This window comes from Henckelia pumila, chromosome 2, assembly GCF_033568475.1.
Source record: "Henckelia pumila isolate YLH828 chromosome 2, ASM3356847v2, whole genome shotgun sequence".
NCBI lineage: Eukaryota > Viridiplantae > Streptophyta > Magnoliopsida > Lamiales > Gesneriaceae > Henckelia > Henckelia pumila.
Window position 1 is genome coordinate 151,726,050 of NC_133121.1, and position 72,089 is coordinate 151,798,138.

At 38.7% G+C, this 72,089-nt stretch overlaps 3 protein-coding genes across 5 annotated transcripts; 2 read left to right on the top strand and 1 right to left on the bottom strand.

Annotated features, from left to right (window-relative positions):
* Positions 1–4,583: 4,583 nt before the first annotated feature.
* LOC140878700 (chlorophyll synthase, chloroplastic-like) lies at positions 4,584–25,236 on the top strand. Its single transcript, XM_073282316.1, has 7 exons — positions 4,584–4,619; positions 4,708–4,794; positions 4,870–4,929; positions 5,194–5,255; positions 5,368–5,443; positions 5,527–5,589; positions 25,120–25,236. Exons 1-7 carry the CDS (start codon positions 4,584–4,586, stop codon positions 25,234–25,236), a joined length of 501 nt encoding a protein of 166 aa, XP_073138417.1.
* Positions 25,237–25,255: 19 nt separating this feature from the next.
* On the top strand, positions 25,256–27,705 carry LOC140878701 (uncharacterized). Its single transcript, XM_073282317.1, has 4 exons — positions 25,256–25,829; positions 26,221–26,598; positions 26,711–26,776; positions 27,479–27,705. The coding sequence occupies exons 1-4, from the start codon at positions 25,256–25,258 to the stop codon at positions 27,703–27,705; spliced, it is 1,245 nt and encodes a 414-aa protein (XP_073138418.1).
* A 22,254-nt stretch (positions 27,706–49,959) lies between these two features.
* Positions 49,960–57,339, bottom strand: LOC140879509 (serine/threonine protein phosphatase 2A 55 kDa regulatory subunit B beta isoform-like). Of its 3 annotated transcripts, none has more exons than XM_073283253.1 (14): positions 56,688–57,339; positions 54,876–54,976; positions 54,687–54,788; positions 54,342–54,461; positions 53,726–53,938; positions 53,295–53,386; positions 52,425–52,543; positions 51,961–52,084; positions 51,653–51,776; positions 51,023–51,091; positions 50,850–50,941; positions 50,686–50,763; positions 50,509–50,579; positions 49,960–50,404 (listed from the first exon to the last, which is right to left on the bottom strand). In XM_073283253.1, exons 1-14 carry the CDS (start codon positions 56,800–56,802, stop codon positions 50,265–50,267), a joined length of 1,560 nt encoding a protein of 519 aa, XP_073139354.1. In that variant the 5' UTR covers positions 56,803–57,339; the 3' UTR covers positions 49,960–50,264. The 3 variants fall into 3 exon arrangements, with proteins under 3 accessions (XP_073139354.1, XP_073139353.1, XP_073139352.1); XM_073283252.1 differs by having other exon boundaries at positions 53,729–53,938; positions 54,876–54,979; XM_073283251.1 differs by having other exon boundaries at positions 54,876–54,979; positions 56,688–57,338.
* Positions 57,340–72,089: the final 14,750 nt, after the last annotated feature.

Sequence of the window (72,089 nt, forward strand, 5' to 3'; positions counted from 1 at the left end):
ATAGACTTGCACTTACTCCATCTTTATCTGGTATTCACGATGTTTTTCACGTCTCTATGCTGCGAAAGTATCATCCAGATCCTTCTCATATCCTTCAGCCTGACGAAGTCGAGTTAGACGAGACTCTGAGCTATTTTGAACGACCGATTCAGATCCTTGATCGAAAAGAAAAGCAACTCAGAACCAAGTTGATTCTGTTGGTGAAAGTGCAGTGGAGCCGTCACGGAGTCGAGGAAGTGACTTGGGAGACAGAATCTGACATGAGACAGCGATTTTCGGAGTTATTCGGATGACGTGAGTTCTTCTTACTGTCTTTAGTTCTTTATTCTATCTTATGAGTTGTGGTTCTCGTTGATTTCGAGGACGAAATCTCTTCTTAGTGGGGGAGAATTGTAACGCCCTGTTTTTATCTTAAATGAGTTTATTGAGTTAATCAGAGATTACAGAGTTCTCGAGCCGGTTTGATTTTGATCAGGGTCCTTTTTGCAAATTTTGGAAATTTCAGGGACTAAAATGCAAATAGGGGATTTAATATATTATCTACACTTGTATTGACTTTTGAAAGCATTCCTCCTCCTCCTCACAACCGAGAGACTCCATTGAAACGCCCCAAGCTTTCTCCAAGCTCCTAGATTTCAGTCCGAGCTCGATCCGGCCGTTGGAATTTATTTCTGAAGGCAGATTATCGATCACTGCAGTGAGAGCTCTGTTATATCGTAAGTTCTTCTTCGATCCGATACATTCTAGTTTTTGGATGTTGTTAGAATCGTTCTAGATTCGAGTATGTTGTTCTTGATAGAGTTCTGATCGTTTATTATCTGTCGGTTTTGAAATAGAGCGACGTTCGGAATTGTTATGATTTTTGGAAGCCATTTTCAAAAATCATGGTTTTGAGATTTGTTGGGTTTGTCTTGTTGTTGTTGTATTAGCATTGAATTGAGTTGTTATCGGTATTGAACTGCTGTCTGCGTTGCTGGTTTGTTCAGTTATAGCCGTTATGCCGTCGGTTTGAGTTTTGGAGATTTCGAACCGTTTTTTATTTATGAACTTGGCTTGTAAGTTGATCGTGGTTATTGATCAATCATCTCTTGTATCTGAATAGATTCGTTTGGAGTTTTCAAGCCCTGAGTTAGCAGCTGTTTGATCGTTTCAGATATTTGAACAAAGAACGGTATAAAGAGTTTACCTTGAACCATTACCTTGTTGTTGTATAGATTGGTTAGACTTTGATACAATCTCTTTGTAGCGTATCCAGACTTGAGAGCTACTGCATTGAAAGGTAAAAGCAGTCATCGTAGCGGGATAGCATACTCGGGACTGTGGTTCTCGAGTTTTCCCTTTTGAAATCACATACTTGCATCTACACTTGTTCTAGCATGAGGAACTTGTGTTTTGTTTGATTGTATTGGCTTTTGTTAAATGGCTTATGTTTTATGTTTCTTTTATGCATTCATCTTGAGCCAATCTTGTTTTCAGCGGGCAGAACCGCCCTTTTTGTTTAGACGTTTGGGAACTATGATTGAGTGGCCTAGGTTGTAGTATTTTGCCTAGTGCTAGCATACTCATTATGGTTGCTCAAAGTCTAGAGGAGTGGGATACGTGGCACCACCTCGATTGGGAGAGTCGGTGAGTCGTTACGTGATCTCATCCTCGGGATCCCAAAAGCAGAGCAGCACTCCCTTGTTTATCAGAATCGATATCCTGGTTTTAAAGACATGCATATCTTTAGCTTCGACTTGAATATGTTGTTTTGATAGCATGTTGTATATCCATTATTTGATATGTTGCTTTTACTGGGATTATCATTCACCAGTTTTCCGGCTGTTGCTTTGTTTTGTATGTGTACTTGGCAACAGGAGGGGCAGGACCAAGTCAGAAGAGGCATGGTTAGCTTCAAGAGAGAAAGCTAGTAGTGAGACTCGGTTTAGAAGTCGTGTCAGCATGTTCATCTAGTTTAGATAGTATCATGTTAGAATTCGAACTTCTTATGTTTGTATTCGTATTGTAATAGCCTTGTCGAGATATGATCGTTGCATGTTCTAGCCTTTTGGACATTTGATCAACTCTAGAACTTCATGTATTAGTTGGAGAATTCATGATTGTAATGCATGATTATTAGTTGATGGTTTTGGACTTGAGATTTTAGCATAAATTCTGCTGTTCTTGCCCTGTATCTGTCCTCGCTCGATCGGCAGAAAGTTGCGGATCGAGCGAGAGCTTTTTATGCTGTTCTCTGTTTTTATTTTTGTGTCTCGCTTGATCTGCAAGATCTTGCGGATCGAGCGAGGGATGTTTTTTTTTCGGACAGAAATTTCAAAAATTTTGTCTGGATCGATCCGTAAGATCTTACGGATCGATCCGAGCACTATTCAAAAAAAAAAAAATTGTTGCTTTGAATCTTGGATTGTAGCTTGCCTTAATTGTTGTTAATACCGAGATTAGTTGTTTAGAACCGAGGTCTCACACCTCCACATTCCTCTCGGCCTGTTTCTCAAAAATCTTATCCATCAACCTCTGATACGTGGCCTTTGCATTATTTAACCCGAAGGGCATGACCAAATAACAGAAGGTCCACCCCGAGGTGATGAAGGTAATTTTAAATTGATATTCCCGGGCCGGGGGGATTTGGTGATATCCCTGATAGGCATCCATAAAACAGAGTATCTCATACTCGAGGTGGAATCTACAAGTTGATCGATTCGGAGTAAGGGATAACAGTCTTTTGGACAAGCCTTGTTCAGGTCCCGGAAATCCACGCAAATTCTCCATTTTCCCGTGGCTTTTCGAGACCAGGACCATATTGGAAATCCATGTAGGGAACTGTACCTCCCTGATCTTGGTCTACTATCACCCTGTCTTTTTCAATCCCAAAATTCCTCTTCTTCTTGATTGGTCGAGAACCCATGACGATATTCAATTTTTTCTCGGCTACATGAGTAGGGATCCCTACCAATTTAGAGGAATACCACGCGAAAATGTCCGCGTTCTTCTCCAAAACCTCACCTTGACATGAATAGTGGTTTCTAGATCCCGAGCAATTTTAATGGTCTTCCCTAATTTCTCGATCAAAACCTCCACCTCCACCTACCCCTGTTCTTCTTTTAAAATAGTATATTCCTCTCCCACGACATACACTTCTCTCATTTTTGATCCTCTATCCTTGCCCTCCCTCCGGGCCACTTATTATATACCCAGATTATCTTTGCATAGCATTTTTGGGAAGAGGACTTATGTAGTAACCCATCTCCAAATTAAGTTAATCAAGCACTTAATTATGTTTAATTGGATAAAACCTGATTAAAAGATCCTCAAATGGATTTAAGGAGTTGAGGAATTGATCAAGAAAGATCAAGAATGGTCTGGTAGAGCTTTGAGCTTCAAAAGAATCGGAAGCTCCGAAGTGATCGAAGCCATAGTTTTGGGTTCGGAAGCTCTGGGGAGTTCGGAATCTCCGAAGTGGGATTGGAAGCTCCGAACGTCCCAAATTTCCAGTTGTCCGAAATATTACGTAAGCAGCGACGTCAAGGATAGGAAGCTCCGATCTACTGTCGGCAGACAACCACTTCAACAACAAGGGTAATTAACATCACACAAAATACAATGGTTTTATAAAAACCCGTTGTACTTTGATATTTAACAAGGGTTTTTACTGAAACCGTTGTCAATGAATTTTTTTTAATCTCAAAGACAACGGTTCCTTAAAAACCGTTGTTGTTGGTGATCATCGACATCGATTTTTAAAACTGATGTCTGTGAGCGTCTTTTTTTGTTAAAAGACAACGGTTTTTTAAAACCATTGTCTTTGTGTGTGTTTAAACCGTTGTCTATTAACCTTTTTTTAAATATATATATATATATATATATATATATATATATATATGGATTAATTGGACCCTTATTCTATGATAATTATAAGAAATTTAAGGTTCAGTTTCGGGGAAATAAATCTCCCAGCGGCCAGCCCTAAATTTTTGATCGACACCATCTCCCACCGGCGGCTGTTAATTTTTCACGATGGCGTTGCACTGTGAAGTCTCATTAACTCTAATCGATCGATTACATATTACTCTCTACAGTTTTGGAGTTTCTCTTCTATCGAAGGTACTTTCTGTGAGACCTAGATTTGCTCGCAATGCTTGTGTTTTCCAGAAGAACTTTTCACCATTTTTTGTTTATTAATGTTAATTGCTGATTCTAGAGACTGATTTCGATGCGCAGAAGTATTTAAGAAAGACCAATTAATTACTCGAAAAACTACCCGAAGAAACCTATTTAGCATAAGAAGAGTCAAGATTCGGTGTCGATTCAAAGGATGTCTTCTGTGAATTCGAATTTTCGATCGAGATTGTTTAAGACAACGCCCACGGCTTCTTCAGAGGCTAGCTGGAACAGCCAGACGGGGATATTGGCGAATCCTCTGGGTTCGATGGGAGTCTCTTTGGATATTAATGGATCCAAGAAACAAAACTATTCGGGGAAAAAGTGGATATTGAGCCCGGAAAGCTGCTGCATTGGGAAGAAATGTGTCTAGGTTAAGGAAACAGCCTCGGAGAAGGAGAATCCAGGGCCTGTTTTGATTAAAGATGATGCCTGGTCCATGTCTAACTGGATACACTCAGGTACTTCTTACATGATGACAAGTTACTCAATATTGCAATTCTAGTACTTGAGAATACAAGTAATGTTGTTTCACGACTCAATTTATAGACATTAAATGATTGGTATGATAGAGAAATTGATGCCATTAATGAGCCTTATCGTCCATTGCCGTCGGGCGCAATATCTGAGAATGAGGTATGTGATTCTCTGACTGTTTTCTGGAATTACATCCTGCAAGAATGTCCTGATTATGTTTGTCAATATTTTCAGGTGATTACACAAATATGGGTGCTACTTCTAGCGTGTGTTGGTTTGGCCGGTCTACTATATGTGGGTAGGCACGCAACCTGAAATAGTGTCACTTCTTCTCTTAAGTAGCCTAAGTTTCCACTAAGTAACACGTAGAATTATTAGGCAGGACACGATTTTCCAGTGATTTTTTACCTGTCTCTTGTTGGGTCGTTGGTGTCTCACATCTACTCAGCTCCACCTTTAAAGGTATTCAAGGCTTCTTGCATTTCCTCTGTATGGTTATTCATCTCATCTTTGAATAAAGATCAGCTAGACTTTGATTGAGATTCTTATTTACTGCAGCTTAAACGAAATGGGTGGATTGGAAATTTCTCTTTGGGGGCAAGCTATATCAGTTTACTTTGGTAATTCCATTTCGTGACAACTATTATATATCAAGTGTCTTTTGTAAGATGTGCAAGATTAAATTTTGTTTAGTGTAATTTTGTTTAAAATCCTTGTTTATATGAATGATAGGTGGGCAGGTCAAGCTTTGTTTGGGACTCTTACGTTGGACAATTTCATTCTAACGCTTCTCTACAGCATAGCTGGTGTATTAGATCTCTCTCAAAGTATTCTTATCCCTTTAGCCAATTGATACTATTTATAATTTTTGTTCTCATTCATTCTTTTTAGTTTGGTATCGCAATTGTAAATGACTTCAAGAGTGTTGAAGGAGATAGAAAAATGGGACGACAGGTGCATTTTTTGTTGCAATATATATGTTCATGAAATCTGGAGCAATCAACATCCAGGCTTTCTCTTACTATTCATGATTTCTGCCTGAATGACAAAAGCAATCATGCACCATGGAAGCTGGTATTACCAAAGTTACTGATATTCACTGTACTGAAATATTTTGTTATCACTATTATCTGATTTTTAACTAATCTTATTGTTAAGGTGCTTGGTTATTATCGCTCTAAAAAACATCCAAGAATGTTCTCTTCAAAAGCAGTGAAGTTAAAACCGACCCATCAATTCCTCTAGAATAAAATAGGTATGTTTTGTCCCCCATTCTTTTGTTTTTCTCTTTAGTCAAATTTCTTGGGTTTGATGAGTTCTCTGCTGTTGCTTTAATAATCAATGAATGTAAAAGATAGAAAGAAGATGAAGGGAGAGGAAGTATTGGGATGGGGGAGGATAAGGAATCCCCTACCACATTCAATTTTAATTGTCGCAAGAGCTTTTATGTTGATTTTCTTTTCGTGTTCAAATGATAAATGCTTACAAAATACTGGCCTCTCCATCTTGTGATCACAAATTTGTATTAAAGCTCCTTAGAAATGTAAGTTGCATGTGGTGATCTGCAAATGCGTGTTCATTCACATGAAATTTAGATCATTTCAGTACGATGCATAAATAGAATTCTTTATAAATTATATGTGAAGTGAATGTGGAAGAAGGGTACGAAAGAAGTGTAACTAAAATAGAGATAGCAGTCCCACTGTTTGTAATCAGTTGAACCTTCTAAGTTCAAGCTTTCTTATTTGGATTGTTTTAGTGCAGTTTTTTTTTTCCTTCTGATCTTAAGTATTTATGGTCGAGGATTGATTATCTTGCAAAATCAATAGTTTGTGCTTCCAGTCCCACAGCTAGACCCTCAAGTTTATCCTTTTGAAAATGACACAAGCATAGAATTCTCAAATGTTCTTTTCGTATAAAATTGGTTTGATATTGTTGTCGATCATTAAAAGGCGTTCTATGGATTTGGATATTGACAAATGATGGTGTAGTAGCCCGTAACCAAAATCAGTAATTAAGGAATTAATCATAATTACTTGAATAGAGTTCGGAAGCTCCGAAGGTAGGATCGGAAGTTCCGAACAGGATCGGAAGCTCCGGTGCAGGAACGGAAGCTCCAATCATATTACGTCATCCATGACGATTGGCTAGATCGGAAGCTCCGATCAGGATCGGAAGCTCCGATCACCCCTATCCGAAGTCAACAAGTGATATTTTGACACGTGGCAGATCAGGATCTTCGGAAGCTCCAATGGCAGGATCGGACGTTCCGATCGAGGTTCGGACGTTCCGATCAAGGATCGGAAGTTTCGATCGTTGTCTATAAATAGAAGGCCGAGACTTCACTTTCATTTGCCAGTTCCGAGTTCTCCTTTCCATTCTAGTCCTTTTGGAGCTGTTCTAGTCTTCTTAGGCTTGGTCCGGAGGTCGGCGAGGCGTTCGGTAGTCGTAGCGGAGTTGTGCCCAAGTTCTGGAGGCACCGACATCAAAGGGCTAACGACGGATGAAGGTATAGCTTTTGCTTCCTATAAATATTTAGGAGTATGCAATAGATTAGTTAAGGTTTTTAGAGCACTTTAATGATAGTAGTATCATTTGGCAGTGTAGAGCAGACTATAGACGTGGACCTAGAGTTGGTAGAGCTTGCACTGTTTTGAGGTACGAAAGTACTGTTCGAGATATCCTGACTGAGTATGCATGTATTATGTGACTGCATGATTTATATGTCATAATATTATGTTGCATTCATTTGCATCTTGTTGTATCTCTTTCGAGATGTCTGTTAGTAGGGTTGTACCCTATCCTGTTAGTGGATGGACTTCCATCGATTTGGGTCCGGCGTATCCACGGTTATCTCGGTATGGGAGCCACCTCATGAAGCGACGGCACAGCGTGCTACATACCAGGGCCCGGTCTGTCTCTGTTATCTGATCCTTGACCTCGAGTCTATAGGGAGTTCACTTTGCATGCATGTATACTCATACTCTTGTACTGAGCGTTTTATGCTCACGTCGCGTACTCTGTATTTTTTGGACACCCTATTCCATGGGGCAGGTTTGCAATTGGACGAGGAGGGTGGATCCAGGAGAGGCTAGTCAGTGGTTTGCCAGCTGGAGCTTCGTCTAGGTTTTATTACTGTTGTTTGGGTTTATACAGCTATTCGATTTGGTTGTATATTATTGGATAAATTACAGATTCCTTTACTTGGGATTGTATAATGTTTATGATTTCTGCAGTTTTATTCTGATATCTGTTTAATTAAGTAAATTGCATGCCTAAGTTCTGTTTAGTAGGTGATCCGGGTAAGGGTCACTACATTTATGGTATCAGAGCATGCAAAAGAATTCTTGGGATTTAGTCTCATTTTGAGGTATTTTTGTAGATGGCAAATCGTGACGACCAGAGTTCTCATGGTAGTGTTGGTGGGCGTTGGGGTGATGCCGACCGGGAGCCTCGTCGAGAACGGCGTCATCGTCATCACGACGACGAGCGTTTCACTGTGCGTTGATTCTTAGCTATGAGTCCTAAGCCCTTAGTTGGAGGTGAGTCTGCGGAGGATGCGGAGAACTGGTTATACCGCATGGAGACGACTTTTCAGACCTTCCAATGCACCGAGGAGCAGAAGGTGGAGACCCTTGGCTATCTTCTGGATGGGCGTGCGCGCAGGTGGTGGAGGTTTACTTCTGCACCTTTTGTTGCGGCGAGAGGAGTGGCCACCTGGGCCGAGTTCCGCACAGCTTTCCAAAAGCGGTATTTTCCTCTGGCACTCCGTCAGTCGAAGGCAGGCAAGCTACTGAGTCTTCGACAGGGAGCCATGTCTATTGATGAGTATCAGCAGAGGTTCTTTGATCTGCTATCCTATTGCCCCGAGATTGCTGATAGCTCAGAGATGAAGTATAATCTGTTCCTTCAGGGCCTTAACCCTGAGATCCATGACCGTGTGGCGGTTGGCGATGACATGTCCTACGAGGGTTTGGTGAGCCGTTGTCACCAGGCGGAGGACAGCATTCGGCGGAACAGGTCTTTCCCTCAGTCGAGGCCTGCTAGTTCTTTGGGTCCCCGTGCCCAAACTTTCAAGAAGTCTGGATCTTCTTCTTCCTCTGGTTCTGGAGGCGTTGTCCGTTTTGGTAAGAAGGACAAGTGTGATCACTGTGGGAAGAACCATCCATCCGACAAGTGCCGTAGAGCTTCTGGAGCTTGTTTCCGTTGTGGAGAGACTGGTCATATCCGGAGGGATTGTCCACTGTCTGGGGGAGGCGGTTTTGGATCTGGTTCAGGATCGGGTTCTCAGGCCACCGTTCAGCAGAGGTCGCAGGGACAGTCTGCTGGGAGTTCTCATTTGAGGCCACGAGCTTCTGGCCAGGTGTTTGCCCTGAGACATGATCAGGCTGTGGAGGATAATGAGAAAGTCATCGCAGGTACATTTTTGCTTTATGGTATACCTGCTCTTGTACTTATTGACACTGGTGCATCTCATTCCTTCATTTCTGCACATTTTGTTAAGAGGCATAAGTTACCATGCATTGCACTAGATGTAGTGATGTCTGTTTCTACTCCGACGGGCCAATCTGCTCTGGCTAAGCGTCTAGTGATGGGTTGCCCTTTAGAGTTCGAAGGGAACATTCTGTTAGCAAATCTCATGGTCCTGGCGATGGACGACTTTGATTGCATTCTGGGAATAGATATGTTGGCTACCTATCGAGCTTCAGTGGACTGCTATCAGAGATTAGTATGCTTTCATCCGGAAGGGAGTGAGAGCTGGTTTTTCTATGGTGAGGGAGCGCGACCTCCGATGCCTTTGGTATCAGCTTTGAGAGCCTGTCGAGCTCTAGAGTCTGGTGGGGAAGGCTACCTTATCTATGCAGTTGATTTGTCCGCTGAGAGCATTGGGATAGAGAGCATTCCTGTTGTGGATGAATTTCCAGATGTATTTCCTGATGAGATTCCGGGTTTTCCTCCTGCTAGGGAAGTCGAGTTTGGCATAGAGTTGATGCCGGGTACTTCGCCTATTTCTAGAGCACCGTATCGTCTGGCTCCGTCAGAGATGCGTGAGTTGAAGAACCAGCTACAGGATCTTTTGGACAAGGGGTACATTCATCCTAGTGTATCTCCTTGGGGAGCTCCTGTTCTCTTCGTGAAGAAGAAGGATGGATCGATGCGGCTGTGCATTGACTATCGGCAGCTGAATCGAGTCACTGTGAAGAACAAGTATCCGTTGCCTCGTATTGATGACTTGTTTGACCAGCTGCAGGGCACATCAGTTTACTCCGAGATTGACTTGAGATCTGGGTATCATCAGTTGAGAGTCCGTGATCAGGACGTAGCCAAGACTACATTCCGTACTCGCTATGGGCATTACGAGTTCCTAGTGATGCCATTTGGTTTGACTAATGCGCCGGCTATATTCATGGATCTGATGAACCGTGTCTTCAGGGAGTATTTGGACAAGTTTGTCGTGGTCTTTATTGACGACATCTTGGTTTATTCGCGTAATACGGAGGAGCATGTTTCTCACTTGCGGTTGGTACTACAAACTCTTCGAGATGAGCAGTTGTATGCCAAGCTGAGCAAGTGTGAGTTCTGGATGGATAGAGTGGTCTTTCTTGGCCATATCATATCAAGGGAAGGGATTTCTGTTGATCCAAGCAAGATTGAAGCGGTACTTAATTGGTCGCGTCCGACGACAGTGGCTGAGATCCGTAGTTTTCTGGGTCTAGCAGGGTATTATCGTCGCTTCATTATGAACTTCTCTCAGTTAGCTCGACCGTTGACGCAGCTTACCCGCAAGGGTGTGGATTTGGAGTGGTCCTCCGAGTGTGAGGAGAATTTCTGTGAGCTTCGACGGCGGTTGACTTCTGCGCCGGTGTTGGCATTACCGTCAGGATCTGGAGGGTATGTGGTTTACACGGATGCTTCTCTTCAGGGGTTAGGTTGTGTCCTGACTCAGAATGGGCATGTGATCGCATACGCTTCTAGACAGCTGAAGCTTCACGAGGACAACTACCCAGTCCATGATTTGGAGTTAGCAGCCATTGTGTTCTCTTTGAAGATCTGGCGTCATTATCTGTATGGCGAGAAATTTGAGATCTTCACCGACCATAAGAGTCTCAAATATTTGTTCACTCAGGCGGAGTTGAACATGAGACAGAGACGTTGGATGGACTTGCTTAAGGACTATGATTGCGAGATTAAGTACCATCCGGGAGCTGCTAATCTCACCGCTGATGCTTTGAGTCGCAAGGTGCGACTATCCGCACTTCAGACTTGTTCGATGTCTAGTGCGATCAGTGACTGTTGTACTTCAGGTTATACCTTCAAGCATAAGAAAGGTATGTAGAGTATCCAAATGTTTGCGATATTATCTGAGCCAGCCTTGTATTCGCGGATCCGAGATGCTCAGATGTCTGATTCAAAGACCCAGCATTTAGCTCATCTAGCTAACGAGGGTAGCTCGTCTGGATTTCATTATCAGTCAGATGGCTTTCTGTGTTTGTCTGGTAGGCTTGTGATTCCGCAGGATGAAGAGTTGCGAGAGGAGATTTTGTCTCAGGCGCATCGCACTAAGTTGAGTATTCATCCTGGGAGCAACAAGATGTACAAGGATCTACGTACTCGTTTTTGGTGGAAGGAAATGAAACGCAGTGTTTATCAGTTTGTTTCGAGATGTTTGGTGTGTCAACAGGTCAAGACAGAGCACCGACGACCTGGAGGATTGCTTCACAGTCTGCCTATCCCTGAATGGAAATGGGAGTTTATCACAATGGACTTTGTGACCCATTTGCCGGTATCTCCGAAGAACTGTGATGCTATCTGGGTTGTGGTGGACCGACTCACCAAGTCAGCGCATTTCATTGCCTATAGCCGAGAGTACTCTGTGGATCGCATGGCACGGATGTACATTCAAGAGATCGTTCGACTTCATGAAGTGCCTGTGAGCATTGTCAGCGATCGGGACCCCAGGTTTACTTCTAGATTCTGGGGGAGTGTTCAGCGTGCGATGGGTACTACTCTCAGTTTGAGTACAGCCTATCATCCGGAGACTGATGGTCAGTCAGAGCGCACTATCCGTACTTTGGAGGATATGCTCAGAACGTGCGTCATGGATTTTGGTTCAGCCTGGCAGGATCATTTGCCGTTGATCGAGTTCGCTTACAACAACAGCTATCACACTAGTATTGGGATGGCACCCTTTGAGGCGTTGTATGGGTGACGTTGTCGTACTCCACTCTTCTGGGAAGAGGTGGGGGAGAGACAGGCTGAGGGGCCGGAGTTTATCCAGCAGGCGATAGATATTGTTGATCAAATCAAGAAACGGATTAAGACTGCACAGGATCGTCAGGCCAGCTATGCTAACATCAAGCGTAGGCCTTTGCAGTTCGAGGTCGGGGAGAAAGTGTTTCTGAGAGTGTCACCTTTCCGCAAGATTCTCAGATTTGGCCTTAAGGGCAAGTTGTCTCCCAGATTTATCGGTCCGTTTGAGATCTTGGAGAGCATTGGCGATTTGGCTTATCGACTAGCTTTGCCACCGCATCTATCCAGTATTCACGACGTGTTCCACGTATCTCTTTTGCGACGGTATGTGGCGGATGAATCTCATATTCTGCAGCGGTCTGAGGTTCAGGTAGACAAGGATTTGACTTATGTTGAGAAACCTCTTCGTATCCTGGATTATAAGGATAAGGTTTTACGGAACAAAGTCATTCCTTTGGTTTTAGTTCAGTGGCAGCGCCGAGGCACTGAGGAAGCTACTTGGGAACTTGAGGACAGGATGCGTAAAGACCATCCTGAGTTGTTTTGATTTCATTCTTTGAGTTGTATTCATTTGCAAACTCTGTAAACGTTTGATTTGAATAAAGAATGTTTCTGATTTCTGTATTTGCATTCGGTACTTAAGATCTGATTTCGAGGACAAAATATCTTAAGTGGGGGAGAATGTAGTATCCCATAACCAAAATCAGTAATTAAGGAATTAATCATAATTACTTGAATAGAGTTCGGAAGCTCCGAAGGTAGGATCGGAAGTTTCGAACAGGATCGGAAGCTCCGGTGCAGGAACGGAAGCTCCGATCATATTACGTCATCCATGACGATTGGCTAGATCGGAAGCTCCGATCAGGATCGGAAGCTCCGATCACCCCTATCCGAAGTCAACAAGTGATATTTTGACACGTGGCAGATCAGGATCTTCGGAAGCTCCGATGGCAGGATTGGACGTTCCGATCGAGGTTCGGACGTTCCGATCAAGGATCGGAAGTTCCGATCGTTGTCTATAAATAGAAGGCCGAGACTTCACTTTCATTTGCCAATTCCGAGTTCTCCTTTCCATTCTAGTCCTTTTGGAGCTGTTCTAGTCTTCTTAGGCTTGGTCTGAAGGTCGGCGAGGCGTTCGGTAGTCGTAGCGGAGTTGTGCCCAAGTTCTGGAGGCACCGACATCAAAGAGCTAACGACGGACGAAGGTATAGCTTTTGCTTCCTATAAATATTTAGGAGTATGCAATAGCTTAGTTAAGGTTTTTAGAGCACTTTAATGATAGTAGTATCATTTGGCAGTGTAGAGCAGACTATAGGCGTGGACCTAGAGTTGGTAGAGCTTGCACTGTTTTGAGGTACGAAAGTACTGTTCGAGATATCCTGACTGAGTATGCATGTATTATGTGACTGCATGATTTATATGCCATAATATTATGTTGCATTCATTTGCATCTTGCTGTATCTCTTTCGAGATGTCTGTTAGTAGGGTTGTACCCTATCCTGTTAGTGGATGGACTTCTATCGATTTGGGTCCGGCGTATCCATGGTTATCTCGGTATGGGAGCCACCTCCTGAAGCGACGGCACAGCGTGCTACATACCAGGGCCCGGTCTGTCTCTGTTATCTGATCCTTGACCTCGAGTCTATAGGGAGTTCACTTTGCATGCATGTATACTCATACTCTTGTACTGAGCGTTTTATGCTCACGTCGCGTACTCTGTATTATCTGGACACCCTATTCCATGGGGCAGGTTTGCAATTGGACGAGGAGGGTGGATCCAGGAGAGGCTAGTCAGTGGTTTGCTAGCTGGAGCTTCGTCTAGGTTTTATTACTGTTGTTTGGGTTTATACAGCTATTCGATTTGGTTGTATATTAATGGATAAATTACAGATTCCTTTACTTGGGATTGTATAATGTTTATGATTTCCGCAGTTTTATTCTGATATCTGTTTAATTAAGTAAATTGCATGCCTAAGTTCTGTTTAGTAGGTGATCCGGGTAAGGGTCACTACAGATGGACCCCTTTTTCTCTGAATCTTCATACAAGTTTTCATACCAAAATATTGCACTAGCATAGCTTTTGTCGCTCTTGTTGAGGTTCGATTCGATTATTCCCAAACTTTTGTGATCAATGAAATCATCTTAACTTCCCTTAAAAATAAATAAAAGCTTTTTTCCTTAAATATGGTTGTTTATGTTGTTACCTTTTATCGTGTGGGCCAGGAGTTCTTTTCTTTGGTTGATTTGAGGTGGGATTTTGCTTGGGTTGATATCTGCGATGCCATAGTTTAGGGTTCTTGTGTTAGAATTTTCAATCGTGTATTCGTTTATGCTCCTGCATAGTTTTGAGGATTTGATGCTGATTTAAATTATGTGAAATGATCTTTATGTGCCAAAGAATCTTTCCTTGTTATATGCATTCTCAAGGATCTTGAAATATATGTTCTTTTTTATTTCTGGGTATAAGTTTTAATTTAGCTAACATATAGCTTTTGCGATTAAAATGGGTTTTGGGCAATGATTTTTTCAAACAACATTGGAGGAGCAGAGGGAAGATCCAGATATTTCAATATATACTCATGAAAGGTGCTAATCTTCGGTTCTTTATATTTTTAATTGTTGCTAAATTGTGTTCTGGTTTTTTAAACTTTTTGTATTTTGGTTCCTAAATATGCTTCCCTTTTTATATTGCTGAGTGTGGGGATGCTTAGTTGATTGTACAGACAAATCAGAAGAAAAGATGGATGCGAGTTTCATGAAGAATCTCTATTTAGGAAAAAAGATGTGGTTTCAAGTTTATCAAGATATTAGCATAGCTCTATTTTCAAGTGTCCGTGATTAGGATTTAAATTTTGATATTGAGTAATTTACAAAATTGAAAAATTTTACATTATATTTTATTTTCAAATTTCAAATTTTGAGCAATTTTTAATATTGGAAATTGTATTTTTTTATTTTATACCTGAAAAAAGACAAGAATGAAAAAGCGTTGTTAAGGGATTTTTAAAACTGATGTTAAAGGTCCTGTAGTTAAAAGTGCGTTAAAAAAGACAACGGTTTTTAAACGTTGTCTTTGTGAGCCAACGACAACGGTTTTTCACCGTTGTAAAACCGTTGTCGTTGGCTCAAAAAGAATATGATTTTTAATTGTTGTCTTTGACCGCACTTTTAACAATATGACATTTAACATCGGTTTCAGACCCCCTTTTAACAACATTTTTTCACCCTTGTCTATTAGTTTTTTTTGTTGTAGTGAGACTTTAGAAGCAATACATGTGGTTGGCAGAGAGAGATCGGAAGCACGGATCGGAAGTTTCGATCGGATCGGAAGCTCTGATTGTGCGATCAGAAGTTTCGATCGTTGTCTATATATAGGGGTGCCGAGGTTCATTTCTATTCGAACATTTTCTCTTCTCTCTCTCTCATTCCTAGCTTCTTCTAGTCAGTTTTAGGGGTTCCTAGGCGCCCTACTGGAGGGCCGAGACTGGCGGAGCGCTGCGGGGGTAGTAACAGAGCATTTCTTGAGTTTTGAGGCAGTCACCATCAGCGTGCTGACGACGGACGCAGTTATAATTTTGGATCCTTATAGAGATTAGGGAGTATGTAATAGCTTAGTTAATGCTTTTAGAGCATTATAAGTGATATGGTGATTGTTGATGATAGGATTGGACTTTGAGTACCTGGACTGCTAGATTGTTAGGGTGCTTGATTTGTCTGGATAGAGGTATGGGCGTACTATCCGAGATATCCTGGTTGAGTATCCATGTTGTAACGCCCCGTTTTTATCTTAATTGAGCTTATTTGAGATAATCAGTGATTTCAGAATTCAAGAGCCGACTTTTTATTGATCAGGAACTATTTTTCAAAAATTCAAAATTTTCAGGGACTAGAACGCAAAAGGGAGATTTGTATAACTTAGAGACTTGACTAAGTCTTATTCATTTTCCTCCCTTCCTCCTCCAAGTCGCCTATCTCCATTGAAGGCGAGAGAAAAGCTTCCAAGATTTTGTGATTTCGATTTTAACTCGATCCGTCCGTTGGAATTTGATCTGAAGTTGATATTTGCAATCGCAGCATCGAGTGCTCCGTTTAGAAGTAAGTTTCTCATATTTCTACGAGGTTTGAATTTTTGGATGTCTTTAGAATTGATTGATATTCGGAGAGGATGTTCTTGAGGTTGGTGTGATAGTATATCTAAGACGGTTCGGAGATATATCGACGATCGGATTTGATATGATTTTTCTTATGATTTTTGAAACTTAGATTTTTGAGATATGTTGGGTTTGACTTGGAAATGATTTTAGATGATTGGTTTGAGTATTTGTAATTGATATACTGCTGTCTGCAATTTCGGTTTGATCAGTTTACAGCCGTTATGCCGTCAGTTTGAGTTTTGGATAGCATTTCGATGTTTTGATCGTATCGAGTTTGATTGAGTTTTTGATGTCGATATTGATCTGTGACTTCTTCTGATAGATTTATTGGGAGTCCTTGGAGTTGCTAGAGTTGCAGCTTTTGTCAGTTTGGAAGAGTTGAGCCGGTATAGTATCGATGTCTTTCTATATCGATTGATGAACTTGAGTTGATATTGAATTGAGGATTTATTGTTTTACAGATTGAAGAGTGTGAAGCGACGAGAAGAGGTATAAGACGACTTTGGAATGAAATATGACGATTAACTTGAATCCAGATTGATTCGAGTATCCTAGAAGAAATCACATATTGCATGTTTATATGCTTATTTGAACTTATGATTGAATTGATGATTGAATGCATGAGATTTCATATGCATTCATTTTGAGCCGATTGATTATTCATTTTGAATTAGACGATCTGGAGATTATAGTTGAGTGGCCTTGGTAGGCGATTTACTACAAGTGTCGATTAACTCACTATAATGCCCTAGAGTCTAGAGGATTAAAATATACCTCATCCACCTCGAAAGGGGAGTTCGGTGTGATTGTTGGATATTTTAACCTCGGGATCCCAAACCAAAGAAAGAAAGAAGAATTCCTTTTGATTATCTGTGTCTGATAATCCAGAAGTTTTAAAAGTCATGCATATCATTTAATTCCGCAGTTGAATGAATTACTTGAGGAATATGTGGAATTTGATTATATATCATGTTTTGATATATTATGTGATATTGTATGCTAGTCTCTTTTACTGGGAATATTATTCTCATCCGATTATCCGGCTGTTGTTTTTGTCTGTATGTGAACTTGGCAACAGGTGGGGCAGGAACCAGTCAGAGTCAGCATGGCTAAGTGGATGAGGGATTAGAAGTGAGCCTCGATGTTTAGGAGTCGTTATTTAATTCGAACTCATGATGTATTTCTAATTAGCTTGAACTAGATAGATTGCATGCATGATATATTTAGAAGATTGTATGAACTTAGATTTGAATACTTATATATCATGTTGAATGGGATTTATCTTACTGTCGAATTTCTTGAGTTGAGATTGGATTTGAAAGAAAGAAAAATCAGAAATTTTCTGGTACAGAGCATCTCGCTCGATCGGTTGAATATTACCGATCGATTGAGCACCCCTGTACTGAGGCAGAAGTTTGATCTTTTTGTGTCCGCTCGATCGGTAAGTTTTAACCGATCGAGCGGAGGGCCTTTTAGTTCCAGGCAGTGGCTTGATAATTCTTGGCCGCTCGATCAGTAAGAATTAACAGATCGAGCGGGCACTGTTCACTCAAAAAAAAATTTATCTGTTTTCCATCTTGATTCTTGCATTGTTTTTACTATTACTAATTAGATGATTAGAATCGATGATTAGAACTGATGCCTCACATTAAGTGGTATCAGAGAGATAAGATCTTGGACTGAATTAGAGTGAAAGGGGTAGATCGAGTCCGCATGAATTGAATTCTCGCTTGTGTTTGAATTTTTTTTAATTGAGTTATTAAATATCATGCGAGCATGCTTTATTGATTGAGAATTATTTGAATTACATGATTATGTGATTAAAATTTATAAAGCATGATTTACTTGAGATATCAATTGCTTGGATTCCTGGTGCGAATTCGAATTTGCTCGAGATGGTTGAATTATTCGAGAAAGAGGTTTTGGACACCGAATGTTGGAAGATCGAGGTAATTGTTTCCTAACTCTCTTGAGTATGAGATATATGTTCTTGATGTATATTGAACAGGAATCGAACTGCATAGAATCCAAACAGGATAGAGTGATAGTGCGACTGATCAGATGGCTATCTATTCGGCACTGATTGAAGAATTATTGATGAGATTTTAGTCATTTTAACCGTCGACTCTGAAGAATAATGGAAATGCCATTCTTGTGTGAAATATGGTTAGAGGAATTTGATCAATTGTTTGATTCTCAAGAATACACCGACAACCGACGAATTCGGTTAGTTATGTACCTAATTCACTGGATTGCCAAAGATTGGTAGATTTCTTGGAATTTATTTATAACTGATTTTCTTCGACAGATCTCGTTCTAGAAATAGATTGGATATAGAGGAAATATCCCCAGGGATCATTTGCAACCAAGAGGAAAACGATTCAAGAAGTCTGGGAGAAGTTCTTCTAGCCCCAGCGGATCGATAGAATTGGGTTTAGGACAGAGTTCTGAATCTTCTGGAATGTTTTGCAATAACTGTGAAGGTCGACACCTCGCTGAGCATTGTCTTGGAATTTATCGTAGTTTTTTTATCCATCATCAGACAGGACACTACGCGAGGAGTTGTTCTCAGCGTGTTACCATTGGATCTCGGTCGAGATGTTGTTGTAGACCGATGGTTCAGCCAGTTGGTAAGATTCTGTGGTTAATTCTTTCAATCACCTCATCAGAAGTTATTAGGAGGTAGTCTGGATGTGAATCAACCTCCGATGCAACAGACTTTAGTCTTTGCTCTTAATCGAGGATCCGCGGACTAGAGCTGCACTTGAAGATGACTTAGCAGGTAACAGTTTGAATTTGGGTTTCTCTGTTTTTCTGACTGATGAATTTTGGGTGAGTTCCCTTATTTCTTTTAAGGAATCTAGATGATGAATTCCCTTCTTGTTGAGCTTTTGGGTTCTTTAGTTGCAACTCTTGTTTTGAATGGGAATAAGATTGAACTAGACATTATAGTACTTTGGCTTTCGGATTTAAATTTTACTATCCGTTGGGCTGTTTAACCAAGTACAGAGCCACTGTTGAATGTGTTCAAAGGTTGCCAGATTCAGATCTGAATCATTAAACGAGTGGAAATCCTTTGAATTGTGCGGAGGAATTCTCAATGATGCAGTCGATGTCCTGAATTGTAACCCAATTTGGGTGATATACCAGTGGGTATAGAGTGGGTCGAATTTGATCCGGATGAGATTCTAGGAATTCCTCTGATTGTCAGATCGAGATAACTCTGACTTGAGGACAGGACATCGCGGTTGAGAAGAGAGAGGAAGTGTTCCTTAGACTGCACTCAGATTGAGGTACGACCGCTTTGAATTGTAGTGCCGTTTGAATTGGAAGATGCTCCTACAACAATTAGGAATTTTGGAAGTCAAATCTCCCAGAGATGTTAGATGAATTTGTGAGTATTCGTATCGGTGGAATTCACATCCGTTTGAAGAGTTGTACTGATCATTTAGATTCTTGGATGATGATCGCTGATTTGCAAGTCGAGCAGTTATATGATATTCTATCGACGTCGGAATTTTGATTGGTTTGAGTTGTTCTTCTCAACCATGTTATCTGGAGGTGGAATTTTCTGTTGATCACCTCAAGATCGGAACGAATATGAATTGATCTGGATCGACGTCTTTACCTGGGTTTTGAAGATGTTTGAGTACTATCTCATATTCTGTGAGGAATTCTTATCGTTCATAAAGCCGATTACTCAGCAGAATATATTATTATGTCTGGACTTAATCTTATGATACCAGTTCTTATGGATTTGAATAAGAGATTGACCAGCGCTTCAGAATTCATTATTCTTCTGTATTGACTACCTTACAGTGCTTTGCACTTCTTCTTATTGAGATTTGAGGCATATTCTTGTTGGAAGAATAACTTATTAGCTTGAGCATCGAAACAGTAGAAGACGCTCGAGACTCTATGTCTGAATCTGAACTTTGATCTCGTCGCGATCTTATTGATTATAAGTTCTGTTATCGTTGTTCTTATGAGGAGATTTCCGTAATCTTACTGATCTTGGAAGGTGTAGTACTGGTTTCGCCGTACAGATTGGGTATGAGAAAGAGAAGATGATTAGAAACACTGAGGAATTCTTGATTGGGAATCTGATTCTATCCGGAGAGATTGAATGCAGTAGCTGATGCTCTGAGCCGAAAGATTTGTTTTTATTTTATCTACTATCGGCTTTCTCCTTGATTGATGAATACAACACTTCCAGTTTAGAATTTGAAGCAGATAGGAGTTCCATCAGCATTTAGCTTTTGAGTCGAATTATCCGAATTGTTTGAGAAGATCAAGATCATTCACAGATTTGATTTGACTTTCAAAATTCAATGAAGAAAAGTCGGAACCGAACCCGCCTGAAATTCAGGTCAGTATTGATGCTCTATTTTGAGATTGAGCATAGTGTTGTGCTAGATGTCTCTGATTTAGAGACAACATATCTGGAGATTGGCACATTGTAGGGTTTTCAGTATTCTTTTAGATGATCGAAAGATTTGCGATGATCAGAGTCAGTTCTGTGAGAAACAGTTTAAGAACGATGTGGAGTTAGGAATTGCGATATTGTGTTTTGTCTACAGTTGAAAGCAAAGAAACTACGACCCGATGGTCTGTGATACCGTTTATTCTGGTTCAGATTGTTTTAGAGATAGTGTTTTGATGGTTTCGTCATGAAGCTACTGATCAGTATGAGTTTTAGGTACAATCTGTTATGATTGACATATTGATGAATTTTCTATTGTATTCCCTACAGAATGATTCTCAGACTTGATCAGATGTTAGATATTCTGGCAGAACTTTTGTCAGATTGTTTGATTGCAGAATTTTAGTCATTTCAGATAGAGATCTGTGTTATACCCTTTCTTCTGGTATAGTCTTCGAAGAGACTTTTGTTATTTGAGTACAATTTGATATCCTTAGAACGACGGACAGTCCGAGCAGACAAATTGGATTTAGAGGCCTTGCTGAGATGTAGTGCTGGGCTGACCCAATATCTGAATAGCTGGATTGGACTAGATGAGGGTGAGCGGTCCATGCCATCTCTTAAGCTAAATTATTACCAGACTTGGTAATTCATGGTACCTGTCCTAAAGGTCCATGGTTCGAATTAGGGGAAGATGTGAAACTCTCGGACTTCGAGAGGAGAAGATCTGGAGTATCGTGCTTGATCCTTGCACTAGTGACGAGTGTCGCTTACTCATATGAAGTTTGTGCAAGAACATCTATCAAATTATTATCTTGATGGCATCTTTCGATGAGTTGTACGAGCAGAATCGAAAATCTCATTGAATTGAGAAGATGAATTATCTGAGTCACCTGAGTTGAGACCAATTTTGATTCGAGATTTTTAGGACAGATAAATATTGTCGATCGAGAAGGAAGACGACTTGAACTAGAAAGTCGAAGAATACGAATTTTAGATGCAGACTTTGTATTTTTGATCGAGAAGATCGAATATTTCTGAAGATTTTGATTTTCAGAGGAGTTTTCAGATATGAGAAGAGAGAGGAATCATTTTTGATATTGTTTTAATCTCACGAGAATCTGGAGATGATAGGCGATCTTGCCTACAGACTTGTGTTATTCCGTCTTTTTCTGGTTCTCCCGAAGTGTTTTTTCGTCTTTTGATGCGGATTATCACCAGATCCTTGTTGTTGGATTACCAGATCAAAATTTATTTTGCTCTTTAGTTGATGAGACCGGATTTGTGGAGATGACAAATTGCTTGAGACGACTGATTCAGAGTTTTGACCTGAATTAGAAGCAGTTCTAAGACAAACCGATTTAGTTTGTATTAAGTGCAGTGGAGCTGTTACGGACTTAAAGAAGAGATTTGGGAGACAAAGTCTATTTTGAGGCAACGTTTTCTGGACTTATTGTCTGAGAGATGAATTCTTTTGCAGTTTTGGGTTTATCTCTTAGCCTTTAAGATTGAATAGTATTCGATTTTGAGGACGAAATCTATACTTAGAGGGGGAGAATTGTAATGCCCCGTTTTTATCTTAATTGAGCTTATTTGAGATAATCAGTGATTTCAGAATTCAAGATCCGACTTTTAATTGATCAGGGACTATTTTGCAAAAATTCAAAATTTTCAGGGACTAGAACGCAAAAGGGAGATTTGTTATAACTTAGAGACTTGACTAAGTCTTCTTCATTTTCCTCCCTTCCTCCTCCAAGTCGCCTATCTCCATTGAAGGCGAGAGAAAAGCTTCCAAGCTTTTGTGATTTCGATTTTAACTCGATCCGTCCGTTGGAATTTGATCTGAAGTTGATATTTGCGATCGCAGCATCGAGTGCTCCGTTTAGAAGTAAGTTTCTCTTATTTCTACGAGGTTTGAATTTTTGGATGTCTTTAGAATTGATTGATATTCGGAGAGGATGTTCTTGAGATTGCTGTGATAGTATATCTAAGACGGTTCGGAGATATATCGACGATCGAATTTGATATGATTTTTCTTATGATTTTCGAAACATAGATTTTTGAGATGTGTTGGGTTTAACTTGGAAATGATCTTAGATGATTGGTTTGAGTATTTGGAATTGATATACTGCTGTCTGCAATTTTGGTTTGATCAGTTTATAGCCGTTATGCCGTCAGTTTGAGTTTTGGATATCGTTTCGATGTTTTGATCGTATCGAGTTTGATTGAGTTTTTGATGTCGATATTGATCTGTGACTTCTTCTGAGAGATTGATTGGGAGTCCTTGGAGTTGCTAGAGTTGCAGCTTTTTTTAGTTTGGAAGAGTTGAGCCGGTATAGCATCGATGTATTTCTATATAGATTGATGAACTTGAGTTGATATTGAATTGAGGATTTATTGTTTTACAGACTGAAGAGTGTGAAGCGACGAGAAGAGGTATAAGACGACTTTGGAATGAAATAGGATGATTAACTTGAATCCGGATTGATTCGAGTGTCTTAGAAGAAATCACATATTGCATGTTTATATGCTTATTTGAACTTATGATTGAATTGATGATTGAATGCATGAGATTTCATATGCATTCATTTTGAGCCGATTGATTATTCATTTTGAATTAGACGATCTGGAGATTATAGTTGAGTGGCTTTGGTAGGCGATTTACTACAAGTGTCGATTAACTCACTATAATGCCCTAGAGTCTAGAGGATTAAAATATACCTCATCCACCTCGAAAGGGGAGTTCGGTGTGATTGTTGGATATTTTAACCTCGAGATCCCAAACCGAAGAAAGAAAGAAGAATTCCTTTTGATTATCTGAGTCTGATAATCCAGAAGTTTTAAAAGTCAGGCATATCATTTTAATTCCGCAGTTGAATGAATTACTTGAGGAATATGTGGAATTTGATTATATATCATGTTTTGATATATTATGTGATATTGTATGCTAGTCTCTTTTACTTGGAATACTATTCTCATCGGATTATCCGACTGTTGTCTTTGTCTATATGTGAACTTGCCAACAGGTGGGGCAGGAGCCAGTCAGAGTCAGCATGGCTAAGTGGATGAGGGATTAGAAGTGAGCCTCGATGTTTAGGAGTCGTTATGTAATTCAAACTCCTGATGTATTTCTAATTAGCTTGAACTAGATGGATTGCATGCATGATATATTTAGAAGATTGTATGAACTTAGATTTGAATACTTATATATCTTGTTGAATGTGATTTATCTTACTGTCGAATTTCTTGAGTTGAGATTGGATTTGAAAGAAAGAAAAATCAGAATTTTTCTGATACAGAGCTGCAGTTTTGGAGTAGGGTATGCCCGCTCGATCGGTAGAATGTAACCGATTGAGCAAGGCCTATTTTGTCCAAAACAAAGAAGTCGATTTTCTGCCCGCTCGATCGGTAGAGTTTAACCGATCGAGCGAGGCCATATGTTTGCAGACCCGAGGGTTTATACTTTGTGCTCGCTCGATCGGTAAGGTTTACCCGATCGAGCGAGGGGCCTTCTTTAAAAAATATATATATATATATATATATTTTTTTAGCTCTTGGTTTGAACAATCTTTTATTACATGATTAATTGTTAATGAATCATTTATTTCCCTAAGATGAGATTAGCAACCCGGGTCCCCACAACAGGTGGTATCAGAGCTTTCGATCGAGCGAGCACCCCTGTACTGAGGCAGAAGTTTGATCTTTTTGTGTCCGCTCGATCGGTAAGTTTTAACCGATCGAGCGGAGGGCCTTTTAGCTCCGGGCAGTGGCTTGATAATTTGGCCGCACGATCGGTAAGAATTAACCGATCGAGCGGGCACTGTTCACTCAAAAAAAATTTTATTTGTTTTCCATCTTGATTCTTGAATTGTTTTTACTATTACTAATTAGATGATTAGAATCGATGATTAGAACCGAGGCCTCACACATGTTCTATGTCTGCATGTTTTATGTGGCATTAATTATATGTGAATTTATTATGTCACTGATATTATGCTGCATACATTGACACGTTGAGTCTGTATTTCATTGATACTACCATCAGAGGGGTCGCTCAGCCCCGTTATATTTTGTGGATTAGAATCATAGTTTTGGACCCGGATATATCCACGGTTTATGGTATGAGAGTACCTCCTGATGCAACGGCCCATTGTGCTACATACCATGGCGCCTTTGACTTAGAAGAGTTCTATTGAGGATAGGTTTCCTATACCTTCACTTGCATTTGCATTCATCGCACATGTATACTCATACTTTTGTACTGGGCGTTTTATGCTCACGTACATGGTTTTGTTCTAGACACCCCATTCCACGGGGTAAGACTTAGGTTGAACGGACCGAGTGGTAGCGGTCGTTGATCTGCAGGGAGGATTGTATCATTCCAGATTTTCTGTATTGAGATTTTGGAATTTAGTTTTCGATTGGGTTGTATTATTATTTGAGAAACCAGTTGTTCTGTCGGTAGATTGTAAGATTTTTTATTTAAATGTTTCTGCTGTATCTGTTGTTTTTAATTGGATTAAGTAAATTTGCATTCTTAAGCTTTGATAAAGAAGTGAACCGATTGGGTCACTACATTTATTGGTATCAGAGCATGCATTGAATTTGGGACATAAGTGTACAGTCTTGAGGTTTAATTTTTGCTACTCTTGCTAGATGGCTGGTCGAGATGATGAAAGTCATGGGAGCATCGGTGGTCGATGGGGGGGGAGGACAAGGTCAGGGAACAACGTCAGAGGCACCATCGCCTCAGGGGTGATAGAATATGTTTGATTTGCGCAGATTCGTGCAGATGGCTCCAAAGCCATTAGAGGGAGGCGATAATCCGGATGTGGCTGAGAACTGGATGGAAGAAATGGAAACTTACTTCGAAGTGTATCGTTTCACTGATGAGCAAAAAGTACAGGCTGTTAAATTCCTTCTTCATGGGAATTCTCGTAAGTGGTGGAATTCTACTTCCGCACCGATCATAACAGCGCAAGGCTCAGCTACTTGGGAAGAATTCCGTAAGACATTTCGAGAATTTTACTTTCTTACAGTTCTACGCCCAACGAAGACGAATGAGCTGATGAATCTGAAACAGGGCAGCATGTCCATTGAAGAGTACAAATTGAAGTTCTTTGAGCTTTTGCCTTATTTCCCGTATGTTGCCAGCAGCTCGGAGGTCAAATATGATCTTTTTCTGCAAAGTCTCAATCCGTATATTTATTCTCTAGTGTCTATCAACAATGATCCGACGTCGTATGAAGTATTGGTGAAGCGTTGCCGCCAATTGGAGAATACCCTCAAGAGAAACCGAAACTTTTCTTCTTCTTTCCGACGAGGAAATTACTTGGGTCCGCGAGGCCAATATTTCAAGAAATCGGGTACACATTCTTCTTCTTCAAGATCGGGGTCAAGATAGGGATCCAGTAAAGGTGTGTACAGTTTTGGAAAGAATAAGGGTCAGTGTGAGAAGTGTGGAGGAAATCATCCTACAGACAGATGTCGTGTAGCCAGTGGCGATTGTTTTTGTTATGGCCAGATGGGGCACAGAAGAGGGATTGCCCACAAAATGTTTGGGATCAACATCTGGTTTCGGTTCACAGTCATCAGCTCCGTAGAGGACATCAGGACAGTCGGTTGGAAGCACCAACCAGAGACCACGTATTCCCGGCCAAGTATAATCCCTAAGCCATGATCAGGTTCAGAAAGAGAATGAGGAAGTTATTGTAGGTACATTTAAATTGTGCGGAATTCCTGCTTTTGTTCTTATAGATACTGGTGCATCGCATTCGTTTGTTTCAGCAAGATTTAATAAGCGCTATAGATTGTCGTACATACCTCTAGACGTAGTGTTATCTGTGTCTACCTCAAATGGTCATTCATCTTTGGCCAAGCATTTAGTCTTGGGATGTACTTTAGAGTTTGAGGGCTCTGAGTTGTTAGCAAACTTTATGATTCTAGCGATGGAGGATTTTGACTGTATTTTGGGTATTGATATTTTGACCTCTTATAGAGCTACGATGGATTTTTATCAGAAGATTTTTCAGTTTCGTTCGGTTGAGGGTGATAGTTGGTTTTTCTATGGTGAAGGAGTGCGACCTCTTATGCTTCTGGTTTCAGCTTTGAGGGCTTTTCAGGCTTTAGAGACAGGTGGGGAAGGATACCTTATCCATGTAGTTGATACATCCGTAGGTAGTAGGTTTGTAGAGCAGTTACCAGTAGTTTGTGAGTACCCCAGATGTCTTTTGAAATGATATTCCAGGGTTTCCTCCAGTCCGAGAGGTCGAGTTTGGGATTGAACTTGTTCCATGGATGGCACCGATTTCTCGTGCGCCTTATCGTCTAGCACCAGCAGAGATGAGAGAGTTGCAACAAAATTTGAAAGATTTTTTGGATAAGGGATATATCCGACCGAGCATTTCACCTTGGGGAGCGTCAGTTTTTTTTGTTAAAAAGAAGGATGGTGTATGCGTCTTTGTATCGATTACAGACAGTTGAACCGTGCGACGGTTAAGAACAAATATCCTTTGCCATGGATTGATGATTTGTTCTATCAACACCAGGGTACCTCTGTGTACTTTAAGATTGACTTGCGGTCAGGGTATCATCAGTTGCGTGTTCGAGATGTGGATATCTCGAAGACAACATTTCGTACCCAATATGGTCACTATAATTTTTTAGTGATGCCTTTTGGGTTGACAAATGCTCATGCGGTGTTCATGGATTTGATGACCAGGGTATTACACGATTACCTAGACAAGTTTGTCGTGGTCTTTATTGACGACATTTTTGTCTACTCGTGCAGTGTTGATGAACATGCGTAGCACTTGAGACTTGTACTGCAGATTCTCTTTGAGAAGAAGTTATATTCCAATTTTAGCAAGTGCGAGTTTTGATTGACTGAGTAGTGTTTCTTAGTCATGTCATCTCTCTCGAGGAGTATCAGTTGACCCAAGTAAGACTGAAGCTATTTTGAATTCGTCGTGTCAGACTACAGCTTCAGATATTCGTAGCTTTTTGGGTTTGGCAGGGTATTATCGGCGGTTTATCAAGAATTTTTTGCAAATTGCTAGACCATTGACACAGCTGACAAGAAAAGATGTTCCTTTTGTCTGGTCAAGCGAGTGCGAGCAGAGCTTTGACGAGTTGAAAGGCCGATTGACTACTGCACATGTTCTTGCATTACCATCTGGACCCGAAGGCTATGTGATTTTTACAGATGCATCTCTTCAAGGGTTGGGATATCTGTTGACATAGAATGAGCACGTAATTGCCTATGTTTCTAGACAATTGAAGACCCACGAAGGAAATTACCCAATGCACGATTTAGAGCTTGCAGCATCGTGTTTGCACTGAAGATTTGGCATCATTATCTGTATGGCAAGAGGTTTGAGATATTTTCAGACCATAAGAGTTTTAAGTACTTGTTCACTCAGGCAGAGCTGAACATCTGACAACGTTGATGGTTAGATCTTCTCAAAGATTATGATTGCTAGATTAAGTACCATCCAGGTACTTCGAACTCAGTGGCGGACGAACTTAGCCGGAAAATGAGTATCAGTGCTCTCAGTATTAGTGAAAGGGCTAGTAACATTTGAGATTGTTGTTCTTCAGGGTTTATGTTTCGGCATAAGAAAGTAAAACAGGGAATCCTAGTTTTCTCAGTACTAACTAATCCATCTTTTTTTTTCTCGTATCCGAGAAGTGCATTTTTCTGATTCTAAGATGCAGAAATTAGCAAGACTTGCTCAGGGAGACAACACGTTCGATTTTCACTTTCAGACAGACGGATTGTTGTGTTTGCCTGGTAGAATCGTGGTACCTGATGACTCAGCCCTGCGAGACGAAGTTCTATCTCAAGCAAATCGTAGTAGATTCGCCATGAACCCAGGCAGTATCAAGATGTATAAGGGTCTACATACCAGATTCTGGTGGAAAGGTATGAAACATAGTGTGTATCAGTTTGTCTCTCGTTGTTTTGTTTGTCAGCAGGTCAAGGAAGAGTATCGACGACCAGGTGGTCTAGTTAAGAGTTTGTGGATTCTGGAATGGAAGTGGATGCATGTGAAGATGGATTTTGTCACCCACTTTCCAATGATGTATATACAGTGTGATTTTATTTGGGTCATGGTGGACAGATTGTCCAAGTCTGCTAATTTTCTTCCGTATAACCACGAGTCTACTTTTGAACGCATGGCGAGGTTATACATTCAGGAGATAGTGCGATTACATGGAGTTCCTTTGAGCATAGTTAGTGATATAGATCCGAGATTTACCTCACGGTTTTGGGATATCTTTCAGTGAGCTTTGAGTTCTACTCTGAGTTTGATTACTACTTATCACCCAGAGACAGACGGTCAGTCTGAGAGGACTATTCGGACATTGGAAAATATGTTGAGAAATTCATTAATGGACTTTGGATTATCCTGGCAAGATCATTTGTCTTTGATAGTGTTCGCCTACAACAATAGTTATCATCGTAGCATTGGAATGGAACCATTCGAGGCTTTTTATGGTCGTTGTTGTCGTACACCTTTGTTTTGGGATGAGTTATGAGAACGACAGGTCTAAGGACCAGAGTTGATCCAACAGATTGTGGACAAGGTAGAGTTGATCAAGAAGATAATCAAGACAGCGCAGGATAGGCAGGCCAGTTACGCCAATACCAACGCAGACCGCTGCATTTTGAAATAGGAGAGTATGTTTTCTTGCGTGTATTGCCTTTCCGAAAGGTGATGATATTTGGTTTGAAGGGTAAGTTAGTGGCCAGGTTTATTGGTACGTTCGAGTTCTTGGAAAAGGTTAGAGATGTGGCTTATCGTCTGGCATTACCGCCGTATCATTCCAACATTCATAACGTGTTCCACGTGTCGCTACTTCGTCAGTACATTTCATATGAGTCGCACATTCTGCAACCAGCGGAGATTCAGCTCGAGCCTGATTTTTCATACGTGGAGAAACCGCTCAGAATTATTGACAGGAAATACAAGGTGCTTCGGAGTAAGCGCATTCCTCTAGTCATGGTTCAGTGGCAGCGTCGAGGCACTGAGGAAGAAATTTGGGAGTTGGAGAGCCGTATGAATTCTGAGCATCCAAAATTGTTTTGATTGTATTATATTTCAGCAGTTTAGTTGTATTGTAAAAACTACAGTATTGTGATACAAGTTGTTTCTATTATTTTGTTGTGTTATCCTATTCCTGATTTGGAGGACGAAATCTCTTAAGTGGGAGAGAATGTAGTAATCCGTCTCCAAATTAAGTTAATCAAGTGTTTAATTATGTTTAGTTGGATAAAACCTGATTAAAGGATCCTCAAATGGGTTTAAGTAGTTGAGGAATGGATCCAGAACGGTAAAAAATGGTCCGTTAGTGTAGTAACCCGTACCCCAACTTAAGTAATTACATACTTAATCAAGGCTTAAAAGGTGAATACAGGATCGGAAAATCCAAAAGAAGTTTGAAGTTTCCGATGGAGATCGGAACGTCCGATGCAGGATCGGAACTTTCAATGGCAATCGGAGTTTCCGATTGATGATCGGAGCTTCCGATAACGTGCACCTATGACTAAGCTTCAGATTTTGACAAGTGTCGCACATGCAGAGATCAGAGCTTCCGATCTCGAACGGAGCTTCCGATCTCCGTAGTGAAATTTGCCTATAAATAGGGGCATTCAGATGTTAAATTCGATAAGAAAACATTCCGAGTGTTCAATCTATAGTAAGCAGCAGTTGAGGGCCATATCGGTACATAATAAGGTTCTGGAATAACCTTGGCGTGGTTATAGTCATTCAGAACTAGCGTCCTCAAAGGGCTATCGACGGACGAAGTTATGGTCCGGGAATCTGTTTAAGATTTGAGAGTATTTACTAGCTTAGTTAAGGCTTATAGAACTTGTGTAGTGATACAGTGAACTTTTGAATATAGGCTTGGAACCTAGGATCCTATTAGACTCAAACTAGCCTAGAGGTGCGTACACATTGACTGAGATTGCCAGCGAGTATACATGTTTATATGTTGCATTTTCTTGGCTTTATTATATGGCATGATGTATGATTTGCCGTTTTCCATATTCATATGTCATGTACATATATACATTGATCCTATACCTTGTTATACCTGATTATAAAGCCGCTCAGCTCTATACATGTTAGTCTGCCATTGAGAGTACCGCGACGGCGGGGACATGCATATCTGACTACTCTAGTGTACTAGATGGGTGTGGTTATACCCAGAGGTTGATCCGCGAGGATATAACACTCATTTGGCGCCGGTACTGAGCATGAATTTTCAAATGACCCTTTACCAGTCATCATGTTGCATGCATCATATACATATGTTTACTCATGTTTATGTACTGGGCGTTAGCGCTCATGTCCTAGTTGTTATCTTGGACACCCCATTCCACAGGGCAGGTCTCAGGATGGATGGAGCGGGTGGTTCGAGGTAGGACTAGGAGAGCTAGAGCTTTCAGGGGATTTTATTATACAGCAGATGTATAATATTTCTGATAGTTTTTACTTATTTAAAGTTTAGTCGATATGGTTGTATCACTACTGAAATAAGCTTGTAACTACTAAGATTTTCTATGTAAATTATGGGTTATGTTTTCGCAAGTTTTACTCTGTTTAGTTTCATGTTTTAAATAAGATTAATGCATGCCTTAATTCCCAGTTAGTAGGTGATTCCATGCAGGGTCACTAAATTTTTGGTATCAGAGCATGCTTAGATTTTGGGATTAGTACTTGGGATTTAGTCTAGTCTTAAGTAATTATTGCGCATTTGGGATTTTAATGTGCAAATCTTTTTCAGATACTGGCTGATGGAGGTAACGAGAGTCATGGTAATGTTGTCCAGGGAGGTGGTCATCAGCATCATCACCATCGCCATCATCAGGAGGATCGATATCGTCCTCATGAGGGTAGACATTGCTATTCTATCAATAAGATTATGCAGGTAGCACCGAAACCCTTGTTGGGAGGCAAGAATCCTGAGGAAGCGAGAAACTGGATGGCCAGGATCGAAAGTGATTTTCGTGATTTCGAGTGTACCGATGAGCAGAAGATGGAGGTTCTAGAGTTTGTTCTAGATGGACGTGCACGATTATGGTGGAACGCGAAGGCTGCTCAGGCGCGTACTGAGAGAGGATGGGTGACTTTGGAGGATTTCCGTCAGCAGTTTCAGAAATTATATTTTCCTCCAGCTATCCGTCAGGCACGATCGATGGAGTTTCTTACGCTGAGACAGATATCTATGACTATTGATGAATATCAGCAGCAATTTATTGATATGCTACCTTACAGTCCCCATATCAATGAGAGTGATGTGTCCAAGTATGATATCTTTCTGCAAGGCTTGAATCAGGATATCTATTCACAGGTTGTTGTCTGTGATGATCCGACATATTACGAGACTCTGGTTAATCGATGTCGTCAAGTGGAGAACAGCAATATGCGGGCCCTTTTGATGATGTCAGGGCAGCCTAGTGGATCTCTTGAGCCTAGGGCTCAATCTGTTGTGCAATCTAGACCTATGTTCTCTTCTACTACTACTTCTTCTGGATCTCGTGGTTCACGAGGTATGTTTCGGTTTGGAAATAAGAAGAAGAAAGATGAGTTTTGCAGTCACTGTGGTGGGAAGCATTCTGCAGCTTCTTGTCGGAAGGCTTCTGGTTCTTGTTTTATCTGTGGAGAGCAGGGACATCTGTGGAGAGATTGTCCTCAGCATACGGGAGCTGCGAGTGGATCGGGATCACAGATAGAATCTCAGGCTTCTACTCATTCACGACAGCAGTTAGCGCCACCTAGTTCTTTTAGTTTCCGTCCACACACGCAAGGGAAGGTATTTGATCTGTCTTAGGAGCAGGCTACTGAGGGAAGCGATTGCATGTTGGCAGGTACCTTTCTGTTATGTGGTATTCCTGCACTTGTTTTAATTGATACTGGAGCATCACATTTTTTTATTTCTAGTTGCTTTGTTAAAAGACATAGATTACCTTATATATCATTAGACCTGGATTTAGTTGTATCTACTCCGTTAGAGAAGAAAATAGTAACTAAGCGTCTAGTGATGGGTTGCCTTCTAGATTTTGAGGGTCATTTGTTGTCTGCTAATCTGATGATCTTAGCGATGGCAAAAATTGACTGTATTTTGGGAATAGATATACTGATATTGTATCACGCTACTATGGATTGTTATCAGCGTTTGGTACAGTTTCATCCTGTTGAGGATGAAAGCTGGTACTTTTATGGTAAGGGTACGCAACCTCCGATGCCACTCGTTTCGGCTCTGAAGGCATGTCATGTCTTAGAGTCAGGTGGGGAGGGATACCTCATTTATGCAGTTGATATGTCCACGAGTAGTCCGGGTATTGATCAGTTACCGGTTGTCAGCGAGTTTTCTTATGTATTCCCTGATGAGATTCCTGATTTTTCTCCGGTTTGAGAAGTTAAATTTGGTATTGATCTAGTATAAGGAACAACACCTATGTCCCGAGCACCTTATCGTCTGGAACCGTCAGAGATGAGGGAATTGAAACAGCAGTTGCAGGATCTGCTTGATAAGGGATATATTTATCCGAGTGTTTCTCCGTGGGGAGCACCTGTTTTGTTCGTCAAGAAGAAGGATGGATCGATGCGATTATGTATTGATTACATGCAGCTGAATCGTGTCACCATCAAGAATAAGTATCCTTTGCCGTGGATTGATGATCTGTTTGATCAATTTCAGGGTACTTCTATCTACTCTAAGATAGATCTGAGATCTGGATACCACCATATGCTGGTACGAGACTCAGATATTTCTACGACTGCTTTCAGGACCAGATACGGGCATTATGAATTTTTGGTGATGCCATTTGGTTTGACGAATGCATCGGAAGTCTTTCTGAATCTGATGAATCAAGTATTTCGAGAATATCTGGATAGATTCCTCATCGTCTTCATTGATGATATTCTTGTCTATTCTCATGACAAGGATGAGCATGCACAACATCTGAGGATTGTTTTGCAGACGTTACGAGATAAGCAACTATATGCGAAATTGAGCAAGTGTGAATTTTGGCTTGATCGGGTAGTATTTCTCGGTCATGTGATTTCTAGTGAAGGAATATCTATTGATCCTAGTAAGATAGAGGCAGTGCTGAACTGGTCTCGTCCGATGACGGTTGCTGAGATTCGAAGTTTTTTGGGTCTAGTTGGTTATTACCGTCGGTTCATCGATAATTTTGCACAGTTGGCCAGGTCTTTGACTTAGATTACATGGAAATATGTTGCCTTCATATGGTCCTCGTATTGTGAGGAATCATTTCACGAGCTGCGTAGACGTCTTACTACTGCACCTGTGCTAGCTTTACCTTCTGAATCAGGAGAGTATATTGTCTATACTAATGCCTCTGGTCAGGGAATAGGATGTGTTCTGACAGAGCATGGACATGTTATTGCCTATGCTTCTTGACAGTTGAAGAAGCATGAGAATAATTATCCAGTGCATGATCTCGAGTTAGCTGCCAATTTATTTGCGCTCAAGATCTGGAGACATTATCTTTATGGCAAGAAATTTGATATATTCACGGATCACAAGAGTCTGAAATATTTATTAACTTAGGCGAAATTGAATATGCGACAGAGACGCTGGATGGATCTATTGAAGGATTATGATTGTGAAATCAAATATCATCCAGGTTCTACAAATCTGACTGTTGATGCTCTAAGTCGGCAAGTTATACTTTTTGCACTTCAGACTAGTGAATTATCACATATGATTCAGGAGTGTTGTTCTATGAGTTTCACACTCAAGCACAAGAAAGGAAGAGATGGAATTCGCTTGTATACTGTTCTATCTGAGCCAGCATTGTATTCTCATATTAGAGATGCTCATATATCTGATGTTAATACTCAGCGTTTGGAACGTCTAGGCAATGGAGATAACACATCTGGATTTCATTACCAGGCAGATGGTTTATTGTGCTTATCTAATCGAGTTTTTGTACCTGATGTTGCGGAGCTCAGGAATGATATTCTTTCTCAAGCTCACAGAAGTCGTTTATCTATTCATCCTGGTAGTATGAAAATGTATAAGGATTTGCGAATTAGATTTTGGTGGAAGGGGATGAAGTAAAGTGTGTATCAATTTGTTTCTCGATGTTTGGTTTGTCAACAGGTCAAGGCTGAACACCGACGACCAGGTGGACTGTTGCAGAATCTTGAAATTCCTCAATGGAAATGGGAACATGTGACTATGGATTTTGTTACCCATTTGCCTATGACACCACGACAGTGTGATGCTATCTGGGTCGTTAATGATCGTTTGACGAAATCAGCGCACTTTATTCCTTATAACCGAGAATATTCTTATGATCGCATGACACGCTTATACATTCAGAAGATAGTACGATTGCATGGGATTCCGGTGAGTATCGTCAGTGATAGAGATCCGCGGTTTACCTCACATTTCTGTGGTAGTTTTCAGCAGGCGTTGGTTACCACTCTAAGTTTAAGTACAGCATATCATCCAGAGATTGATGGGCAGTCAGAGCGGACGATTCATACGTTGGAGGATATGCTTCGTTCTTCTGTTATGGATCTTGGTTTATCTTGGAATGATCAGTTACCTTTGATTGAATTTTCCTACAACAACAATTATCATCGTAGTATTGATATGGCACCTTTTGAGGCACTGTATGATCGCCGATGTCATACTAAATTATTTTGGGATGAAGTAGGAGAGCGACAAGTTGAAGGTCCCGAGTTGGTGCAGCAGATTTTTGATAAGGTAGATTTGATCAAGAGAAGGATAAAGGCTTCTCAAGATAGACAAGCCAGCTATGCGAATATTCACCGTAGACCTTTGTAGTTTGAGCATGGTGAGTACGTCTTTTTGCAAGTGTCACCTTTCAGGAAGGTGCTGAGATTTGGATTGAAATGCAAGTTGTCACCCCGTTTCATTGGGTCTTTCCAAATACTTGAAAAGATCTGAGATGTTGCATATCGTTTGGCTTTACCGCCTTATCTTTCCAGTATTCATGATGTTTTTCATATATCATTACTTCGATAGTACATAGCTGATGAGTCACACATCATTCAGCCTACTGATGTTTAGCTAGAGTCAGATCTGACGTATGTCGAATGACTACTCTGTATCCTAGACAGGAAGGAGAAAGTGCTGCGAAACAAGACTATACCACTTGTGATGGTACAGTGGTAGCGACGAGGTGTTGAAGAATCAACTTGGGTGACCAAGAGCCGTATGAGAATGGAATATCCTGAGTTGTTTATTTAGTACTTTTGATTTCCATGTAATGATGTAATTACAGTTGTTGTAATAAAACATGGTTTGAAGTATTAATTTCTTATTTTTACTTTAGATGTATTTTGCGGACGAAATATCTACAGGAGGGAAGAATGTAATAACCCGTACCCTGACTTAAGTAATTACATACTTAATCAAGATTTTAAAGGTGTATACAGGATCAGAATGTCCGAAGGAAGTTCGAAGTTTCCGATGGAGATCGGAACTTCCGAGGGCAATCGAAGTTTCTGATCGATGATCGGAGATTCCAATGACATGCACCTATGACTAAGCTTCAGATTTTGACAAGTGTTGCGCATGCAGAGATCGGAGCTTCCGATCCCGAACGGAGCTTCCGGTCTCCGTCGTGAAATTTTCCTATAAATAGGGGCATTCAGATGTTAAATTCGATAAGAAAACATTCCGAGTGTTCAGTCTATATTAAGCAGCAGTTGAGGGACCTATCGGTACATAATAAGGTTCTGAAATAACCTTGGCGTCGTTATAGTCATTCAGAACTAGCGTCCTCAAAGGGCTATCGACAGACGAAGGTATGGTCCAAGAATCTGTTTAAGATTTGAGAGTATTTACTAGCTTAGTTAAGACTTATAGAACTTGTGTAGTGATACAGTGAACTTTTGAATATAGGCTTGGAACCTAGGATCCTATTAGACTCAAACTAGCCTAGAGGTGCGTACACACTGACTGAGATTGCCAGCGAGTATACATGTTTATATGTTTCATTTTCTTGGATTTATTATATGGCATGATGTATGATTTGCCGCTTTCCATATCCATATGTCATGTGCATATACACGTTGAGCCTATACCTTGTTATACCTGATTATAGAGCCGCTCAGCTCTATACATGTTAGTCTGTCATTGAGAGCACCACGACAGCGGGGACATGTATGTCTGACTACTCTAGTGTACTAGATGGGTGTGGTTGTACCCAGAGGTTGATCCGTGAGGATACAACACCCATTTGGCGCTGGTACTGAGCATGACTTTTCAGATGACCCTTTACCAGTCATCATGTTTCATGCATCATATACATATGTTTACTCATGTTTATGTACTGGGCGTTAGCGCTTATGTCCTAGTTGTTATCTTGGACACCCCATTCCACGGGGCAGGTCGCGGGATGGACGAAGTGGGTGGTTTGAGGTAGTACTATGAGATCCAGAGCTTTCAGGGGTTTTTATTATACAGCATGATTCGATATAGCTGTATAATATTTCAGACAGTTTTTACTTACTTAAAGTTTATTCGATATGGTTGTATCATTACTAAAATAAGCTTGTAACTACTAAGCTTTGCTATGTAAATTATGGGTTATGTTTCCGCAAGTTTTACTCTGTTTAGTTTCATGTTTTAAATAAGATTAATGCATGCCTTACTTTCCAGTTAGTAGGTGATTCCATGCAGGGTCACTACAGATAGAGCTTTGAGCTTCGGGAGGATCGGAAGCTCCGAACAGAGTTCAGAAGCTCCGAAGTGATCGGAGTCATAGTTTTGGGTTTGGAAGCTCTGGGGAGTTCGGAAGCGCAGAAGTGGGATCGAAATCTCCGAATGTCCCAAATTGCCAGTTGTCCGGAATATTACGTAAGCAGTGACGTCAAGGAGATCGGAAGCTCCGAAGTGGGATCAAAAGCTTCGATCTACTGTCGGCAGGCAGCCTATAGAAGCAAGACACGTAGTTGGCAGATAGAGATTGGAAGCACGGATCGGAAGCTCCGATCGTGCGATCAGAGGTTCCGATCGTTGTCTATATATAGGGGTGCCGAGGTTCATTTCTATTCGCCCATTTCCTCTTCTCTCTCGTTCCTAGCTTCTTCTAGTTAGTTTTAGGGGTTCCTAGGCGCCTTACTGGAGGGCCGAGACTGGCGGAGCACTGCGGGGGTAGTAACGGAGCATTGCCTGAGTTTTGAGGCAGTCACCATCAGCGGGCTGACGACGGACGCAAGTATAATTTTGGATCACTATAGAGATTAGAGAGTATGTAATAGCTTCGTTAAGGCTTTTAGAGAGTTATAAGTGATATGATGATTATTGCTTATAGGATTGGTCTTTGAGTACCTGGACTGCTAGGTTGCTAGGGTGCTTGATTTGTCTGGATAGAGGTACGGACGTACTATCTAAGAAATCCTGGTTGAGTAAGCATGTTCTATGTCTGCATGTTTTATGTGGCATTAATTATATGTGCATTTATTATGTCACTGATATTATGCTACATGCATTGACACGTTGAGCTTGTATTTCATTGATACTACCATCAGAGGGGTTGCTCAGCCCCGTTATATTTTGTGTATGGGAACCATAGTTTTGGACCCGGATATATCCACGGTTTATGGTATGGGAGTACCTCCTAATGCGACGGCCCAGTTTGCTACATACCATGGTGCCTTTGACTGAGCAGAGTTCTATTGAGGATAGGTTTCCTATACCTTCACTTGCATTTGCATTCATAGCACCTGTATACTCATACTTTCGTACTTGACGTTTTAAGCTTGTGTCCATGGTTTTGTTCTGGACACCCTATTTCACGAGGCAGGACTTAGGTTGGACGGACCGGGTGGTAGCGGTCGTTGATCTGCAGGGAGGATTGTATCATTCCAGGTTTTCTGTATTGAGGTTTTGGAATTTAGTTTTTGATTGGGTTGTATTATTATTTGAGAAATCGGTTGTTCTGCCAATCGATTTTAAGATTTTTTTTTTAAAATATTTCTGTTGTATCTGTAGTTTTAATTGGATTAAGTAAATTCATCCTTAAGCTTTGATTAAGAAGTGAACCGGGTTGGGTCACTACAGCTTATCTCCCCTAACCTCTCCCACCCTGTATCCCACAGCTAATTTGATCTTTTGGTGGTAGGCCGAGGCCACATCAATGAGAGCATTCATGTTGGCCTGCCCATGATGACGTTGTAAGAAGAGGGGGCATTCGCCACTGTAAATAACGTCATTATTGTTCTTCTAAAATTACCTGATCCCGGAATCAAATTCGGTAACTTCTATCTCCGGGGATGTATGGTATGGCCCGCAAAACCATAGAGTGTTGTCTTGATAGGGCTCAAGCTATAACCCTTCAAATCCTTCTGGTCAAAGGCCCCTTGTAAGATTAAATAGACAGAGCTCTCAGAATCTACGAACACCCTCCACAAATCATAGTTAGCAACCATGACCTGTATAACCAGAGCATCATTGTGAGGGGAACACGCATCCTCCATGTCTTGGGGACCAAAACTGATCACCAGGCTGTCCATCCAAGTGCCCAATTCCAAACCATACTTTCCTTCCTACTCCAATCCTTTCTCGCTCGGTTGGAGTCTTTGTCAGTCGATCCAGCCTCATGTTAATGAAACCCCGAGTTGGGACATCCTCTTGCCGCCTGATCTCCCTTCTAGGAGTCGGCTCTCAATCCCCTCTACCAGCCTGGTCGATTGGGGCTGTCTTAGGAAGCCCGGGTGCACGATTCCCCTGTACCCACGGGGGTCCTCAGTGTTTCTTCCCTGGTGGTTTGAAATCCGTAGGGCTCTGTCTCTTCTGATCCGGTTTAAGTTTTTTACACTCACTTGTTGATAAGTGCATTGTATGCACTTAATTTGCATATGATTTTATTTGACTTTTTTTATGTATCGAGTGAATTTTATGCGTATTTTTTGTTATTTTTGTGAGATGAAAGGATTGGAGGAAAAGTACCGAGAAGAGGCGGAAGAATGAATTACGGAGCTGTAAGTTTAAAAAATTACTGGAGCTGCTAGAGACATCCAAATCCGATCTCCACAGTTGAAATTGAATTTAGGATGTTTTAAAGCTGCTGTCCAAATTTCAGCTCGATCCAACGGCTAGAACTCCGGCTATGCATTTTTAAAGAATTTTGCGCAAAAGGAAGGTTGCAGTAGCACCTAGGCGCAATTCTGAAGCGCCTAGGTGCTTAGTCTGTTCGAAAGAAAAAAAATTAAAACGAAAGAGCAGCGCCCCCGCGCTTCTGTGTGCGAGAAGTGTGCGATTTTTTAGTTTTTAAAATACATGATTTGTCGACCTTTATTTGGCGGGCTTCGAGGACATATACAAAAAACTTCAAGGATACAATAGAGAGGGAAGAAGCTGCACAAGAGCCGTACAAATTTGAGAGAATCTAGAGAAGAATAAGCGGCACCCAAATAACACAACCACACACAACTACGCATTCAAGGAGGCCTGGGACACGGATTTGAGACGTGAGAGCGAACGACAAGGGATAATCGAATCACAAGACAGAGGACATTCATCTGGGAACGAAGAATCAACTTTACTCTGTGATTTTTATTATCTGACTTGATTTATTATGAGATTTTTGAATATGTCTATGTGTTTAATTATTTCATTATAAACTTATTTGTTGTTTCTAGAGATTGACGGATCTTGATTTGAGTTTCATGTTTTGACTATTATTTTGTCTACTACTCCCTCCATCTCAATTATATTGTCCATGTTTCCTTTTTTGTTTGTCCCAAATATATATTCATATACCATATTTAGTAATATTTTTTTACACTTCTTTACTAATATACCCTTATTAACTACACCTTGAAAATTGTGAAATCATTTTTTAATACATTAAATAGGGATAAAATAAGAAGTCTATAAAAAATTTACTTTTCCAATAAATTTTTCTTAATCTGTGTGAAAAATGGTAATATATATGGGACGGAGTGAGTATTATTTATTCTTAAAAATTTATTTGTGTATTCCTGTTTTGATTGTCTTTCAATTACTTGATCACTAATTGAATTGTTATATTTATTTGAAATCTGGCACTTGGGAGAGGAGATTTGAATAGGATCAGAGGAAAACACAACATAGGATTTTTGTAGAGTTCGGGTGGACTACAAGTTCCTTTGAGGTCATTTAAAGAGAACCATAGAACTTGATTAAATTATTTTATTGTTTGATTTCTGATAAGGATATCGAAATTGACATTAGAATCATAAAATTTACTCAAAACTCGGGAGAGACAATAAATAACAGTTAAGGGTTCTTGGCCTATAAATTGGAATAGATGATATTATCAATTGATATGATTTACATGAATGAAAATTGAGTGAAATCTTGTATCTAGAACCCATCTCAGACCATGTGCCCAAAGTCGTTCTTGAAATTCTGGCTCATTTAATTTAATTTATTTTATTGAATTTAAAACTTTGATTTTCTAAACAAAATTGAGATTATTTTAATTACAGTATTTAGTGTGAATATAAATTTTCAATCCTCATGAGAACGATACTCTACTTATCATATATTAAAACTTGACAATTGTGCGCTTGCGAGCATAAAATTATTCAACACTTGTGTCATGGGTACATTCCTGAAGATATGCGCAGTATTTTCGTGGCTCTTTCTTCTGGGCTCCTCCTCTCGAGGTGCTCCTTGAAGGACATACTCCTCCTCTTAGATATTCACCATCCGATCTCGGGCACTTTTTAGGGGTGTGTATTGGGTGAAGCGTCCCAGGTGATCATTCCTTGATCCCCGAGTTTCCCGTCTTAATTCTCTGATCTCATCCTCCTTCTCTCTAAGCTATCTCCCTTTTCTTCTAGGCTTTATCCATATTGATATATTTTCTTCCCGGGACAATAAATCCTTACAATAAGGGATCTTCTTTACCAAAGACCGAAATGACCCCCCACTCCTTCTCGGAGCCCTTATGTAAAGGCTGTGGTTTTGGTTTCTGGAGCACAAATAGGGACTTCCAAGGCAGCCCAGTTAATTTTTTTTATGTATGCCCGTAAGGACTCATCCCCTATCTTCCTTACTCCAAATAAACTGAAAGAAAACTTCTTGTACCTCTTGCTGCTACTGAAGTGCTGCAAAAAAACTTCTCGGAATTCTCTAAAAGACAGGATAATTTGAGGCTTCAATATTTCGAACCACCTCTGTGATGAGTCAACCAGGGTGGCCAAGAAAGCTTTGCACTTGATCCTGTCTTCTTAACAGTACAACATATCAATGTTCTTGAATCAGGCCAGATGCTCCTCGGGGTCAGTGCTCCCGTCATATTCCTGAACCTTATCGGATTTATAATTAACAGGTAGGGGCTCATTCACCACCTCAGCCAAGAATAGGCAACCTCGAGCTTTCACTTGCTGGGATGATGAGGATCCTCCCTTCCCCTCCAACTCTCACATTTTATTTTGGAGTTCCCCAGTTCCTCTGCCATGGTCAGGGCCTTGGAGACTGTATGGGAGCTCTCCTCCTGTTCCAACTCTCATCCTCGGGGCCTTTCCATAGGCTGGGACCGGCCCCGATCTTCCTCTTCTTCAAGATAAAAACTATTGTCTCGTATACTCTTCCTTTCCAATGCATTTTGTATGGGCAGAACACCAGCTGTGCATACTCTGCCATAGTTAGAGTGATCCTTCGCTATTAATCTGGCACGCATTGTGTCCTTCGGCTCCAGGGATCTCGCCCTCTGGGGTGCGTTTTGATTTTTTATTTGCGTGAGAACCATATCTATGTCTATAGATCTGGTTTCCCATAGACGGCGCCAATGATGTCACCCGGTAAAATCAGATAGTCTAGGTGGGATATTTTTCAAAAATGGATAGAAGCTCCAACCGTTCTGAAGGAAAAAATTAATGTAGAGAGTATATTTTTAGAGATGAAGTGAACTCCCTATTTTACCTTTGCTTGAGGTACTTATAAGGCCTCAGATTCAGTGGTCATGAAGCCAAGTCGTGGACCACGTTTTTTCATCATGCTCAAGCAGGTGATCATGGGAGGTAACGTCCATGAATTATCGGTGAGAATAACCCACGGTTCCTTGACCCAGTCTCCTTTCTAGGGTAGATTACTCCCGAACTACCAAACCTCCCCGATCTCAGCCCCTTATCCCAACTATTTCTTCCCGATCCTGGGTTCTCGAGGATTCATCTCTGGGATTCCTGTCTGCCAGGGTTATCCTGCCCTCCTCCTTGAGGCTCCTCATACCAGTCCCAGGTCCATTGATAGCCCGGGAACTTCCTGGGGTTGCAGTTCGAATACAGGTATCTCCGCTACTTCATAAAATTACACATACATATTTGTTTGATCTCTCTACCTAGTAAGGACACTTATTTTACCCGAACAATCTCCTCCCAATAATTTCACTCCTTGCAATCAATGAGAATCGAACCGATGACCTTGGTTTTGATACCAATTGTAGAACCGAGTGCTTGCCGCTTTACCAAAAGCTATAGCTGATGGTAATAGTGCAACTCAAATCTTTTAAACCGCACAACATCCCAAGCACCATGGTTTGATCGGTATACCCAGCATGGAGAATTATTATACCCCAAAATTATTATTTGTGGCTAATTGATCAGTCTAATATATGTAATCCCTTGAAGGGTTTAAGTCATAGATCATTTATTATAACCCACCACATCAGGATCTTAACTTATCACGGTTCGAAAATTTCATTTACACTCCAAATTCAAATCATAAAAATACCATAAAAATATTTGTAATAAACAGAATTCATGTCGATTCAAGAGTAGAAAAGTACTTAACAAGATTTGAACATATTATGAATGATAAAATTTTAAAGCGTAAATATTATTTTAAAACGAAAGCCCACTTACCGAGTTCCGAATGCACTTGATCACAACTTGTTGGTAGCTTCAATTCGCAGGGGATCAAAATCGTTCTTCTCGTTAGGTTTTATATTGTGAGGATGACAAAGCCTAATGAATCTAGGCCATATATAAAAATCTCAAAAAAAGGTGTGTCTCGCCCTATTTTGATCCCAAACAGGCCTCCAAAGGAATACACAAAAGAAAGAGTGATGAAGTTTTCGGATTTTCATATGTATATAAATCAGTCAACTTTTAGAAAGGTTTGTGACATATGGAACCATCTGATCTAAGTGAAATTTGTTCAAGACGTTCAGTGAAATAAATTGTAAACGGCGGAGATCAGGTTTGGGGTTGTTTGAATCCACTTTTATACGACGAATAGAAGCTATTTTTTTTAGTATAATATGTGCATAATTCTTGAAAAGGTGTTTCGTGGAATTATGGCCGTTGGATCGGGCTGAAATTTGGATAGAAAATATCCACTTATTCTATAATATTAATGGTGAAGATTGGATTCGGATCTCTATAGCATCGGAAATAGGCCTTGGACATATTGCTGCTTTTTCGAACTTGACTCGAAATTTGAGAGAATTTGTGGTGTGATTTTTTGATGGCTTGAGGGTCTATTTATAGGCATCCAAAAGTTATCAAGATCAACTAGGATACCTAAGTTTCAAAGTTTGAATAAAATTCTACCTTCAAAATTTCACTCATTCTTGATTGCAAATAAATTAATATGTCCAATATCCTTACCTTGAATATATTTTATCCGGATATGCAAACTTAAAAAATTCAATCTTATTGATATTACGGTACAATCATCTTCAAGAAAATCAAGATTATCAAGAAATCAAGAAAATCAAGATTTTATTATTTTGTATTATTTTAAATAAAAAAATCCGGGGTTTCACAAGAACTATTCCAATAAGTTGTTTATGAAGTAGGTAACGACCAACAAACTTGCTAACGAGGAATTGCTGGATTGATGTTTGACCATCCAGATTAGATAATCAATCTGATCCTCTCATTTCAGGTTGTTTGCACACAAAAATTGACGAGTGGGTTTTGTGAGCTTGCCAGGCACATGTTGTGCCAAAATATGAGAAAAAGTGAAAAAATAAATATTTAACTTCTAAAACAAATGATTATGAGTCCCGGTTCCACCGTCGGTCTCAGTTTCATCAGTTAGGCAACAAAGAACACAAGAAATGGATTGAATAAAATTTCATGATGGCAATCAAAAAAGTAACTTTGCCACTAAAAAATTGAATATGGACAAAAAATTTCCATAAAAACATAAAAATATAAAACTGAAAATGTCGAGGAACTAATCAAAATATTTTGGAAAAAGAAAATATGATGAAGCTTCGAAAATCTTCAAGTGAGTATGCTGTGATTTGAGAGCTTTTTGTTGGATTGAGTGATTGTTGATTTCTTGATTTCTGGATGGATCCTTTTTATATGCTGGTTTTCGAGTCAGTTCTTCAACTGCTCAACTCCATTATCCCACTACTTGCAGCATTAACCACCCCATTAACAACCTCACTAACTCTTAACAGGTTTGACTTGGTCTTCCTCTCATTCTTTCTGCTTAGTTGTTGGTTCCCGAGTCAGTTTCTCAACTGTTAAATTACATTAGCCTACTACTTGCAGCACAAACAACCCCACTAACTCTTAGTTGTTTTGACTTGGTCTTCCTCTCACTCTTTCTGCTGGTTGCTGAGTCAGTTCTTCAACTGTTCAACTCTATTAGCCCACTACTTACAGCATTAACAACCTCACTAACTCTTAATTATTTTGAATTGGTCATCTCTTCTTTCTCCGTTTGGTTCCCCGAGTGTCCAACTTCACCCTCCCATTACATGCATTGTGGGTCTTGAAAGTTTTTGACTAATTCTTTGTAGTTCGTTCCTGTAACCTTCTTGAACCTTAATTCATCGAGGTTCATCACAAAAATTTTTAATAGATTGAATGATAAATTAATGATCCAAATTAATTTATAGTGATGATGTTGATTTTTTACCTCGGGTTCGGCCTGGTAGAGCGGATCCCCAAATCTTTTCAAAATGGGGTCGAGTCGAGCACGTCGATGTTTTGCACAGATAGAAACTCCGTTAGGGGGCGCCGAAAGTGTTTTCGGTGTGACCCCTCCGATGCCTAAGTCAGTGCTCGAAGTGAAAGAGCGTGACAAAAGAGAAGAATAAGAGAATATGTGTGCGTGAATGTGTGAGAAAAAAGTGAATAGAAAAGTGAATGAATAAAACCATGCACCATACCTATATTTATAGGGGATGGAGTGGTAAGTTACCTTGTTAAGGTAGAATTTGTGTTAGGGTAGGATTCTAATTAAGGTAGAAACCTACATCAAGTAGAATGGACTTATCTGTTTAAGATCCTTAGATATGATCGAAGCTTCTAGATATTGGGCCTTGGTCGGGCTTATACCATAAGCACTACTCATATTTGTTTGAACTCGCATCTCATCCATGGATAGCGCATTAGGCCCAGGTCGGGCATTCGTCCCAACCAGCTAGGGCTCGGCCGAATGGACTTATGATTGAGACTAAACTTTAAAACCATAACCTCCTTTTCTAGTTGGGCTTAAGACAGCCTGGGCTCTTCATAACATAGGTTTTAATGGGCTTCAGAGCACCTTTTCAAGACCATAATTTATTGGGTTCGGGTCGGATCAGACCCATATATTTTTATGGGCATCATGTAGATTAAATACATGTAATATTATTTTTTACTGCATCAACTGTATATAGGAGTGCTGAATATATTGTTTCTCACTCTAGAATTTGCTATTAGCTTTGATCTAGCTCGAAGACAACATCATATAGTTGTATTAAGACAACATCATATAAAAAACGTTGAATTACCTCACAATATTCATTGTAAGAAATTGAAGTCGCTAGGGCAATGGATAATCCCCTTGTATTGCTCGAGATTTTAATGGTTATACGTCTCACGAGCCTATAATTTATTTGTTTTTACCACATAAACTGCTTATTTATTTATTTATCAATTATTTATTATTATTTAATTAATTAACGAACAAGTTTACAGACCCATTACTTATTATTTAAATATTGATGAATTTTGAGGTGACACGAGAAACATGTAGGGTCACACCTTTGATTGATTGATTGAGAGATGGATAGACTAGATGGGATTTCTTGTCATTTATTGCCAAATTTTATCCCAATTTTGATACTCATGTCAGATTTCATAAATTAATTTCTGACTTATAAACCATAGAATACAAGTTCAAAAGCACAATTTATTTTAATGTTTATGGATGTCGTTTCGATATTTTGTAAGGTGACGTGTTTTAATAATACAAATAATTGGTGGACTATTTACCTTATATGAGTAAAATGTATATATATAAAAATGATCCCCTGTACCCTAAAATTTGTGTGCGACTACTAAAACTCGGTACTATATTTTAGTAGTTTTTTTTTATTGTTTTTTTGCAACACTAAAATTCACTATCGGGTTTTAGTGGTCACTCACAGATTTTCTGTACCCTAGATCAAAATTATATATATATATATATATATATATATATATATATATATGTATAAGTTTTAAGCTGCCCAACTATTCATGCCCACCTCGTCTCCCGGGTTTTAGTTGTTTTTTTACTTTTCGCATCACTAAAACACGGTACCGAATTTTAGTGGTCGGGGATGAGTTGAGCATCAATAGGTGAGTGACATGTTAGCAGGTGCTCACGATTGTTGATCACCATATATATATATATATATATATATATATATATATATATATATATAGAGTTCTTTTATGATGCCCAACTTTATATGCCCAACTTCATGCCCACCATGTACAATATGTGATAAGTCAACTAATCAATTGTGTTGGTCAACTCACATATTGTACATGGTGGGCATGGAGTTGGGCATATGAGTTGGGCAACATAAAAAAACTCTATACATATATATATGTAAAAGTGGAGTTTTTGCCATTTACAGTAAAATCCTGCCAAAAACTTGAAGCTAAAAATGGTAATCAAATTTTAATTACTTCTATTTTTATGTTGAATGCACCGAAATACAATTCACTTTAAATTTTACTTCTTTAGAAATAGTTCACATTCTCATATATGATATATATATATATAAATAAATAATATAGTGCACAAATAGAATTGATTCAAATTTACTTACTTTACAATAATTTGATTTGCCAAAAAATTTATACTTACAAAATTAGATAATAATTAATACTATAAATATAATAATAAATCAATTTTCAATTTAAAATTTGCTTCATCACATTATACAAAAATATACAATCAATTCTTTGAGTCTATAAATATATTTTAAAATCTCTTTAAATACTGTATATAATAATTTACAAATGTATTATATCTCAATTTGTTTCATTTAGTATTTCGAATTTTCTTCATAAAAAATTTTATATGGAGCTAAATTCATGTGAAAACTTGCTTCAAATCAAATTAGTAAAATTCTCCTGAAAACATGCTTCAAATCAAATTTTGAAAAAATTACCATATGTATGCGAAATTCATCATATATAGCATTTAGTAAATTTTCATATATATATGGCCACAAAAAATAATTGAAATTAAAAAGACAGTGATACATCTGATCGAATTTCAAATCTTGAATCGGAAATTCGTACATCATGAATCATTATATACAACATTTATGGAAACTTTCACATATATATAAACAAAATAAAAAACTAAAATCAAAAGGTAATGAAATTATCCGATCAAATTTCAAATTTTAACCGAAAATTGGTACATCATCATATATATTATTTATAGAAATTTTAACATATACGTGGGCACAAAAAAATAACTAAAATAAAAAAAATAATGATACCATTCGATCAAATTTCAAATCTTCAACCAAAAATTGGTACATTATCATGGATTATTCTATGCTACACCTGGAGTACTTCTTCCCCCATGATGTGGTCAAATGTCAATCATTGGATCATCAACAAATATGTCAATTTTCATAAAAATATATGGGTCCCACGTGATCTAATGGTATTGAAATAGGGGGAGAAACATTTCCGGTGTAGCATAGACTAACCCCATTATCATATAACATTTATGCATGTTTTTACACACATATATACAAACACAAAATTATCTAAAATTAAAAAATCAGTGATAATATTCGATCATATTTCAAATTTTAAATCGAAAATTAGTACATTGTCATATATTACATTTAAGAAAAGTTTCACTACACAAAAAATTAATGAAATTAAAGCGTAATGATAGCATTCGATCAAACTTCAAATTTTTAACATAAAATTTATACATATTCGAATATAGCATTTATAAAAAATTTCACACGCATATATATTCGACCAAATTTAAATAAAATTAAGAATTAGAGATAATATTCGATCAAATTTCAAATTTTGAATTGAAAATGTGTACATATCGTATATAGCATTTAAAAAATTTCATATATATATATATATATATATATATATATATATTATGTACAAAAAAAAGTTAACTAAAACTAAAAATTAGTGATAAAATCCGATCAAATTTCAAATTTTAATATGAAAATTGGTACATCATATATAACATTTAAAGTTTTATCATTAATTGTATAAAAAAACATCTCGTGCATGTGAAATACTAGTATATAGATAAACTAGAGTCTTTTGGACGCGATACGTCCATATATATAAAAAAAAAATTTTAATTAATTTTCATGTTATTTTTAAAAATCATACGATGAATTACATATTCAAAAGTTTAAAAGTGATAACTAATCTAATCTACAAATTTAAAAATACAAACAAAGATAAAGTGTGTCATTTTGGTAAATAAAATAACATCTAATTGCTAAAAAAAGATGAGACCATATAAAAATTTAAAAAAAAAAAACAAATTTGTCAAATAATTTTGATTATGTTGAAAATTAAGTTAGAATATAATCGTAATTTAATCTCAATCTTCACCAATTAATTGAAAGTTAGTTAAAAAATCTCTACTATAAAAAAATAAAAAATATATAATAATAATAATAATAATAATATAAAATATATACATAATATTAATTACTTGGTAGATATAAATTTTTAAATATTTTATGCTATAAAATTCATAAAATAAAAGAATTATTTTCATCATTTAATATATTCTTATCTTATACTCAAGTTTAACTTTCGAGTCCTAGAGATCTCAATTTGTTTTTCTTTTCCATATTTCTCACGCCAAATAATTTTTTCTCATAATAATTTTAATTTTGAATATTCTATTTATGTTTTTAATTATTGTATTTTTGTTCTTGAAAATACAAACATATAATAATTGTTTTCGTCATTTAGTATCCGATCTCCTAGATCCAAGAAATCATAACTTCAAGGTCCAAAGAGTTGATTTCTTGTGAGACGATCTCACGGATCATCCGTGAGACGAATCAAACTTATATTTACAATTAAGAGTTATACTTTTAACATAAAAGTAATACATTATCATGACCTAATTAGGAGATTTTTTCTGTCTCACAAAATTTACCCGTTATTTACCCGTTAGATCATCTACAGGTTTTTGTCAAGTCCAAATACCTGGATTCAAAGCTGTATTTAAAAAACAAACCCAGCAACAGTACAAGACTACTTTTAGTTTTGTTTGTCAGAGAAGTAGAATCCCTTCGCCCCGGACTTCAACCCAACTAAACAACACAACTGCAAAAAAATCAAAGAAATATTGATAATTAAGTCGCCATCTGCCAGGCTAAAGAGAACATCGATCCTCTTTGCGAGTTATACTACACACAGTTCGGGACCCTTTGCCATTTGGAATCTGTGCTGTGTTGGAAGTAAGATATCATTATGAACCCTAAACGCAAAAACGCACTCTCGAATGAAGGACCCAGAAATGATGACCATGTTCCAAGAACACAGATTCTATGCGTAATACATGTACAAACTATTTGCAGCAGCACAGGCGATTAAGTTTTCCGATGGGTGCCATGCAAGATGAAGTAGCTTTGTGGTGAAATCAAATGAATTTCCATTGGCATCGAATCCAGGACCTTCTGAGTCACCTGTATCGTGAAACTTGGCATTTAGATGAATTATACGAATGAGAAAACAAAGAGTGAGTCCAGTAGCTTTAAAGTTCATGAGAAGAAAAAGGATATGAAGTAACCTCGTCTAACGACACGGCTAATGGTGCTGCTTATGGATCTGGCAGGTTTTGAAGGAGTCTGGATCTGCCTTCTGAAAATGAAATATCGTGTTTCATATTTTTTCAGTAAGAAACAACATTTTCTTACGAATCAATAAATGTTCAACCGAAAGCAGAATCGTAGACCGCAGTTAATACCTCATTGGGTTTTTGCTAGCTTCCAACGTAGTTGCTTCGGTGCCGCCCATGCTACAATTGAACACACGGAACAGGTTGCTGAAAGAAGATGAGTACTTTTTGGGATCAGAAGCAGGTTGGAAGCAGTATAACAACAGAATGAAACAGGAATTGATAACATATACCTGTAAGAACCTGTTACCACTCGATGACCATCACCACTTGGGCAACATTCGAATTTATCAAAAATAGAATCATTTTCATACAAGTCGCATAGCTGGACATGAACAAATTACACTTTTAAAAAACACCACTTGAAAAATAATTGGGGTAAACCTGGATGAAGTTTATGGTTTACCTTCGGTCTTAAATGTTCGTGAACTTGGTAGGTAGCTACTGGACCAGAATCCATGTTAATATCCCATAACTGAAGCCATACAATAGGAATTAATCAATTGATGACACAAAAACCAGGACTATACATAAAAAAATAATTTTAAAAAACAGGACTGTACAGTAAATTTAATGTTAATTGTAATCATGCTCCAAAGAAACAGCAGTAATGGATCATCTTCCACCTCACCCGGAGAAATATAACAGTAGAACATGATCTCCACTATCACTGTAATGGTTGAACAGAAGGATAGAAAGTTATTACATTGATTACTTCCACAAGCTCGAGTTCAACTGTCAAGCAAATCCGACCATCAAAAGAATTAAGTCAAACTGATAGCAACTAGTTTCCATCACTCATCCTGAATTCTTTAATCACAATACACATTTCCCAACACCTGAATACTAATCTTAATAGCTAATTGTCCATTGATGCACATGATTTACTGATCAAATGATGTCTATGTGCGCTCACTAATACCCGATAAATTAAGTCAGGAGTAAAGCATAGGAGTCAAAATAAGAAACTACAAACTCTTTGATCAATTGAAGTATTACAAACAGGCATGGGAGTCAAAGAATCACAGTATCTTACCTTTAGGGTCATGTAATCACGACTCAGTATGTTTCTTCCATCCTTCAAAAACTTAATATCTGAAATCGAAGCAATTATCTCTGTGAAAAATGATCTTGAGCCAGGTGCTTCCCGCTCCTCAAATCTGTTTGTCAATGGAACATCAAGATCTCATCCATAAAAAAGAACTTGCAATATCATTGTAGCCATAAAAAAAAAATAACTCTCAAAATCTCCTACACATAAATACACCACCAAAAGATGGTGGATTTCGATTTCTCACTACAAACGTAACTGAGCCGAAAACCATATATGACCATCTAACTTACATTTTAGAATGTGAATCACATAAAGCTGACTGCCGCATATCAATGAGACGAATGGATCCTTTTGAACTGCTATACACTAACGTGTTACAATGAGAAGGATGGAATTCTGCTGACGTTATCACCTCTGTAATGAGAGAGGCATCAGTCAGTTGAACAACTTTAGAATTACAGTTTATGATGATTTGATATTTGTTTAGCCAACTGATCATTTAGTTTTGCCAAATGATATTCCTTACTAATACATGAATATTCAAGAAAATAAAGGTGTTTTCCTAATATGAAAATGATCTATTAGTTTTTTACTTTTGTAATTGGTGACACGAGGAAAATGAATCACCACAATCTTCTAGAATTTAAAAGACGCATCAGCCTGCAAGTAATTGTATAGTGATCCCAAAAATGAGGAAATGAAAGAAGTAAAGAACAATAGATTATTGACAATAATACAACAGTAGCAGGTTCACCTGTAAGATCCTCCATGTTTTTTGGTTTCACATCAACAATATTGAAACTTTGATTGCTTATTTCCAAATTCCAAAGATTTATTCTCAGATCATCAGCTGATATAAATGTTTCACCATCACTGAAAAGCATTACAAAAAATACATTATTTGGTATCTAACTCGCATTATCGAAAATTGGACAAAAGGGTGTGGGCCTGGGAGAGATTATGGACTTTTATTTGCCTATTCTTTGACAGCATACAGAATATACCCCAAGTGGCAGTTCCAAGGCATTACAGGATCAAGCATACAAATTGCATTTCAAAGCATCATATAGTGTTGGTGGTGAAAACAAAGGCTTATAACATTTATTTATATCAGAAAGAAATTACTATCAAAACTTACTAAGATACCTTTATCATTAATCAAGGTAAGAAAAATCAAGTGGCCGCAGTATATAGTGTATCGATCAACAAACTATACTAGCACATGCAATCATGATACCATTTCCTTTTCGCCTTTCTTAGAATAATTCAACAGGTATTTTGCTTTTTTAAAAGATTAACCTATTTTACCAATGACTATAATTCCACTGGGCATCCCAACTTTCTCCTTGGTGATTTCTAGTTTGACATTCGTACAAGAAGTAACACGGTCAATGATCAGACCCTGAACATGATTATATTTTTCTCAATAAATATGATTTGCCATCCATACCCTATTTCCAGCTAGAGGATATAAATGGAGCAGCAAAATAATAATACAAAAAAATCAAATCAACATATAACTGGAAAATTAGAAGTTGTGATGATAATAGCAAAATATTAGAGAAAAACATTAAAGAACAGACAGAGGTGGGCATAAGTATTAAGAACTTATGTGAATTATCACCTGTTACTTGAAATAGAATTAATATGGTAGTCATGAGCATGAGCATAAACTCTCCTACATCTTGCCACAAGACTGGTCTCATCACTAGTCACCTAGAATAGCACAATTCAGTGTTACTAAGAAAAACACGAGTACCAGAAAAGGAAGCAGTGAATTGACAGCTAAAACGTGTTGTATGCAGTCAGATTTTTAATGAAAGCCCTCAGCATACATAAAGTTTTGACACTGACAAACAGTGTTTCTAGCAGGTACATGTCTAAAGTTGGTTTAAACTAGGTGGTAGCAGAGAGTGATGTGTGATATTTGATAAGGATGGATGGATACCAGAAAGACACAACTAATAGCACACTTTGTTGATCAATTCAATCATGATGGACCATATAGAAATTTGTAATCCTAAGAGTAAAACTGAAAGCTCAGTAAAGTACAACTACCACCGGCAATCGCAGTGAAGAAATGCCCTTAGGCGGAAAGGACAAGTCATTATTGATCGAAGAGTTGTAAGGTTGATTTGGAGAGCCACCATTAGAAAGATACTGCTTAGGACTTGAAGAAACACTTGAACTTGCAGCATTACCATTTCCAGCAGCTTTAGATGGGTATGTATTCGTTTCAGAAATTTTTTTGACTTTCTTCTCTTGGACCTGTTCGACTCAAAAATAGAAACTATTAAAATCCATAAATAGAATAAGCTGTTTCTGATTTATTCTGTATTTCGGAACAGTAAAGAGGCATCTCACAAGGGTTGCAGGGAGTACAATCGGAAGAACTCCAATAAACAAAAAACAATTGATGGAGTGATGACTGACACAAGACAACGACACAGATGCTTGTGTCAGTGCATAATACCAAGCATAAATGCTTAAATGATAGACCAGTTTTGTAATAAAAAAACACACTAAGAACTTCAAATATATATAACTCCCAAGACCAAATTGTACGCATAAATACTTAAACCATTAATCTTTAGAACAATAAGTTTTCGGAATGGTTCTTTAGCCATCATAAAAAAAAAGACAAGATCAAAGGTGATTTGCTGGATCTCACCTTCCAAAACTTAATTGTTTTGTCATTAGTGGACAGAAGAAAGACGGCACCATTAGCTGTGTGGCACCACCGAATCTTGTTGATTTTCTCCTCGATTTCCAGACTTTTGAGATAATCAAACTGAAGAAAAAAAGATGTGTAAGCCTATGTTATCACAATTTCAAAACTTCCTATCTACTTTTACCTAGAAGAGCAAATGGGAGAAAGAAAGTGGGGAAATCATTAAGAAATTTCAAGGTTGAATAATGACTGCAAATATGTACATATGCATTTGTATTTTAGCAAGTGCATCCACATCATGCCAATGAACACCAATAAAAAGGAGTTGAAATTTGCAGTCTTTACCTCAGGTTCATGGCTCTGAAATTCAGTCTTGTACCGGAACTCTGGATGTCGACTTACTGGATAGTCCCACACCTCTAAATCTCTTCTATTTCCACCACATTGCTGAGTAAATTTGCAAAAGGAAATTAAATTAAGAGTAATTGACCCCATCACCAACAAAATAAATTCCTTCAACCCGTAGAGGCTCACCTCTGCTGTATCGGTCCTTTCAAATAACACAACCCTTCCACCACGGTCACCAGTCGCAAGATGTCTGCCGGTTTTATCAAACTCAATTGCAGATATTATATCTACTGTCAGGGAGAAAAGAATCAACAGTAAACATCTCAGTTCCACACACATTTTCAAAATTTGTAATATCTCAAATCAAATTAAAAAAATTTAACATCCATCTGATGCATGATGATTGTTGAATTTGTTAATCAATATGTTGGTGGAATAGTAAAAAGCATGTTTTTCATTTTCCTTAGCTTTAGGTATAAATAGTATCATTCGTACATATTTGACTGATTAATTCATTTTTAACACAATGAAGAAATATCTCAATGTTCTTCTTCTCTGCTGCACACTTCACTTTGACAATCATGGAACAATGAAAGGCTAAAACAAATTTAATTACATTAAGATTCAATAGAAATGACCAAATAGATTCACAAATCATTGATGCCAGGTTGCAAGAGCATGTTGAAGCAGTCAAAAAATGTGCAAATCTCATAAAATTTACAAAAGGCATCATGATATAAAATTTTAACATCACTGTGATAATGAATCTCATGCCCAGTTCACAAGTATACTTACTCTGATAGAAGAGACTCAAATGATAGACCAAATCCATCCACCAATTATCAAGTCTAATCCTGTGTATCACATGGGATTCACCATTTATTTCAATACCTATAGATAAGATTTCCATAGTGGCCAGAATGCCACTTCAGGGAGAACCAGACTATCACCATTCATCTTATTCAGAGTTTATGAACGACTCCAGCAACATTGTGACTATAGCAGTTTGTTCTCTTCTCCAACAAAAGAAAAGAAAATTTGAACACTCAGAAGGTGCAAGTCCAGTTGCTAAGGGATACAAGAAATCATGCCTAAAACCTAATTTGGGCGACATACTTGGTGTAGTATCAATTACTTACCGACATTTAATAAATGCAACACTTCGCCATACTTAAAAAGTAAATTCAATATTCTTATTCTTATATAAGGACTTATATAACGCCAAAATATGATATGATTCCGACATGGTCATACATAAGAGCCATCCTTCGCACACGCTGCCCCACATCCGTAAGCAATGTGTCATTGGAACCCATAGAAGACTACATCTTTATGGGAACTAAATATCATCTCATAAAGTGTCCACCATAAAAATTCAAACACCAACGAAAGACATTAGCAGACAGCTACAATCCAGTTTAATCCAAATTGATTTTTCAAATAACCTTGCGATGGAAACATATCAATCCAAACAACACAGGCCTGACAACAGCCTGAACATATTTAAACCACAAATTTCACAACTGTTGATCACATTCACGATTCAACCCCAACTTAACTTCTTTTTTTTCGATACAGACATTTGATGTGGGGTTCCAAAACCTACCACCTCTCCTGAAATTGGGAGTGACTGAGGCAATGCCATCAAGTCCATAGGCTTTCGGCAACAACTTAGCTTCTACATGCATAGAGCGAAAAGGTAAGTTCCAATATTTCAGTGCCTAAATATAACATTGGTTCTTGCCGTTCAGTCCAATCAGGCCTCTTCAAAGATAGAACAAGGTAAACACAGTACAGTACGTTGAGCATTCTAGCTCGATGCACATGATCAAGCGCATGCAGTGAGAATATCTAGAACAAACTAGCATTAATATTAAGTCACTACGGCACCATAGTTTATATTAACACCAAATCAACCAGGTGAGAATCACAAAACAGAAAAGAAGCAAAACCCAGAATCTCACAAAAAGATCCGAACATTTTGAATTCAATTTTTACCTTCTTGCACTTCTTCACCAAGCGTTCTTTCACCAAACACCTGCGAGAATTTCCACTCGAGCGGCGTTGGAGTACCCACCACAGCTGGCGCCACCTCTCCTCCACGAACGTTCATTGTTTCCCCAGAACCAAGGTAAACAAGTAATCAAAAAGACAACCAAAAGATTACAACTTTCCACGATTTCACCTTCATCAAATTAGCCCAAAAATAAACACAAGAACAAAAACCCAGGAGCGATCGAGTTCGTATTATCCAACAGAATAAGGTTCCACATGAATAATAATGGATTCAGATTTAACCATTGTGGGTTTGCTTGATTACATCATCGATAATAAGCACAAAACAAACGACTGAAATTTTCTCCCCCTCCCCAGTAAAAATATAGACAGATGTACGAAAAAAGGCGAAATTTTAGAAAATGAAAAATCTATGCATCAAACCGTTGTTCTTTTTCTCATCCCCAACTCCACTCCTTAACTATAAAATAATTAAATTTTAATACATTTTGTGCTTTCCCCGATTATTAATCCACCAATATGCGAAAAACAAGAAGATGGTTTTGCTCAGAAAAGAAGATAAATATTTTATGAGCATACGCTAAAGTAAGTATATGAAACAAGTTATAATTGTCCACAGCAAAACATGAGACGAACTTACGTGGAAGTTTGGAAGAGATCGATAAATTTCAGAAATATAAAATAAAATATTTTGATCTTGCATCCCTTATAATATGATCTAGTCTTTTTGTACAACATTGTTAGTATTGTAATATATTGTATATATTTTGTATATTATGTTTCCTTTTATCTTGTAATTTTTTATTGTTTGTAATATTTATCTTTCTTAGGTTTTTAGGTTGTAGATAAACATCTCGTGTATTCATTTCGTTAGTTTCTACATGGTATCAAGAGTCCATGACCTACGTTACTAAAACCTAACCCTAGCCTCCTTCAGTCGCCGCCGCGCCTCACAGCCACTGGAAAAATCTTCCATCTTTTTTTTTCGTTTGGGCTCTATGACTGTCATCGACATCATTACAACTCCGATCTCCTTCAAGTTGTCGTCCACGCGCCCTTGAAGCTCACCTCTTTCATTTATCTTTTTTGGCGTCTGCAGTTCACGACCATCACTGGTCATGATCTCTTTGGCTTTATTGATGACTCTCATCCTTGTCTGTCCAAATCAATCACAACCATCGCCACCGCCGCTGTAACTCAAACGTTGAATCCTGAGTACACCTCCTGGATCCGCCAGGACCAGTTGATCCTAAATATCATAATTGGATCGATGTCTCCTTCCTTGATTTTGTTTATTGAAACTGCTACCACCTCCACTGCCGCCTGGAACATCCTTGCTCTGACCTATGGCAAGCCCTCTCGTGGCCGCATCACTCAATTAAAGATGCAACTTTGCAATCCTTTCAAGGGCTCTCGGTCCATCACCGAGTTCATGCAGTTCATCAAATATGAAGTTGATGAACTAGATATCATGAATGTTCCTCTTGATATTGAGAACCTTACCATCAAAGTTCTCCATGGTCTGGATGATGACTATAGGAAACTCGCCAATGTCATCGAGGCACGGGACACTGCGATCTCGTTTGAGGAATTACACGAAAAACTCCTCAACCATGAAGCCCATATCACTGCTCGCTGGGATGCTCTAGCTCCTCTTCCAGCCACGGCTCTCTCCTCCGCCCGATCTAGCGGTTCCTACCACCGGGCGTCATCTTTCGCCATCCCGTGGCCATTCGTCGTCAGCAGTAAACCTGGCCCCTGTCCCTCTCGGTCGCCGCCACATCTACATCAGTCGACGCAAGCTCAGCGTGCCCCGTGCTCGTATCTTGGGCGCTGCCAGTTCTGCAGTCGTCAGGGCCAATCTTCTCATCACTGCCCGATTTCCAGTATATGCCAGCTCCAGTGCCCGCGCCTCTTAATGGACATCCTTCTTCTCATGATGTTGCCTACACGCTTACACCATCATCTCCATCTGAATGAATCCTTGATTCTGGTGTCACTCACCATGTGACCTCTAATATTGTCAATCTCTCCATGGTGTTGTTGTTGGTGATGGTGCTGGCCTCCCCATCACTCACAAAGGTTATCATCCTCTACTCCATGCTCCCTAAAGTTCCTGCATGTCCTTTGGGTGCTCTCAATTAATAAGCACTTTTATCGGTCTCTCAACTTTGCAAATCTAATGATGTTATTGTTGTTTTCTCTTCCTCTGCCTTTCAGGTGAAGGATCCTCACACCAGGGCCATTCTCCATCAGGGTCCACTCTGGTCTGCATCCCGGCTTCTCCAACATTGGCACTCTCGTTCTTTGTCATGTCATTGCCTGTTTGACAGAGTCATCTAGGTCATCCGTTTGATCGAGTCTTACGTCATTTAGTTTTGTCTAAGTTATTATTATCTTTTAATTCTCCGCTGCGTCAATTTAATTGTAATTCTTTCCAATGCAATAAAAGTAATAAATTACCCTTTCATGACTCCTCTCTTTCTTCGCAATTTCCCTTGATTTAGTTTTCTCTTATGTTTGGACTTCACCAGTTCTCTCATGCAATGATTATAAATACTATGTTATATTTGTTTACAACTAAAATAAATATATATGTCTTTATCCCTTAAAATAAAATCAAATGTTCTTCCTGTCTTTTGATGCTTTAAATATAATCGTCCTATTACCATCTTCTACACTGATAATGGTGGTGAATTCATGGCACTCAAAAACATTTTGGTTTGTATGGTATTTCTCACCTGACCACCCCCTCATACCTCTGAGCATAATGTGTAGTAGCCCGAATACTAAATTAACTAATCAATTTCCTAAAACATGATTAAGGAGTTCTTAAATGAGTTTAAGGAGAGGAAAATCGGATTCAAGACGTTCAAAAATGCTCCGGAGAAGTTCCAAGTATTCAGGAGTTCGGACGATCCGAACTTTACAAGACAAAGGGATCGGACCATCCGACCGCTTTGGAAGCAAGATTGGGAGTTCAGAGGCTCCGAAAGATCGGACGATCCGAAGATGGGATCGGACGATCCGATTATGTTCGGATAAGAGGTAAGATATTTGATTAGACAGAACAAGGTGATCGAATGATCCGATCTGCTGTCGGCAGCTAGCAGGACATGTGTTCGTAGAGGGTTTAATAGAAGGGATCGGACGATCCGATCTCAAAGATTGGACGATCTGATCTATGCCTATAAATAGAGGCCGAGGACAGCCATTTCCATTGTTAATTTTCCCATTTCCTCTCCATTCTAGCTCGGTTTTATGGCCTTTTTAGTGTTCTTCTCGAGGGCCAGGAGGCAACGGAGCACTGCTGGAGTTGTAGCAGAGTTGTACCCAAGTTGTGGGGCTTTCACCATCAGAGGGCTAACGACAGACTCATGTATACTAATAGACTCAGATTAGTTTAAGTGAGCATCTATTAGTATAGTTAAGACTTTTAGAAGATATATAGTGATACAATGATTGTCTGCTTATAGTCTTGGACTAGAGGACTTGTATCGCTAGGTTGCTTACTTTGAGGTACGAACGTACTATCCGAGATACCTTGATTGAATATGCATATTATATGTTTGCATGTTTTATGTGGCATTGATTTTATGTGCATTTATTATGTCACAAATATTATGCTGCATGCATTGGCAAGTTGAACCTGTATTATTAATATAACCAGTAGAGGGGTCGCTCAGCTCCATGTTATTTTGTGGATGGATGTCATGGTTTTGAATCCGGATATGCCAATGGTTTATGGTATGAGAGTCACCTCCTAATGCGACGGCCCAGCATGCTACTTACCATGACGCCTTTTGACTTAGCAGTATTTCTACCGATGATAGGATTCTGATACCCTTCACTTATATTAGCATTTATAGCATTTGTATACTCATACTTTCGTACTGAACCTTTTATGATCACGTCCTCGGTTTTTGTTCTAGACACCCCATTCTACGGGGCAGAACTCAAGTTGGACGGTTCAGGTGGTAGCGGTCGTTGAGCTACTGCAGGGTGGATTTGTATTGTACCAGATTTCTGTGAATTTTTGAATTTTAGCATGATATTCGATGGGGTTGTAAAACAATATTATTATTGCAGTATTTGATTTAGGACCGGTTGTATTCTGCTGGTGGTTTTAGTTTTTTAATTAATTAAGTTTCCTCTGGATTTTCTGATTACTGCTTTTAAGTTGATTTGCATGCTTTAAGCTTTGGTTAATTAGTGATTTTGGGTTGGGTCACTACATTTATTAGTAGCAGAGTATGCATTGAATTTGGTATCTAGATAAACAGTCTTGAGGTTGAATTCTATAACTTGAACCAGATGGATGGACGTGGAGATGAAAGTCACGGGAGTATAGGTGGTCATTGGGGAGACGACGAGGAGCGAGAGCTACCACGGAGACCCCATCGCCACAGGGATGACAGGAAGATATTTTATTTGCGCACGTTTGTGCAAATGGCTCTGGCCGGCTAAATCGGTGTGATATAAATCTACTGACAAGCGTACCAGGTCAAGTAATAGTAAAGTGGACAGAGATTCCAAGTATCGATCCCATAGGGACTGCAGTCAATTCTCAAGAATTAATTATTTAGCTTAATCTAGACAAAATCATAAAAAGAAATTTGATTTAAATAAAATAAGAATTTAAAATAAAAACTGCTTAAGAAATAAGAATTAAAATAGTTGAAAGGAAAATTTAATTAAAACGAGATAACCAAGACACATGTAGGTACCGAACAAATCATGTAACATGTAGTCGATTTAGGACTCAGATTTAATCTTAAATCACGAAAATTCTCCTAACTTGTTCAAAGGTCTATTTCTAGAACAATCTAACCTATTCAAATGTTGACAGATTAATCTTTCGTAATTCTAATCAAATTTGAATGCATTAAATATTTATGAAAATTCAGTTTACACCCAAACCGCACACTGAAACCGAATTCTATTTCTAGTCGGTTTTACCATGTGTTGATTATCAGAGTGATCGAAATCAATTCCTTCTCTGTCGACTTGAAATCGATTAACATGCAAGCAAACAGTTGTTCAGACTATCCACAAGACAAATATAAATCTGACAATCAATAAAATAAAATCAACTCTAAAAAATCCCAAACAAACATCCAAGTTTTCTACATGAATTTGTTCGGCCCAATCACGCCGTCTTGGTTGAGAAAAACTACTCAATAATTAAAACTAGAAGCAAAAATAAAAAAAAAAAAGAAGAAAGAAAAGAGAAATCTTCTCTCCCAAGCCTTGTAGCCGCCTCCCTTGCGTTGTCTGCGTTCTGGAACTTCGGAACTCTCAAAAAAATGTTATATCATCTATTTATATGGTCCAAAACCCCTACCAATTAATTTCCTTCCAATAGAAGGACTTTTTGAAACACTCTGACGCCAGAACCCGCGCGTGCTCGTGGAAGAAGTCCCGCGCGCGCAGAATAAAAAAATAGAATTCTGGACCTCTGACTCGCACGCGGGCGAGCTCAAATCTCGCTCGCATGCCATGCATTTTCTGCTCCAAGCGACGATCTTGAAAAATTAATATCTCGAGTTTTAGCTGTCGGATTGAGCTGAAATTTGGACAACAGCTTCAAAATTTCTTGAATGCATTCTGAACGATGGAAATCCGATTTGGATCTCTATAAAATTAAATATGATTTTTCTAACAAAGATGCTCCGTAATTCACTCTTCAAAAATCCATTTTCCTAAAAAATCAACCCGATGAGTGAAATACACAAGCATGCACTAAAACACATAAAAACACATAAAAAATATGAATGCACACAAAATAGACATAAACCTATCACAAAATAATGCACACAAAATGCACTTATCAACACCCCCATACTTAAATCTTGCTCGCCCTCGAGCAAGATATGAAAAAAAATGCAAACAATGACATAAGTAAGAATGAATCATGAACACCGTAGCCTCCAATAAGTTTCAACTTCAACAACTAAAAACCACAAAAACTTCTGATTGTTTACAATACACTATCAGTTTAACGTAAACGTGAGTATGTGTCATGTCATTCCAGTTTCATGCAACTTCAAAAGATTCTGTCCTAAGAATGCTTAGCGACCTATGAAAATTCAGTGTAAGTGTCACAATCCAGCACTCCGTCATATCAACAATCCCAAACAAAAACATGCACTTTCTTGAGATTAATTACGTACCTCTGGATTTTGCACCCGGTTTTTTAATAAGCCCCAATAATTATCCGCAAACTTAGCTATAACTAAGATAGGATTCGAATTTCAGTCCCCTTATCTATAGCCCGGATGGAGCAAAAATCCCATATAAGCCGCAAACTTAGCTATGGAAAATTTGATTAGGATTTCAATCATTTTCCCAAGCCCGGATGGAATTATCTTACGTTTACAACAAAAGTTTATATAAAAAAATTTATAGGTACGCCCAAAATCATGTTGGAAATCGGTGTTCAGATCAATTAGAATTGATACCCGGTGCAGCGGAAGTTTAAAAATTTTATTTTATTAATATGGAACGATTCTATATCTGGGTATCAAAACTTTTACGATTAAATTTGTGTAAGTAAAATAAATAATTACAATTAAATATTTTACCTTAAAATCTCGAAGCGAGATTATGGACACCAACAGAATTTAATCTGCTCTTGTTGTATATCCCCGGAACTGATGAACGAACGTTTCTTCAATCAGGTCCACGAATAGAAAACAAAACCCTCTGATTGACTGCACTAGAAATCAATCAGAAGTTTGCGTAGAGAATAAACAGATATGATCTGTTAATTCAGATTGTAATTTTTCATAAAAATCACAAGCCAAATTTTCTCCGAAAGGGACAAGGATTTTTGAAAAACCCTTAGAAAATAATATATGTGTGTTCGAAAATTTGATGAATGAATTGCATGCAATTTTCGAACCCACTACATGTATTTATAGATAATTTCTAGACTAGGTTAAGTTATAATTGTGTTAGGACTCTAACTCCTTAAAGCCCACAATCCATAACTTAAGCCCAACAAGCCAAGCCCGTTTTTCTAAAAATTAATATAAAATTCATCGTGACTCCGATTGATAAACTGATTTTACCAATGTGCACATAAACCATTTCTGCATCTTTTAGAGTCAAGATAATTTTTCTGAATCCGAATTCAGGGATTTCCAAAAATGTCCATCCCTATGTCATTTTAGGAAATTCCACTCCCTTTAGTTAAGAAGACCAACTTCTCTTTTATTAAATTTAACTCTTTAAATTTAACTATCTCTACGGGGTTTTAGTAATCCATTACTTGTGTAACCCTCAATGGTTCAGGAATACAGCTAGCCGTAGGCTCACAACTCCTTGTGACTCGGAACAACAATTTCCGACTTATCCATCGAATCATGGTAAGAGCGCCTAGCAACATCGCCCCATGATTCCCAAGGTATCACTGATAGTGCCTGCAAGAACCAGTAGATTTCGGTTAGCGTACAGTACGGTCTCTTCATCCATATATCCCGATCGAATCAATAACCATTGGTATATCGAGAGTTGTTCGAGATTCAATAACTATGCATAACATCTTGGAGATCTATTAGTGACATCGCATGTGTTACTAGGAACACCAAGTAACCTAAAACACATCATGTACTCTGGCCAGAGATTCGTCACACTAATATCTCCTCAGATCGCATAGGATATCCACACTCGCAAGTATGTGGTGAATCCTTGACAACAAAGCATCGACTCCTATATGTGTCGTAACTATACCCAATCCCGACACCTGATGACCCCAATAGAGTCGGTAAACGAGTCAAAGTACAGTACTAGCATATAAAGTCTCAATGATGTTTCAAGAAATAAGGACTAATGGTGTACAACCAAAACCGTGGACTTTATCCACTCGATAAGTGATAACCACTTGGAAAGTCCGAATAGGGTAGTTCGATCATTCATCATATGAATATCCATTTGCATGCTTTGAACATCTCTATGTTCCATACCAATGAAACGTGGTACTCGGCATCGCAAATGCTAGTCTCAATCTCGAGCGATCCTTATCCTTATTAGCGGACGGCTCAATTGACTAGGAACTGTTTAGAATATACAGTGACTATAAGATGTGTTTCATGATAGCCATCCCCATGTGCTACCACATCTTACATACACTATAGTATATTCAAGGTCTTTATCAAAACAACAATAGTATATCATAATATAACAATATGAAGAAAGATAAAGTCAATGCCATTATAAAAGTGTAAATTATATTAAACAAAAGATTGTTTTACATAGAGTCATAAAAGCCCTTAGCCACAAGTTGGCTAACCGGGCACCCACTCTTTTAATCTCCTACTTTCCCTAAAGCCAACTAGTCATACTACGTAATCCCATTGCTTCGCGATGTTTGTCAAACAATGGTCCTGGCAAGGGCTTAGTAAGTGGATCAGCGATATTGTCTGTAGAGGCCACTCTCTCGACACTGATGTCTCCTCTTTCCACAATCTCCCGGATGATGTGGTATTTCCTCAGTACGTGTTTGGACTTCTGATGAGACCTTGGCTCCTTTGCCTGAGCAACGGCACCCGTGTTGTCACAGTACACCGGGACTGGACCAACAGCTTCAGGAATTACACCCAACTCTTGGATGAATTTCCTTATCCAAACCGCCTCTTTAGCAGCAGTTGATGCTGCAATGTATTCTGCCTCAGTGGTGGAATCCGCTGTGGTGTCCTGCTTGGAACTCTTCCAAGAGACAGCACTGCCATTGAGCACGAATACAAATCCAGAGGTTGATTTTGAGTCATCCATGTCACATTGGAAGCTAGAGTCGGTATAGCCTTCCAACTTCAATTCTCTCCCTCCATAAACCATGAATAAATTCTTAGTCCTTCGCAAGTACTTAAGAATATCCTTCACGGCTTTCCAATGCATTTGACCGGGATTGGCTTGGTATCTGCTCGTGACGCTCAGAGCATAGGCCACATCCGGTCTGGTAGATATCATCTCATACATGATACTACCTATGGCTGATGCATATGACACGTGTGTCATCTTCTCTATCTCTTCGTCAGTCTTGGGACACATAGACTTAGATAGAGAAACTCCATGACACATAGGTAGATGTCCTCTCTTGGACTCATCCATAGAAAACCTTTTCAATATGGTGTCGATGTAGGTTGATTGAGTGAGTTCTATCATTCTTTTAGATCTATCTCTATAGATCTGAATTCCTAGAATATAGGATGCCTCACCTAAATCCTTCATCGAGAATCTACCTGATAACCATATCTTTGTTGACTGCAACATCCCTACATCATTCCCCATGATTAGGATGTCATCAACATAAAGTACTAAGAATGTTACCGCATTCTTAACTACTTTCTTGTACACGCATGGTTTCTCTGGGTTCTTGATGAAATCAAAATCGTTTATCGTTTCATCAAATTTCTGGTTCCAACTTCTTGATGCTTGTTTGAGACCATAGATTGATCTCTGAAACTTGCATACCTTATGCTCGCTTCCCATGGATGTGTATCCCTCAGGCTGCATCATATAGATCTCTTCCTTAATGTTTCCATTAAGAAATGCAGTCTTTACATCCATTTGCCATATCTCATAGTCATACCATGCTGCTATGGAAATAAGGATTCTTCTGGACTTGAACATTGCGACTGGTGAAAAGGTTTCATCATAGTCAACTCCTTGTCTTTGAGTATAACCTTTTGCCACCAATCGTGCCTTGTAGGTCAATACCTTTCCATCAGGCCCAAGCTTTCTCTTATAGATCCATTTGCACCCAATTGGAACAATTCCATCGGGAGGATCTACTAAAGATCAAACTTGGTTAGAATGCATCGAGTCTATTTCCGATTGCATAGCTTCAAGCCATAAATTCGAATCCGCATCAGAAATTGCTTCCTTAAAGTTTCTTGGATCACATCCAATGTCGGGTTCACTTTGATCCCCTTCAATAAGAAGACCATATCTAATAGGAGGCCTAGAAGTCCTCTCGGATCTCCTAGTAATAGGCATGTCTTGTGATGATTCTTGAGGTGTAGGATCGCTATTTTGTATCTCGGGTTCTTCTCGAATTTCTTCGAGTTCCATCATCTTGCCTTTCTTATCCAATAAGAACTCCTTCTCCAAGAAGGTGGCATTCCTTGAAACAAACACTTTTGTTTCAGCAGGATGATAGAAATAATATCCGATTGAATTCTTCGGATACCCTACAAAATAACATAAGGTGGATCGACTATCCAACTTATCTCCCACTATCTGCTTCACGTAAGCAGGACATCCCCAAATCCTCAAGTACGAATACTTAGGAGCTTTGCCATTCCATAACTCGTATGATGTTTTATTTACTGCTTTAGTGTGGACGTTGTTTAACAACAATACCGCCATTTCAAGCGCGTAGCCCCAAAACGAAGGTGGGAGCTCAGTGAAGCTCATCATGGATCGAACCATGTCCAACAAAGTTCGATTGCGGCACTCCGAAACACCATTAAGCTGAGGTGTCATAGGAGGAGTCCACTGAGAGAGAATCTCATTCTATTTTAGATAGTCCAAAAACTCGGTACTTAAGTATTCTTCACCTCGATCCGATCGAAGTGCCTTAATACTTTTACCTAGTTTGTTTTCTACTTCAGCCTTGAATTCTTTGAACTTTTCAAATGCTTCAGACTTATATTTCATTAAATATAAATACCCATACCTAGAATGATCATCAGTAAAGGTAATGAAGTAGGTGTTGCCACATTTAGTACCAATCCTAAATGGACCGCAAATATCTGTATGGATCAAATCCAACAGATTTTGACTACGTTCAGGTTTCCCTTTGAAAGGAGATTTAGTCATTTTTCCCTTTAGGCAGGACTCACAAGTACGTAGAGAGTTAATATCAGACATATCAAACATGCCCTCTCCCACTAGCTTGTTCATCCTCCTTGAAAAAATATGACCTAGCCTAGCATGCCAAAGGTTTGCCGGGTTTTGACTATCGTCCTTCCTTTTAATTGTTGTTTCCGGTTTATCAACATAATTAATTGGAACGTCTTTTAATTTTAAGCTATATAGATCGTTTTCAAGTTGTCCATTTCCAATCAAACATTCATTCTTGTAAATATTGCAAATCCCATTCACAAAATTACAAGAAAAACCATCTCTATCAAGCATAAAAATAGATATTATGTTTTTGACCAAATCCGGAACATATAAAACATCTCTCAAAAATAACTTAAAATTGTTCTGCAAAACTAAATAAATGTCTCCTATAGCTTTGGCTTCGACTCTAGAACCATTCCCGAGCCTTAGCTGGGTCTCACCCATCCTTAGCTTACGACTTCTTGTCATCACCTGCAAATCATTGCAAATGTGAGATCCACATCCGGTATCCAATACCCAAGAAGAAGTATTAAGCAAAACATTTATTTCAATGTAAAACATACCCTTTGCAGTTCGCAATTGTTCGAGGTATTCCTTGCAGTTACGTTTCCAATGACCGGGTTTCTTGCAGTAATGGCAAACGTTTTCATCTTTTATTCCAATTAATGCCTTGGCCTTTCCCTTCTTATTTGGTACAATCTTCTTGGGCGGGGCAGAACGTTTCTTACCCTTTTCACTTGGTCCTTTCTTAGAGTTAGAAGAGGAGCCAACCAAGAGTACCGGTTTATCCTTCTTTAGTGTGGCTTCATATGTGACAAGCATATTGACCATCTCTTCAAGGGTGGCCTCTATCTTGTTCATATTGAAGTTCATCACAAAACCGTCAAACGATAAAGAAAATGATAGAAGCAACAAGTCTGCGCTAAGTTCATGCTCCAAAGTCAAGTCGAGTGTTACCAACTTTTCAATGAGCCCAATCATGTGCACCCCATGCTCACGGACCGAAGTCCCATCTCGCATGCTGCTCGTCATGAGCTCTCTGACGGTGGCATACCTCTCTGACCTTGACTGAGCTCCAAAGAGTTCCTTGAGGTTCTTGTGAATGTCAGCAGCATTCACGGCATCCTCGAATCTCCTTTGAAGCTCATCAGACATCGAAGACTGCATGTAGCATTTGGCCTTGATATCATGGTCCCACCATAAATCAAGTTTGGCCAACTCTTCATGACTTGTATTAGCCGGGGCTTCCTTCGGAGGCGGCTTCTCTAACACGTAGAAAGCTTTTTCCGAAGTAAGAATAATTTTCAACTTACGGAACCATTCCGTATAGTTTGCGCCAGTCAATTTGTTTTGTTCGAGAATTGAAAACAGTGGATTGCGAGAAGTCATTGTAATAGTATACTGAAAAGAAAACAGACAATAATCAATGATTTGTTTAATAATTTACTAAGACATAAAATATGGTGAATTTTATTTTATGAATCACACTCCCACTATTTTGACGATTTCACCACCCTCTAGTGAAAACGAGAAACATTTTCTTTAGTGGGAACATGGAGTCCAATTGACAAACTATAGTCCCGAATAATATCAGCCAACCATAATTTTCAAAAGGTAGAGCCCAATTGCTTCCAAAGCAACCTCCACGTTTTTACCTCATGTCCAATAAGGGCCCAATAATATGACGCCGTTTATTGTGACATGTCAAGATAACCCATCAATATTAAGTTGTGATGGACGGTCGCCATGTGGATCCCCAATAATATGAGCCAATCCCATGGGAGTTCCACCCAACTTACAACATGTGTCGATCCAATGTACAGCTTTCCGACGAACGGGTCCCCCCAATAATATGAGCCGGACCGTATCCGCGGGTAGCATCTCATACATTGATCGTTGATGAAAGGTAGGAATATTTAAATAATATTTAAATTCCCTTTTAATTAATCTTGATATCAATTTTAAATCATATTTAAAATGAGGGATTTTTAATTTTGAAAATTTGTCTCATCATGCAATTTATGTATGCTTGCGGGATTCATACAATTTAGTCTAAATATGCATACATCAATAATATCATATATTATTTAAGGATGATCGATCCCATTAACTAATCGACCCGTGGTTGCCAATCACGAGTCTAAGTCCAATCCTAGGTGATATGCAAGTATGCAATGCAATCCTATTACATTGTGCTTTCAATTTACATTTTTTCGGTCTTCATTGTCTGCTGGGCCCACCATTTCTTCAAATCTTTGTCTCCCACTAAGTCTAATAAATTTCGATGACAAATATGAGATACATTTTTAGGGGTGGGAACGGGCCATAAACCAGGCCCACTTTTATTACATATGACAATCATATTGGGCTATAAACCAAGCCCATTAATAAACACCAACAACAATAAGACAAATGTAAATCACCTAACATACACCTAAAACATTGGTCATGACAATCGATCATCCTTTATCCATTAATTAATTCAATAATTAAATAATTGGATAAACATGCAAAGGCATCATAATTAAAAGATAAAATCATATTTTATCTTATCCATCCATAAGATCATATCTTATCATCAATTGTACCAAAATAATTAATTTTATAAAATCTAATTTAACGGATAAAATTTATAAATTTTCCAAAAATTCAAATTTGTCCAAAAATCAATTTTAAAAATTTCGGACTCGAACAATTTGATCCGATGCCTCGTGATCTAATCAAAAACAATTTTTGATCGGATCAAACACTAGAATTTCAAAAATTCAAAATTTTTTTAAAAAATAAAATTTTAATTTTTCGGGCTGCCCGGGACAATCCCGGGCAGCCCGTCGCTGCCCATTGGGCAGCGACGATCGCTGCCCGTGTTTTGCCCGTCAAAATTTTGATTTTTAAAAAATTTGTTTTGTTTCAAAAAACCGAGGCTTAAAAATTTTGTACAATCGATTAATTTAATCGTTTGATCTGAGCAACCTGGCTTTGATACCACTGTTGGAAATCGGTGTTCAGATCAATTAGAATTGATACCCGGTGCAGCGGAAGTTTAAAAATTTTATTTTATTAATATGAAACGATTCCATATCTGGGTATCAAAACTTTTACGATTAAATTTGTGTAAGTAAAATAAATAATCACAATTAAATATTTTACCTTAAAATCTCGAAGCGAGATTATGGACACCAACAGAATTTAATCTGCTCTTATTGTATATCCCCGGAACTGATGAACGAACGTTTCTTCAATCAGGTCCACGAATAGAAAACAAAACCCTCTGATTGACTGCACTAGAAATCAATCAAAAGTTTGCGTAGAGAATAAACAGATATGATCTGTTAATTCAGATTGTAATTTTTCATAAAAATCACAAGCCGAATTTTCTCCGAAAGGGACAAGGATTTTCGAAAAACCCTTAGAAAATAATATGTGTGTGTTCGAAAATTTGATGAATGAATTGCATGCAATTTTTGAACCCACTACATGTATTTATAGATAATTTCTAGACTAGGTTAAGTTATAATTGTGTTAGGACTCTAACTCCTTAAAGCCCACAATCCATAACTTAAGCCCAACAAGCCAAGCCCCCGTTGTTCTAAAAATTAATATAAAATTCATCGTGACTCCGATTGATAAACTGATTTTACCAATGTGCACAAAAACCATTTCTGCATCTTTTAGAGTCAAGATAATTTTTCTGAATCCGAATTCAGTGATTTCCAAAAATGTCCATCCCTATGTCATTTTAGGAAATTCCACTCCCTTCAGTTAAGAAGTCCAACTTCTCTTTCATTAAATTTAACTCTTTAAATTTAACTCTCTCTACGGAGTTTTAGTAATCCATTACTTGTGTAACCCTCAATGGTTCAGGAATACAGCTAGCCGTGGGCTCACAACTCCATGTGACTCGGAACAACAATTTCCGACTTACCCATCGAATCATGGTAAGAGTGCCTAGCAACATCGCCCCATGATTCCTTAGGTATTACTGATAGTGCCTACAAGAACCAGTAGATTTCGGTTAGCGTACAGTACGGTCCCTTCATCCATATATCCTGATCGAATCAACAACCATTGGTATATCGAGAGTTGTTCGAGATTCGATAACTATGCATAACATCTTGGAGATCTATTAGTGACATCGCATGTGTTACTAGGAACACCAAGTAACCTAAAATACATCATGTACTCTGGCCAGAGATTCGTCACACTAATATCTCCTCAGATCGCATAGGATATCCACACTCGCAAGTATGTGGTGAATCCTTGACAACAAAGCATCGACTCCTATATGTGTCGTAACTGTACCCAATCCCGACACCTAATGACCCCAATAGAGTTGGTAAACGAGTCAAAGTACAGTACTAGCATATAAAGTCTCAATGATGTTTCAAGTAATAAGGACTAATGGTGTACAACCAAAACCGCGGACTTTATCCACTCGATAAGTGATAACCACTTTGAAAGTCCGAATAGGATAGTTCGATCATTCATCATATGAATATCCATTTGCATGCTTTGAACATCTCTATGTTCCAT

What these genes read in the sequence shown, in the direction of transcription:
- LOC140878700 (XM_073282316.1), top strand. Translation starts at nt 4,584, where the DNA reads ATGATGCCTGGTCCATGTCTAACTGGATACACTCAG. An exon ending in GTTTGGCCGGTCTACTATAT is followed by an intron (nt 4,930 to 5,193) that starts GTGGGTAGGCAC and finishes TATTTACTGCAG; the next exon opens with CTTAAACGAAATGGGTGGAT. An exon ending in ATAGAAAAATGGGACGACAG is followed by an intron (nt 5,590 to 25,119) that starts GTGCATTTTTTG and finishes TACTCTTGCTAG; the next exon opens with ATGGCTGGTCGAGATGATGA.
- LOC140878701 (XM_073282317.1), top strand. Translation starts at nt 25,256, where the DNA reads ATGGCTCCAAAGCCATTAGAGGGAGGCGATAATCCGGATGTGGCTGAG. An exon ending in CCAATATTTCAAGAAATCGG is followed by an intron (nt 25,830 to 26,220) that starts GTACACATTCTT and finishes TTGTTCTTATAG; the next exon opens with ATACTGGTGCATCGCATTCG. An exon ending in ATGGATGGCACCGATTTCTC is followed by an intron (nt 26,777 to 27,478) that starts GTGCGCCTTATC and finishes TGGGTTTGGCAG; the next exon opens with GGTATTATCGGCGGTTTATC.
- LOC140879509 (XM_073283251.1), bottom strand. Translation starts at nt 56,802, where the DNA reads ATGAACGTTCGTGGAGGAGAGGTGGCGCCAGCTGTGGTGGGTACTCCA. An exon ending in CACTGCGATTGCCGGTGGTA is followed by an intron (nt 53,387 to 53,725) that starts GTTGTACTTTAC and finishes GTGCTATTCTAG; the next exon opens with GTGACTAGTGATGAGACCAG. An exon ending in ACGAACATTTAAGACCGAAG is followed by an intron (nt 50,942 to 51,022) that starts GTAAACCATAAA and finishes GTTCATGTCCAG; the next exon opens with CTATGCGACTTGTATGAAAA.